Source organism: Diadema antillarum, unplaced genomic scaffold, assembly GCF_040938485.1.
Source record: "Diadema antillarum isolate AM-2024a unplaced genomic scaffold, OU_Dant_1.0 scf00000137, whole genome shotgun sequence".
NCBI classification, from domain to species: domain Eukaryota; kingdom Metazoa; phylum Echinodermata; class Echinoidea; order Diadematoida; family Diadematidae; genus Diadema; species Diadema antillarum.
This window is the reverse complement of record NW_027271026.1, coordinates 1563919-1633235: the sequence shown is the minus strand read 5'-3', so window position 1 is coordinate 1633235 and position 69317 is coordinate 1563919. Positions and strand designations below refer to the sequence as shown.

At 37.5% G+C, this 69317-nt stretch overlaps 1 protein-coding gene and 1 long non-coding RNA gene across 2 annotated transcripts; one reads left to right on the top strand and one right to left on the bottom strand.

Annotated features, from left to right (window-relative positions):
- The first annotated feature begins 10246 nt into the window (after window positions 1-10246).
- On the top strand, window positions 10247-18108 carry LOC139721071 (uncharacterized). Its single transcript, XM_071632401.1, has 3 exons — window positions 10247-11200; window positions 16292-16555; window positions 17731-18108. Exons 1-3 carry the CDS (start codon window positions 10247-10249, stop codon window positions 18106-18108), a joined length of 1596 nt encoding a protein of 531 aa, XP_071488502.1.
- A 36114-nt stretch (window positions 18109-54222) lies between these two features.
- LOC139721057 (uncharacterized) lies at window positions 54223-66285 on the bottom strand. Its single transcript, XR_011710202.1, has 3 exons — window positions 63984-66285; window positions 63200-63330; window positions 54223-62165 (listed from the first exon to the last, which is right to left on the bottom strand). It is a non-coding gene; the product is annotated as an uncharacterized lncRNA (long non-coding RNA).
- Between the last annotated feature and the right edge of the window lie 3032 nt (window positions 66286-69317).

Genomic DNA, 69317 nt, shown 5'->3' with positions numbered 1-69317 from the left:
ATACATGATATGATGCATTTGACCGACAAGTATGACATACCTCATGTGACTTGGTCAGTCAAAAATGATCATGATGCAGACGTGGCGACTGAGTACCATGTACTCAGTCGCCACGTCTGCACTCAAGCATTTGCCGCGCCGCCGCGCCTGGCGACACTCACGCCAGTAATCGCTCGCATTTCAGCATTCGCATGGGTCGTTTGACATCGCATTTAAATCCATGATTTTACCATGATGCCTCAAACCGATTTTGCTCAAATTTCGTGAGTAACTAGGAAACTTGTGAAGCTTTATGGACATAATCAAGCGAATTGCCGCAGTCCTTTCATTTTCGCGTTGCATTGCAAAAAAGCGTGGAGACTCCTTATAAGGGGTGCCCCGGGGGTTACTTATAAGGGGGACGGGGTTACTTATAAGGGGGACGGGTTACTTATAAGGAGGGGCCCCCCTTGTGAGTGGGTTTCCCGAACTGATCTGACATTGCTGAGATAATTTTTCTCGCTGCTGCATTATTAGGCCTACTTGTTTTGGCCACTGTGTAGAAGGAAATTATCTACTTGTCAATTCGATCCCATCAGGCGTTCTTCCCTACCTGGTCTGCAGCTTTCCTCAATAGTCATATAAATTAATCAATATGCGGAATGGAATCGGATGACCAAAAAATTGTTTCTACAACTAACGTAGAAAACAACGTGTGGTGCTATTGCACAGCGCCCACACGTACGGTACCGTACTCCAATCCCACTAAATCGATGTCAACATATCACTTCTAAAATGCAGAAATTAACACATCTAAACACTAAGCAACGAACACCGTGATATAATGAAAAGCATCAAAAACAGGTTAGTACTGAGTCACAGGGTGGCACATAACTGTATAATTACCGTCGTTCGGTGCTGGCAACAACCACATAGTTTGACAGTTACTTTGTGCGCTACGGTACGAGCAATACAAAACAACCAAAGTCGCAATGAGATCCGCCAAAACCATGCACTGACCTCAGTGGCCAACCGGACAAAGTGCTTTGAATGGTAAAAAAGCTGGCGGCAAGCGCCAGCAGCGCGAGCTTGATGATAGCGAGTCGGTTATCAAGGGACCAACCTCGAGGAAGTGGACAGTGATGGTCATGTTGAACCAAGAAGAGATAACTTCTGCATTTTTTTAAAAAACTGAAGTGGACACTTTTTGAGCAATTATTCAGAAATATGTCATTGTGAAAGTGTATGTCTACTAGTCCCAGGCCCGTAGCCAGGGGGGGGGGGGGGGGGGGGGGGGGGGGGGGGGGTGCGTCGGGTGCGTACGCACCCCCCCAAATTCTGAAAGGTCCACTTTTTCATAATAACGGTTTTTAGCAATTCTCAAGATAACAATCCAAATAAATATAAAGACACATTATATGCTACGTAAATGTGGAAGAGTACGTTTAACAATGTTAAAAATAATTGTACGAAACCCTTTTGTTGTATGAACCATCGGATCGTCCCCATGCACGCAAACACAAATGTTATGTATCAATTTGTGCGAGCTATTATTATATTGGCACTGCATGCCATGGCCCTTGGCGCGTGTGACCGGTGTTTTTTTTTTTTCCACTGGCCGCCCGAGTACGTGCGATTCGTGGATGACATTGAGGTTGACACTTGCATTTTTTCACAGGAACAGAGGTAAGTGGATGAAAATCTAATAGCTTCAAGTTTACATATATGATAAAAATTAAAGAAATTTCCTCGAAATTACTATAATCGAAGACCTGAGACATTTTATATCTACGTCTCACAAAGATATAGTACATGTATATATAAGTACATGTTGGCATGATAATGCCTGGGGATAGATTATTATGTCAACTATTTTCCATTATGAATGCATGCTCCAATCAAATTGTGGAAAGGTGGTCATGAATTAGCATTTCTTACGAACGATCAGGAGAGACAAAACAAACTGAAAGGCCTGTCTTACTCCAGTTCTCTTGTAACACTCCTTGGGCCATTATGCATGCCTAACGAATTATGATATGACGTCAACTCATTTTAGTTGTATTTCATTTAAATGTAATGGGTAAGAGGGTATGAGAGAGAATGGAAAGTGCTGAGCTATGAAGTAAAATGGTAAAGTAAAAAGTTTGTCAGATAGTATTACAAAAGCCTGAATATTGCAAGAGCTCCGGAGTAAAAACAGTCAGTGAAAACCCCTATGTATGATAGCATTGTGAGAGCGTTAGACTGCATTGTGACGCATCGTTATTTAATTTACATTCTTTATTGATATATTTTCATAAATATCTCAGGTAATGAGTCGGATTGGATTACAATTCTCACTTACAGCTTTGTAGAAGTCTGAGTCAACAGTATCACACAGTACTTCAAGACGTATTATAGTACAAACGATTTCTTGAGCCTGCACCGTTTCAGGCTCTGTTCTGGATACGGCGGTAGAAACTCATTCTTTTTTGTTGTTTATTTTATCATTATTTACTAATCTCTTTTCTAACTTACAGGTAGCGGATTTCTTTGCAGGCCAAATTCGGAAATGTAGTGTTGATTATTACTTAAACATTTTCTCATGTTGTGACAGTTCTATTGGTTCTCATTTTAAAGTGAGCCAAAACCTAAGAACATTTTCACTTATAATTTCCAAAGAGTATTATGCAGGCACGCAAACTCATTTTAGTTGTATTTCATTTAAATGTAATGGGTAAGAGGGTATGAGAGAGAATGGAAAGTGCTGAGCTATGAAGTAAAATGGTAAAGTAAAAAGTTTGTCAGATAGTATTACAAAAGAAACTCATTCTTTTTTGTTTGTTTATTTTATCATTATTTACTTATCTCTCTTCTAACTTAAAGGTAGTGGATCTCTTTGCAGCCCAAATTCGAAAATGCCTAGAGACAGCAAGTAACCAAATATGCTACTATAATTTAATAAATAAGAAATAACCATTCCAGTATGTATCTTAGTGTGCACAGTAAGACAGATCAAATCAAATAGGAAAACATCTGAGCACTAAGCCTGAGGTCTGAATTTGCACTCAACTTCTTCCAATGGCTAACGGATGTTTAATTTTTGAATTTCACTGACCTCCAAATTTCACAAAGAAAACCTTCTTAGCATGATGGTTAATATGACATTTGACTGATATTGGAGATGTTTGCGAATCGGATCTACTACCTTTAATATTATTAAATCTAAAATGATTATTTGAAAGTTCGGAAATGCTGGAAATATCCTACCATGACACGGAGGCAAAATATAAATGGTTCACATTTACAATTCATTTTGTTTTAAAAATTTTCTTATTTATTTTCGTTTTTGACAAACTCGCATAAAAACGGCTGATATACTGTATAGTAAAGTGAATGTTTCATCTTCCAAACAGCATCCAATGGGATGGGATGACCATACTCGCTAAAGAAAACGCGTAATAGGGGTCGTTTTTTCTCACGGATTAGATGGAAAGTGTGATGTACGAGCGTATATAATCAAAGGGTATCAAAAAGGCCGAAATTTGGGAAAATGGTATATTGTTCAATCATGATGAAGTACTTCTTTAGGGTGCAGGAAACATTTAAGGAATACTTGTTTTTAAGGCCCGAAAAATCATATGATCATTACTCGTTTAGGGGCCATTTTGAAAGTCCATGTATGAGCATGGTGTCCACCTTTTAATTGTCGCTACCCCTCCCGGGACAGTATCAAAGGACCGTTTTGTTATTAACGCAATTCCCCCTTCCTTTAAAAATCCTGGCTTCAGGCCTGCTAACGCGGGTATACAATAGAAAAAATAAAAGTTAAAACAACACCAGGAAAATCACTATTCTCAATTTTGCGGCGCGCTACGCGCGCAGAGTCTCGAACACAATTAAACTTTGCAACTTCCTGGCAAAATGAGTTTTTACTATTTCCTAGATGAAATACCGTAACGCGATTGCATGCAACAGACAAAAATACAAATTTCCTCGAGACTTTAAGTCATTAAAACAGTCAAAATTCACAATTTGCGGCGCGCTTCGCGCGCAAATTCTTATACAACTTTTGTAGTTCGGTCGTCCAAAGAATATATATATATATATATATATATATAATTGTGTGTGTGTGTGTGTGTGTGTGTGTGTGTGTGTCATCATTGGTATTGGTACCGAAGGTCCGTTTTTTTAGTGACCGCACCCCCCCTTGAAAAATCCTGGCTACGGGCCTGAGTCCACGCCACTGGGAAAGGACAGAAATCATGGGGTAGGGTCGGTCAAGGGCCACCTATTGGGCGGCGCCAGGTATAATTAAAATTCAACAATCTGCAGGCCCCAGGGCCCAGCGCCTGCGGAGCGTTTTCAAAAGTGTGGGGGCCGACTTCCGGGTTTCATGAACTAACAAGCAAAATAAAAAAAGGGGGTTCAGCTCATCTCTCCCCTTCCATTTCTGGGTTTCTTCAACTAACAAGCGAAACACACACACACACACAAAAAAAAAAAAACAAAAAAAACAAAAAAAACAAAAAAAAAAAACGTCCTCAGCTCTTCTCTCCCCTTCCATTTCCGGGGATTTTCAGCTGAAAAGGTCTTCAGTGGAAAAAACATCACCTTACAGCGCTCACAATTCAAGATCTCTATCTATTTCGGCTATTTAGTGCCACTTACGTACTTCCGGGTTAAAAAAGTGTGGGGGCCCAAAGTGATGACACCTAATATGTATTCCTTTGTATGGTGCACAAAAAGTGTAGGGGCCCGAGCCCCCACGGCCCCCACGGTTCTGCCGGCCATGGGCCCCATTTCATAAAAAGCTGATATGATAACATATCAACTCTTGCTGGAATGGCAATTGTCATGGTAACGACAAAAATCCTAACCCTAACCCAAACTCTAATTGTAAACCTATAACCCTGATCCTAATCTTTACTATAATTTTGATTTGATTTTTATTTTATTTCTGAATTTCTTTTTCATACAAAAATGAAATACAAAGTAAATTGAACAAACTAAAACAGAGCACAGTATGATTTAAATCTGACAATTAAAACAAATAAATGATTAATTCTAATATTCTGGCTGTTCCCCCGGCACAATACAAAATAATAATAAACAAACTATAATTTGTACATACATTATTTATGCCAACATAAGTTACAGTATATTTATTGCTCAAAGACGTATCAGACAATTCTTGATATACAGAAATTCAGGAGATCATCACCATAAGCAAACGCTTAATGAGGACATATTCAATGGCATGATTGTCTAAAAAATACAGCATTGTAAACAACATCATGAATATGACATACTATAGTCATCAGTCACTGAGTGGCGATAAAGAGAAAGGGAGGGAAGAATGAGGGGGAAAAGTGCAGCGGTGCATTGTGCAAGATGTGAAGTGTTTGCGTGGAAATGAGTTGTGAATATATACCATGCATGTTCATATTATTTTGTTGTGCATACGTTCAGTTCGTAGCCCTCACTTTTATGGAAATGAAAAAAAAAACAGATAAAAAAATAGCGAGATCCTTTAATATTCGGATATATACTGAGTTAACATCATAATCTTTAAGCTGTCTGTTAAGCAACTAGCCTTATTACATTGTACTAACAAGAATTATGAGTGTGTGTGTGTGTGGAGGGGGGGGGGGGGAATGCCCTGATACACTTGGTAGGCCTACTCTAGAGGTATTCAATTGCACAAATGTATGTAATCGAGTGATTGGTTGAGAGCGTACACACACGTGCTCACGCATTTTTTTTTTTTTTTTTTTTGGGGGGGGGGGCTGGTTGACTGGTCATTATCTTTAGTAATATCAGGTCCTAATTGTAATGACCGGTTGGTCACCACGGTAACGTCGCGATGGTGCCCGCCGGGTCAGATGTCACTGTTTAATTTCTCACGATGAGGTGGAGAGTGATGTATTTAATGTATTGATTATAGTATCTGCCTCATTATTATTTTTTTTATGAAGCAAACAATATATATTATTTTGTTCCGGCATTTCCATTTCATTCAGGGTGTTCCACCCCATGAAGTGGCAAAAAATAATAATAATTTGATTCAATTCAATTTTATACTATTACCCATCACACTAAATACATTCAAAACAGTGAAAGCAAGGCTTATCATATAATATGGTGTGACTGTTTCAAAGATCAGTGTAGGTAATTCTTATTGTACCCTCACTGTAAATAATTTCACGAAATGATCAAGCAACTAGCTACAAATGATTGGTTAAGAGCCAACAAGTGACCAGAAATTTATTTCGCCTGTAGAGTCGATGTAGGAAATCTTTGACTTCGACCGGTCATAAGTTACAGCCATTTACCATTTGCAGATGAAACAAAAAACCACTGTAAAAATTCGAATCCGTATTATTGATTCTAAGTGTTGTTAAACATACAAAATGTGAACAATAGTAAATGAAAATGTTTCAAGACTAAACAATCTATCTATAAACAGTTAATGTTTATTAAGAAAAATACTGATAATTATCTCCTTATATCTGCAAAACATTATATTGTAGGATGTTTTGTGATACAACCGACATACATGCATCAATGTGATATCTTGATTTTTGTTTTTTTTAATCACTGCTCCCAAAGGTAATAACCTGATGGACCTTTAAGTGAGACAGATTTCTTTACATGCAATGAGGGTGATTTATCAAACGACAAATATCTGCTTTATCATTTTAAAATGCAAATAGTGCAGCTCATTATGTCGCGTTAGTGGCGAACTGCCAGGCTCTAGGTCCCTTTAGGGCAATTTAGTCAATCAGTTGCAAAAAATAAGTCGAAACAAGAATCCTTAATTTGAACATCTAATTTTGTTGGGGCATCCGTAAGAGCCCCATCTTCTCTCAAATTCGAAATAGTTCAAACGCTTCCAAAATGTCTTTGTGTGGATAAAACAAATCATATCCAAATACATAATATATATGTTTCGAGTATAATGTACCGCTCATTAAGAGTCTAAAAATCTCTCAAAATGCCCTTATGTATGATAGTGTATAAACATGTATATATATATATATATATATATATATATATATATATACCCTCACTGATGTATGTATATATACCCTCACTGATGTATGTATATATATATATATATATATATATATATATATACCCTCACTGATGTATGTATGTATATATATATATATATATATATATATATATATATATGATTATATATATACATGTATTACATCAGTGAGGGTATATTAATGGTATACCTATAGTTGGTCTATACCTTTCACACAGTCCATCACGGCCGAGGTGATAAACAGAGCTATAGTGTTTGTATACTGCTTCGAAGGTATATAGCGAGTGCACGAGTGTGTAATAAAACAAATGCCCAAATAGAAAAAGTTATGCGCATTGTTTATTTTGTAAAATGATTACATCAATCCTAGACATTTTGATTAAATTCGGTGAAAGCTAGCCTGCTGTTCACATAAGGCCAGAATTATACAGGCTCTGACAAGCCTATACCCATCATGTGCCCATACATTATTATAGAACTATACACCATCGCATTGACCGCGACATCATACAGGCAGTGTCAACGACCGGCCATTACACTGTAAAAACATCGGTGTTAGATTTAACACCATGGGTGTTAAATCTAACACCGATCAAACTTCAATAGAGGACCACACCCACAGGTCTTGAAAATGTATTGTGACGGTGTTAAAAAGTGTTCGCCTGGCACTTCGTGGTGTTAATTTGACACTGTGGCTGGTGATATTTTTGACACTGCGCTAGATTTAATTCAGTAATGACACCGCATGGTGTTGATTTGATATTGGTGGTGTTAATTTCAATGGTATAACACCCGTCCGGCTTCAATAGGGGACCACACCAACTGGTGTTACTGTGGTGTAAATGTGTTTTCACATTTTTTTCAAAAATCAAGTAGGCTACTTTATCGGAAAATTAACAAGAAGTGCAGTAACTAAGAAACTATTAAAAAAAAACACAATTTTACATTTTGAAATGACACCCGGAGGTGTTAATCTAATACCATGAATGAGCACCGGAAATTTAACTTCGGCTCGGTGTTTCATATTTTACACCGGACTTTTTGCAGTGTAGACTTAATAAAATTTGGATAAAGTTATTCCATATAACTGATTGGATGAAATTGCTTCTGATACGACATCGTTTTGTTTTGTTTTTTACTTTTATTGTCATTTATAACACCCAGTGACATAATAGCATTTGGAAATGGCATCACTAGTTGTCTTTTCAAGGACATTTTCCTTACAGTGCACCATATTTTGTGTGGTGTCACATGAAGTAACTATAAGAAAAGCACTCTGAGAGCGCAGACCTCTGCCAAGCAGCTGATTTCCACCTGATCTTGTTCTTCCATAATCAAGATCAGTAATTTCCACTCATACGCGTGCATGTTGCAAATCGTCCAATTGGCAATCGCGATTTAAAGAAACGTCATCAGCTTCCAGCTACGAGGCGCCTCGCCCTATTGCCAGAGCAGAGACCGTGCTTTAGTGCGCGTATGTAAACTTCAAGTATACGTTCAGTTTGAACTCCCAAGTTCATTGACCTTGATATCTGCCCAAAGATAAAAAATCCTTTAAAAATCAATACAAATTCCCAGATAATTACCAAAATTTAACCCTCTGTTCCTCGAGTGTCATTATCAACCTTTCCTGCAAGTTTCATTCAATGATCCGTTCACAATTCTTTGAGTTATTTTGCACACAAACAAGCAAACTAACCCAAGGAAACTAAATAACTACCGTAATTATCTTTACTAACGAACGAACGAACGAACGAACGAACGAACGAACGAACTAACAAAGCAAGTCGATGAAAACATAACCTCCTTCCTTGGAGGAGGTATAGGAATTGTGATATCGGGCACTGTGTTTTACTGTTGCGTTTTGAAAGAGTCGCATCGAGTATGAAATAGGGCCTGTATATTATTATGCGAGGGTAGTGACATTGCGCTGCGCCGTTCTTCATACGGTCGAGGATCCTTCCACATTGCATCCTAATACGTTTTTCGGCTAATTTTCCCTTTCTTTTTTATCTTTTTTTTTAACCCGAATATGTAAGCAATTTTTTGATCCAATATGTAAGCAAAATTTAGCTATAAGGGGCCGAATAATTTTCCTGATCTTTACTTTCAGATTAAAACTACATGCCTCTGTACTTAATATACAATGGAATTATTTTTAGTCACCTCAGGCCATAATCTTAACTGGAAACTAAAGGAAAACTTCTTGTATATTGGGTCAAAACTTCATTCCTTTAGTGATTGGGTGAAAGAGCGCTACACGTGATTACATGTGTTGTTTTTTTAAACTAGTTCAGAATGTTGGCAATGTACGTTTTTGACACCCTATGATAAACTGGATAAAATGACGTCACTTTTAATCACATTTTCCAATTAGTCAGTAGAAGTTTTATTGAAATTGCGCTCCTCGTTCGATCCTATGTCTGTGAAAGTATAATTGCGTAATATTCCCATCGCCGCGGCCCTCCATGATTCGTATATATAGGCCTATACCCGTGGGTTATGCTGTCTCGCATCGATTCCTGTGCCAACCAGTTTCCCCGTCTTGGATTTCTTTTTCTAAGCATTTTTTTTCTTCACGGCACTGAATACAACGCAAAAAAATTATACTCTGCCTATTACCCTATCCGGTTTACTCTGCCGATCGGTGCCTCCACTATTGATAGGCCTATAGTAGGGCCTACTTTTGGGAGTTGACTTTCATCTGTCCAAACTTTAAACCCTCCAGGCAATTATTTTTATTTTGTTTAAGCCTACTACTGTGTATAATAACGACCAGTCATATTCAAAGATAGGGCAATATAACGTGTTACGCAAGAATTTAAACTGTCTCGTCACATGGACAGCAAAGCTCTCCTAATCTGTCGATAGAGTCACCATGACATTTATTTTTTATAAACTATCATCGCTGTTTTACAGTATATGTAGTATACGCGCGAGCCATATTAGAGGGGTTGGGCTTTTTTCAGCGGCTCTTTTTACCAGAGAGTGTAGCATATATTGCTTGTACTACTAGTATATACTGGGCACATCACACTGCATGCATATGAGTACGACGCGACGACTAGACGCAGTGAATGGAGACGCACGCATGTAGAGCCCAGTGCGGTGCCGGGTAACAGTACCTTTTCCCTAATTAATATGCCAGTAGGGGCCTACAACGTACATGTACTATCACATGATGCTATAACAAGTAATGACGTCGACTCTTGCAGACTATTGCCGAGCAAGATGGCGTCAACCGGAGGCGGAATGGCAGTTGTTGGAGAACCTGATAATTGTGAGGTACTTTTCACTGTTGACACTGTCGAGGACAATGAAAATATTTATACTAGAAAAGCGATTAAGTACTCGCGGTCACTTTTTGAAACGTTCTGCGAGCAGAATCACATCAGCGCGGTATGTGGTGGGAAACAAGAGCAGGTTTTTGCGACCCTGGACGGTGTACTCGCAAAGTTCTACGTTGAAGCTCGCAATCGTGGCGGCAAGTTATACTCGAAAAAGACAATGCAATCTGTTCGTTTTGGTCTACAGCGGCATTTCGCGTCTCTCTACGAAATCGACATCACTAGACATCCTGCATTTTCCCACTCCAACAGCATGTATAAATATGTCCTGAAGGGTCTGAAGAAAGCAGGGAAGGCAAATGTGAAACACCGTCTCCAGATCACCTCTGATGACATAATTCGCATTCAAACTAGCCTGCAGGCCAAGCAATTCACAGCAAAGGGTCTACAGCAGAAGGTCTTTCTCGATATCGTCGTCCATTTCAAAGATCTTCGTGTGAGCAACTTTCGCGGTTTGAAGCGTGGCGATTTCGAGTGTCATTCAGGGGCTGGTAGCGGACAGAAATTCTACACCCTTGGCGCAGGCTTTTTCGCCAGGCACCATAAGCCGCGAGATTACGAGCTAAGCCGCATGTACAGCGTGACGGATAGCAAGAATTGCCCTGTGGCTAGTTTGCAAAGGTACCTCGCAAAACTGAATCCGACATGCGCGTTTTTGTGGCAGAGACCAAGGACAAATGTAAGCGAAGAGCAAGCCGTGTGGTACGACAACACACCTTTGGGAAAAGAAACTCTCAGAATAATGATGAAAACTATCAGCCTGGAAGCTAACTGCTCGACAACGTACACTTTCCACTGCCTTCGAGCCAGCAGTTTATCCATGCTTCAGTACTATGGGGTAGGCAAAATTGCCTGTGCAAGTGCTGATTCATGATTGGGCCTATTCCATATTAAGAGTAGAGGGCTCTGCTACAAGTTATTAAAAAGCTTTCTTGCATCAATCAGAAATCAACAGGCCCTACACTACAAATTGAATAGAATACTTTCTAATGATGTGTCATAAAAATGTTAAAGATGATCTTGATAATGTTGGTGATGGAGTGTTTGTAAGTGATTATACCATGGTGTTGCCTGCATGATTAATATCAAATGATTTTATCATCAAAATGATTTATGATATTGATGGTGATGATGTTTTAGAATTTGACTTAACTGCGACCAGCAGCCCCATATGCATAGCGTAATTACGCTATGCGTATGGGGCTGATCGCAGTAAAATCTGACTTATTGAGTGATGATCAGTGGTGATGACAATGAACAGAGGCTGTTGATCATTTAAGATTGATGGTAAACAATTGTTCAATAACATAGTGTGGGTATTGACTATTGTACTTGATAGAGATTGTAGCTATGTTGGGCAAGCCTACTTTCTATAGTAACACTGACAGCATAATACAGTTAACATTAATTGCTAAGTCGAATCTATTTGGACTGAAGAAATAGCTTCGACCTAGAGAAAATTTGACATATATCACTACACTGTACATGTACATACAAACTTTTGTATTGTATGAGGGGTTAAAATCAATAGAATAAAAGAAAATTATAGGCAATTATTCAACTTATGCGAGGTCGACTTAAGCATGGTTGACTGAATTGATGTTGAAAAGGTACTGCCAATAATTGACATCAAGGCATGAATGTGTATGCTAGTTACTAAAGTCTATAAAAGCTCAAAAGTTTGATTTTTACCTTTTTGATGTATTAGACAAGGTTTCATGCAGCCAAATGAACAGTGTATGTAAAGCAAACTGATTACACGAGGAATGGTAGATGATGGACCCACTTAATTGTAAGGGATTTGGTCCTTATTCAAACCTTTTTAAGTGTGCTTTTGTAGCCATTGTCCCTATACTCCTCTTGCAGTAGGGCCTAGATTTGAAAAAAAAAATAATTCAAAAAAATAAATGAATAAGAGATCTGAGGCTATAGATTGTCATTTATGATACCTTTGAAATACCTAGATCAAGGGAGGGGGAGTTTTGAATTCCCAAGAAGTAGGATTGTTTTAGAGTTGCTTTCAGATCGCTAATAAGTACAAAGTTGTGGTTTTAAGGCAAGTTGATATTGCAGTACTTATTGAATATTGCTGCAAATTATAAATTATTACAAGATACAGTAGAGTCATGAGAGGTCACTGTGACATTAAAATCAACATTGGTCATTTTGGAGGTCCTTAGTTTGAATTCAGTCAAGGGCCTTCATATGGTAGGCCTACCTGCACTCACACTGAAGGCCTACTGTAGTACATCATTGTCATGGGTTTTGAAAGGTCATAGGCCTAATTTGGAACATGATTTCCTGTTAACCTACAAAAGAACTAGAATTATGTTGTGACGGGTAATTGGTACACTTTATGCTTCCATTACCCTTTAGCGAATATGTACCCGGTACACATGTACCATACCGGTACGTACAATAATGTGTGATGACGGTTTTGCCATGAAAGGTAATTTATACCGGTATGTGAGAAATGGGAAGAAATATAGAAAACATGGTATTACCCCCAAATGTGTACAAGGGAATACAAAGATAGTTCTTCAAAGCAACCACCAAACCCCCCCCCCCCCCCTTTATTATTATTTTTTTTTTCCTATGCCTGCACCACAAAGTGCGCCTGAGGCATGGTAAATGTTTTCGGATTGTTGTCCTTCCTTCCATCCGTAATAAATTTTGTGGACAGTACAAAATGTATACACATAAGTAAACAACCATTTGACGTACGGTATCCTAGGGAAACTTGGCAGGTATGTATGTATGTATGAGGGGGTGAGGTTGTGCCTACAATGTATCAACTTTTTGATGCAGATGCTCAAGGACATAGGTCAAGGTCAAATGCTCAAAATTTCATTTTCCCCCCATATCAATGCAGTGCCGGAAGGTATTTTCTTTAAAACTTACATGTAGTGTATACATGTATTACACAATGAAGATTCTCTAGAGAGAGTTTCAGGTCATGAGGTCAAAGGTCAAGTGAAAATGTTAAAATTTCACTTTTTCTTTTTGCTTTTTTCATATCTTGGAAATGCTACAGGGTACTGGTATCTTCATGGAACATCTTATAGTACATGCATTTACTGACTGTCAGTGATTATCCAGGGAATTTTACAGTCATGAGGTCAAAGATCAGGGGTCAAAGGTCAAGGTCAACTAATTAAAGTTAGCTTTGTATTACCCAAATAGAGATGCTCTGGGAAGTTTTTGGCCAAAAAGGTCAAAAGTCAAAATGTCAACAGTCAAGTGAAAGTGCTAAACTTCACTTTTTCCTCCATATCTTGGAAGTGTGCAGGCTCAAGGTACAGCTGTATCATCATGAAACTAATACTATTAGTTCTGCCTGACAGTGATTCTCTTGGGAATTTCAAGGTCAAAGGTCAAGGGTCAAAGGCCTGGTTAAAATGGTAACAAATTACCTTAATACAGAAATTACACATTTTGTCTATAACACTGTACCTTGAATAGTACTCGGTGCTTATAAAAGGGTAAAAAGTCAGTATTTTCATGCCATAACTGTTTTACAGAGCAATTATTTCCAAAATGGGAATTCTAATAATTTCGATATATTATTATTGACATAGCACCATTCAGGTGCTTGTAAAGTATTTTACCTCATGATCAACCAATTATTGTACAGATTAACTGATCAATCTTTTGCTACATTTGTACATTTTGAATAGCTTAAACACTAATTTCACAGATAATGGGGGAATTTCAAAATTGTAGCATTTCATCTGAAACTGTGACACTGTTTCTAGCCTTGACCTTCCTCCCTTTCCTTTTGCAATCTTGTCACGCTATAGTTACAAGTGTACTTTAACAATACATACATTTTATGTCAATGCTTTGAGCCATTTCAGAACATGGAGAAGATAATTTGTAAAATGTCAGTGTTTTCAGCTGACCTTCAACCATTGACCTTTAACAAATGCCCAATTTGGGGTTGTTTTGGGTTTTTTTGTGTGTGTGTGTGTGTTTTTTTTTTTTTTGAGAATCAATGTCTTGTAATAATGTATGGGGAGGTGGAACCCACAAATTTTCAGGATTATGTACACTGTGAGCCTTTTTTTTTACATATTGAAGAGGAAGTGAATTTTGGCAAGTTCCATTCCATTTTCATTCAGCTACAGAATCTATTTTTGAAATATGGAAAAAATGGAGTTTTAGCACTTTCACTTTACCTTCGACCTAATGGTCCAAAGCTATGGCTTCAGAAAAGTAACTATGTGTAGGTACATTGTAATGTGCCTGTGTGTACACAAAGACTAATTTAGTTTCATTTGAAAAGTGTATACCAAATAATTTCTAAGGTTTGAAAAGAAAAATACCTGTTAGTATTTGAATCTGTACAAATTGTGCAATTTGGGCATTTTAATTTAATCTTTGATCCTTGACCTAAAACTTCCCAAAAGAATCATCAGGCAATACATACATTCCATAATTTAAGAGAACATACTATATTTCTAGAGTCATTTTTGAGAGAGAAAAAGTTGAAGTTATCATTTTGCACTTGATCTCTGACCTTGTGGCTCAAAGTTTATTCTAGAAAATCTTTCTGGTAATACATGGACACACTAAATTTTCTGAAACTACCTTCAGGCATTGAAGACAGATGGGAGTACCAAAATGTTAGAATTTGACCTCTCAAGACCTCTGAACCAGTGCATGTTTGCCCACAAGTTGATTGGTGTATATCTTCATCCACTTACTATATAAAAAACTACATTTTACACGCTAAGTTTCATATGGGTGTCATAAACAATTTTTGATTGTCAACAAAATCAGTTGTAGATGGACAATCCAAAAACAGAATATTTCTGGTGACACATCATGCATCATGGCAGAGGTGTAAAGAAGAAGAAGAAGAAGAAATGTTGCTATGGCAGCTGGTATGTCTCCACCATAAAGCATAATTCTCCTGATAGGTGTGGAGTACACTTGTACATCTTGACAATGAGAGATGATAGTGTCACATACTTGACTAAAAAGTTATATAACATACACGTTTATCACAATTACATCAGCTGTTTACTTTCATCAACGACATGTACACTGTAAGTTTCATTTGGATGGATATGACTATAAAACTGTTTAAAAGAGAAATTATTCAGGAATTTGACCTTTGCATTGTGACCCCAATGCCAGTCTTTAATTACAGGATCATTGTTTAGTAATGCATAGCATCTACTATGTACATGTACCTAGTTTGATTAAGTTTTGATGCATATAATTACACCCTCTTGAGTAAAACTAAAAGGTATGGAGAAATTTTAGCGTGTTATCCTGACCTTTGACCCTTTGACCCAGAAATTCCCAGGAGAATCATTGTCAGGTAGTACATGCATGGTACATTACCCAGTTTTATGACTATGCCTTGAGACATTTCCTAAAAAGGAGAAAAAAAGTGAAATTCTAGCATTTTCTTGTGACCTTTGACCTTTGACCAATGTCCCAAAAGTTTTTCTATAGAACCTTTATGATACACTAAGTTTCAAAGATCGCTTTCAGATACTGTGTAAATCCCTGTATGGGGAAATATAGTGAAATTTAAGAATGTGGTCTTGACCTTTGACCTTGATCATTTGCACCAAAAGTTGATTGGCACAACTTAGTCCACTCATACTTACAATTGGTATACCAGGTATCATTGGGATACCTCAAATTGTTGTTAACTTACACTGTCCACAAATTTATTGACAACAGATGGAAAGAGGAAGGAACAGAAGGATAAACAACCCAAAAACAAATTGCCTCTGCATTATGTGGGTTCTTGCACAAGCTGTTTTGTCACTTCCCAAGTATTGCTGATCCTGTGTAATGTTTCATACTGTATTGCCAGTGATGGATATGTATGACAATAATCATAAAACTAGGGGAAAGAGCTCACAACCCCATGATTGCTCTCTCTTGCTTACTTTCATATGAACTGCAGACGAAGGGCAAAGAGATTGAGGGTACTGAAGATGCTGTACAATATGACATTGATGAGGATGATGAAGATGACGATGATGACGATGGTTGGGAGATGGACTTTGGCAAGGAAGACAACACTGATGATGCCACCATGGACGCAACTTTTCCCAGTGATGTCACATCCAGCCCTGTCCATGAGAGCAAAGAGTTTCTAGAGACATTCATTGATAGCAGTGGCAAGAATGGCCCAGAGATGCACAAGGAACCAGACAAGGAATCTTGTGTACAGGCTAGTATTGGGCTTCAGTTGTGATTTCTAATGCTTTTGTCTGTGATTGTAGTGTGTAATTTCAACATTAGATTATCTCTGACCAGATAGTAATAAGTTGCATTTCTCCTATGCGCCTTGTTTCCTAGACATTTCAAAGGAAATCATGAGATAATTCAAGTTCGTTTTTGATAAGCCTTGTGTTTGAAAGGGGGGGGGGGGGGGGTATGTAGGGATCAATGGTTAAATCCTTCCCACTCACTAACTGAGATAATATCCTTCAAAGAAAGGTTTTCTGAAATGTCTTTCTATTGCTTGTTGCACAATTCTACCTGGAAATTTCATAGACTAGAGAAATGTGATTGTTTTAAATGTGACCCTGCACCATAAAAGCAACAATTACATGTACTTGCCAAACATGGATTTGTAGTTAAGGGCAGATTCTGAAAGAGTACACTCAAAGCTTTAGAATGATGTATCACTCAATTCAAATAGACTCTCCTAATGTATCTAAACCTTGGAAAGAGAGCACATACTGTGAAAAGTGTGAACCAAAAGATGCTCTGCGGTACAGCGTCAAGTAATCAAGCTTCAGTAGTTGTGCGATGAATGGGACAAAAAAAAAAAAGACAGGATGTAAGCCACCATAGCAACAACTATGAAGGGATTATCAGATAAAGCTGAAATTGAGCATGCTCTATCAACACATTCTGTCCATAATTCATGCAAATATTCAAAGCAGTAGCATTATCCTAAATTCAAAAGTTGTTAGAGTTGAAAGTGAAGAGTGTGCAAAGGACTTTCAAGAAATGAAAAGGCGCCTCTAAGATATACCCGATTACACTACTCTACCAAAATAGAGTTGTAGAGAAACTGCTGAAAACCACTTTGCCGTTCATTTTATGATCCCAATCTTATGAATAGTGTACAGAAAATAGCTCTTAAAGTTCAGAAAATACAGAAAACTCCAAATTGAAGCAGTTGACCCTTGTCACCTTTTCTGAGTCCTCACGTAAAATCAAGGGGTGCAACTTTTTTTGTTTTGTTTTGTTTTGTGATGCATGGTCTCAAATGTTGATTAATGGTGAAGTGGTGGAATCAAATTCCCCAGAGGAAAAAGATTTATCTGTACATTTGTGTCACGATTGTAATTTGTAAATTTATTGTGTTTCCACAATTTGATTTAGCAGACTGCTGCAGACAGACATAGTTTGACAGCATCTGCCCGCGAAGAATTGGAGTACTTTTCCAAGGACATTGCCAGCAGCATGAGGCGGATACCAGAGGAATGGTGGGATGATGTTAAGATTGAGGTGATGACTGTCATCAGAAACTTTTCTATTGCTGCAACCAGGTCAGCCGCCGAGGGTGTCAATAGGAGGGCATCCCTGTCTCCACCGACATTAGCCACCGCCCAAAAGTTAAGTGGCACATCGAGCCTCGGTCGCCCCGCACCTGGGCATACCCATCCCTGGATGTCCACCTCACCAGCCACCGGCAACTCACAGTACTTACCGGTACAACAAGGAGGATCGTCCATCGCTCCAGCTACCTACGTTGGGGTATGAAAGTACATCAAGGGTTCCCAGCCCATCAGGGAAATCAAGGAAAATTATTTTACTTTTTTTTTTTAGTCAGGGAAAAGTCAGGGAATTTGATAAAAATTCCTCAATTCAGGGAAAAGTCAGGAAATTTGGATTGGCCCAAAAATTGAATGTAGTCAGTAAGATCTGTTATATTTTTTTCTTTGCTTGTGAACTTAACATCCATTGGATGAAACTGGATGAAAATTGGATGTTGAACCTGGAAATGCATTGAAATAGTTATGGAAATTTGATACTTCATCAGGGAAAAATCTGGGAAAAATCAGGGGATTTTGTTTTCTTGAAATGCTGGAAACCCTGTACATAGAGTTCATGCAGAGCTAGACATTAGCAAGGGACAAAGGGTCACAGGTTAAGAAAATGGTTATTATTCCCAAATGATTGCTTTCTGAATTAATTATGATAGCGATCTATAGAAACCTTGTTCAAGGAATGGATACACACCCAATACATTTGGGATTATGCTGTCAAACTTGTAAAAGTATGTCATTTCAGTTTTTTGCCAATCATGTGAAAATAATGTCATCCGACATTGTTGAGATGTACTGTATAGACTCATTGAAAGGATAATGCGAGATGGGGGAGGCATGCCAGTAACCATGGTGACATTTTTCTTGTCCTTTTTTGCTTTGTTTGTCACACATTATTGAACAGGTGGCAAATAATTCACATCCCAGCACACACTGCAAGGAATCACAACCGGGCACACATGCTGTTCGCATCATGCACAGCTAAGAATGGGTCGCATGTGTCGCATTCTGCAGTCTCTGTCAGATCATTACATGATGAGAAGCCGAAGGTAATTCCCACTCACTCCTGGAGCATGCAGTACAGTGTACTGTCTGCCTATATAGAAATACACATGGTTGTAGCTGAGGTTGTGGCTGAAGCTCAGTGATCTGCAATTTGTTATAACGGAGTGCATTTCTTTTGCCTTTCATTGTCACTGGTGCTGGGAAATGACTTTGTTAAAGATAGAATTTTATTGTAATTTCATTCAGTTGTGTAGAGTAATGCCCATTGAATGCTGAAGTCAAATCAGCATAATGTTTCTTTCTCAGTGTATTTCTCTCTCTCGCTCTCTCTTTCTTGGTACTTAGTTTCTGTAATGTTTATGTTCTAATGTATCGAACTGTGTTATGCTTGTTTTGTTCATTTGATTTGGTTGACTTGCTCATTGTTTTGTTGTTTTTGTTGCTGTTGGTTTAACATAATGGCCATTTTGAAAAACAGCTTCACCTGGCTGATGGCAGGCATTTTTTTTATACTTTAAATTAAAAAAAAAAACCACACTATACAATGTGATATTGTGCCACAGAGTAATTGGATTTTATTCAGAAAAGCACTCAGTAGACGCACCTAGAACTTCATTAGCCTTATATGCCAAAATACCATATTAGGAAATCTTTCAAAAATCCATAAAAATTACCAGATCACTACCAAAATTTAAGCATCAGTTTCTTGTGCCATTATCAACTTTTCCTGCAAGTTTTATTCAAATCCGTTCACAACTTTTTGAGTTATTTTGCAAACAGACAAACCAACGCCGATGATCACTTTAATATTAACCTCCTCCTTGGCAGAGGTAGAAAAAGATACCAATGACAATGGTGATAAGATAATTATCAGTTATGTGATGTATCAATGTCCAGAGCACTATAGAAAAGAATATAGAAATACAAGTGTGATAAGCAGCATAGAAAGGATATAAAAAAAAAATAAGATGATTTTTTTTTTTTAATTAAATATTGAAAATTAGCTTCAAAATTGGTTGTACGCACTCTTCTCTTTGCAAAAAAAAAAAAATAGTGGTGCAGCTGATTCCAGTATCCATCCTGGAGACAGCAGTGTTGTCAGCATTTGCAACCATAACCAATGACTGAAGCACATCCCCTGTGTTTGGAGTGCTGGACATCTCTTCCCTGTGGTCATTGGTGTTGACATCAAAGTCATGGCAACAGCTGTCCCATCAGCAACTTGCTCCATGAGATTACGTACAGGGCGAGTTTCTGAGATGTAGTGCCATAGGGAGAGGAATCGAGTCACAACAACTACCATGGCCATGACTCGTCAATGCAAGGAATCAGTTGCAATATTCTGTGGCACATTTAGTAAAGGTATATGCAAAAGCAGCGTTAGGAAGTTCTCAAAACTGCAGCTACAAGTCAGCAATGGCATTTATGCTTACACTTACTACTGATTGACCAATTCCTGGCTGCTATCTGAACTTGTACAATGGAACGTTGTTATAACAGGTCAGATGCACCGAGATATCTGATATAACAAGGTAAATTTGTAGGTCCCTTTTTTTTTTCAATATTCTTCTTGTGCTTATATCTGACGTAAGGAGATAACATAAAATAAGGACATTTCAGTGGTGGCAAGCAGCTAGGTAGTGTGGGGTTCTCCTGTACATGTACTATTGCAACTTAAGATGTTTGCAGGTATCTTTTTGGAACAGACTCCTGATATGCCATAAAATTACTTGCAGGGAATGCAGTGGCTGCAGCCACCTTCCTCGGCTCGCTGGGAGTAATTGGCTTTTGGTCAGCCAGTGTTCGAAATTATGTTGCCTTGTGGCAGTTTACGATGTGTTTGTTTACCTCATTACTGTTGATAGGTGCCAGGATCTGGCCAAATTGAGTTTATTTGTTGTTGTTGTTTGTTGTTTACCCCTCAGTGCAGTCGAATAGATTGCACTCTAGCATCACAGGTATTCAGCATTGTCAGCAAAAGAAAACAGCTAAAAAAAGAAAGAAAAAAAAACACGAACCATGTGTAGTTTTTACACATTCAAAACGGTCAGTGTGTAACAATTGAGAGTATGCTGCTTTAAATGAGACAAGCACTGAATGTAGATCATACCTCAGTGGTGAATGGTGGGTTCTGCATAGAATCTGGATCTTCACTGTCTGATGCACAGGTGCATTGTCAGAGAGGATAAGTAGGAGGGCACACTTTATTTTACTTGGTGAAGATTGTTGAATATCTTGTTGACTTGCAGCCATTCATCCTCCCGAAACAACACATTACCAATACATGAATGCACCAAATTATTAGAAGTTGTTTGCAAGTATTACGTTGTTCCAAGGCTCCCCTATCATCTATTAAATAAATGTTTGTAATGGAACCCTACAAAAAATGCATGCACATTTTGGGAACAGCGATGTAGAAATCCTAATGTACACGTATCCAATGTCTTTGGTGAAGATTAAAAGCATTAGAAAATGAATTTATGATAAATTACAAAGAACCCCAAGTATGAACTGTATACCATACACAGGTACAAGTGTACATGTGCATATATTATTTGAATTTTGACTTAAACAATCAATACTCCATGTGTATGTGCACTTTTAAATGCAGTACCAAAATGAGTAGCAGATCATATGATATTTTAGATGGAGAAACAAAGAGCTTGAGTCAAACTTTTTTGTTGTTGATAATTCCATTCCATCTGCTGCTACAAATACTGATATACGGTGGACTCCCATTATAACAAAGTCCTCGGGACTGGCAGTTTTCTTTCATAATATCGAAATTTCTTATAACTGAACATTAAACAATAGAAACACATACACGGTGTAGAGCGGATACTGTTTCGGCCTGAATTTTTACTTTGTTGCAACCGGAATTTCTTTATAATCGTGTTTGTAATAACGGGAGTGCACTGTATCTAATGATTACCTTCTGCTGACGTATACAATGTACATTTACATGTACAATGTATGCAGACTTACATGCTCTTTGATAATAGATTGGTACAGTGTTCATGACTTTGCATTTTGAATTTGTATATCTATTATTACAGTTGTAATAATTTGTCAATTATTATGTCATGGTTACCACAAAACATCAGGCTCTGTCTTGTTAAAGTAGTGATTTCAAATTTACATACATACCGAAGATACTTCAGACAATACCGTACATATACTTCAGACAATATTTCAAGGTCAACTATAGATTTCCTTGTAAAATGACAAAATGTGGAGCACATCCAATTCAGATTGGCAAGCAGAGACATTTTACATAGTACAGTTGGGTATCATGTACGGTAGGTAGTCGGAACTATAACAATTTATACAAAAGAGACGCATTCCCAGAGTCTGAACCAATTCCAGTTTTCTCTCTCACGATGTTCAATCATAGTAAGCTGTAACCCGTAACCTTGAATGTTTTGAATGTTTTGTTTTGAATCTCTGAATACATTTTTCATAATGTTTTCTATGCATATATGGGATGCAGACCTCCATTCATGTTACATAAAGAACATGAATAAAATTTGTGATACAGTATGTACCTTGCCTTTCAAGCTGTTTGAAAATACAAGTGTGTATATTTTCAGCTCATAGCTTCATTTTAAGTGGAGAGCCATTCTACAGCTACACAGTAACTGTGCATTCTTTGTGTGAGTCTTTCTTTGCTTGATTCATGGTGTTCCTACTTCAATGTACACTGTATATTGATACATGTTATGATATATATGTATATACATATATATATAATGAAAAAATAAACTGGTAATGCATTTTGGCCAATAAAGAATAAGTTTATTCGACTCAAATTTTCAGCGGCCTCCGCCTTCTTCAGGAGTCTTGACAGTGACGGAGGCCGCCGAAAATTTGAGTCGAATAAACTCATTCTTTATTGGCAAAAATGCATTTACCAGTTTCTTCATTTCTTCATGGAGCCAATAAGTGAATTCTCAGCATGTTTTCTACATAATATACATCTCTCTCTCCCCCCCCCTCTCTCTCTCTGTATATATATATATATATATATATATATATATATATATATCCCCCTGATGCCACACCACACACAGCAGGCATATCCCAACGCCTTAAAAGCCCTTGAAAAAGACTGGTAATACAGTCGAAAGCTTGGGAGGATAAAAGGCCATAGTGAACATTACTGCAACGTCTGCGAGTCATTCCTCCGTCACACACACACACACACACACATATCTATCTATATATATATATATATATATATGTATATATATATATATATATCATATACATGTTTTGATTGAGAAAAGAATGTTTGTTTTTTTGCATCCCACATTAGCTCACAGCCTGTAACCTTTCGCTATGTTTTGATTCTCTGAATGCATGTTCATTGTACACGCTTCATAATGTTTTCTCTGCACCGGGATCTAGACCTCAGTTTGTGAATAATTTGAAGAGTTTGTTCGCAAAAACCGATAGTCCATTTTTGAAGATTTTGAAGTACGGTCTCTGTCATAAAGTACAAAATAATACCTTTTAAATGATATATTAGTCATTACATATAAAGGTACATTTTTGAAGTTATGGTCAAAAGAAGCAAAAATTTTCTTATTATTCTCTTTGTTTTTCTTGACCTTTAATCGCAAATATCTCCATTTGGCAAATATGGATTTATCGGTTTTTGCAAACAAACTATTCATTTGCACGAGAATAACGTGTGATACACCCGATTACATTATGTCTCTCAAGACTTGTTTGCAGGTGTACATGTGTTTTCAACCCAGAGCTTCAATCAATGTCAAAGGCCATTCTACAACCACACATTGTATTCAATCTTCTTGTGTCTATTCCTTTACCGGACTCATTATGTGTCTGCATCACCCCCCCCCCCATCTTATCAACACATAATAAATAAAAAAAAGTATGTCAATCATCATCATAAATGTCATAAGAAATACAATGTACGTGTACATGCTTAAAACACAATTTGCAATTCAATACAATCGTCATCATGTACAATGTGTATCATTCATGGGGTAACCACACAATGAGATTCCAACTCTCCCGCTTTCGACGGGACATCTCCCCTCCGAAAGTCCATTTTTGCAAAACCTCCCGTTCTCCCGCTTGAGATTTAATTTCTCCCGCCCTGACTCTGTGTCTCCCGCTTTTAATGATTTGAAGGGTTTGCAAAAACCGATGTCCTTTTTTGAAGATTTTGAAGTACGATCTCTGTCATAAAGTACAAAATAATACCTTTTAAATGATATATTGGTCACTACATATAAAGGTATATTTTTTAAGTTATGGTCAAAAGAAGCAAAAAATTTCTTATTCTCTTTATTTTTCTTGACCTTTGTAATCGCAAATATCTCCATTTGGTAAATATGGACTTATCGGTTTTTGCAAACAAACTCTTCATTTCTTACTTAGTGTCATCGTACAATGTACTGTACATGTATGTTGAAAAAATAAGCCTGAGAAAGCACGAGAGAGCATCTAGAACCCTATAGAGCTTCCAAGGCCCATAACTTGCTAAAGCGGGCCCTGGCCTCGGGCCCTGGCCTCCGGCCGCAAGGAACTTCGCGCTCATCAAGTTGGCGTCTCCCGTTTGCTAGGGGTTTCAGGCGGGAGAATCTCCAGATCAGAAGGTGCTTGGGGTTTGAGTCTCTGCACACTCGAAAGGATACAATATAAAAGAAGGGGAGAGGGCCAGGAAGAGTGTAGAAAAAAGGAACAGAATTTAAAGAAAGACAGTGTCAGAGAGACAGGAGACGTATACAAATTCTAAATTGTACTTTACCTCCTTTAGTACATATATATGCGTGTATACAGTTTGTACAAGGATATAGGGTCTATTATGTACAGCACTTTATACTTCTGACCAATCCAAATTGAGAATGCGAGCCCAAGTGCAAGCCTCAGCCTCAGCTCACCGGCCTCGGCGCCCGCGACCAGACCCCAGTGCCGTATACTGCCAAGCCTACTCATGCAGGCCTCTATATTTTTGGAGGGGCAAGTATATCATGTTGCCCCCCCCCCCATTCCCGAGATGAGAAGATTTTCTTGCTTTTTTGACAGGAATAAAGTTACCCCATAAAAAATGTCGGAGGGGCAAGCATATCATTTGTATACCCCTCCCCCCCCCCCACATAATTATAATTCCCGCGATGAGAAGATTTTCTTGCTTTTTTGATAGAAAACTGTCCAAATATTTCACCCAAAGTGTGCACCAGGTTGCTGAATTTCAATTATAAAAATGCAAAATCTCTCTTCGGTGTGTTTGTGTGTGTGTGTGTGGGTGGGGGAGGGGGTGGGGGGATACCCCTTCTCACACCCACCCCGTTCGGTCTATTTTCCTTTAGACTGACAGATTTACAAATGTTTCATCGAAAGTGCAAGTGCACCAGATCTGTCACTTCATTAAAAAAAATGCAAAAGTTCCGTCGTGTAGGAGGGGATAATTATCTCCTGTATTAACCCTTTCCCCGCTTGGTCTCCCTTCATAATATTAGTAAACTGAAAGTCTTGGGGGATTGAGAGCTTCCCAAATTCCAAACGTCTTTATGAGCTATTTTCATTTGAATTCTGAAAGTGCAAAATCTTCCTCGTATGCAACGGCATTAATACCGGAGGGCAATTGGGGCGGGGTCATCCCAGAAGACCGACACCCACGAGTCATACAGCCCACGAGTTCGACATTGAGAAGAGGTCCATGAGTTATACAGCTCACGAGTCATAATACAGCCCATGAGTTCGACACTAGCTTAGGCAAATGAAGCCCACGTGTTCGACACTAGGTAAAAACAGCCCACGAGTTCGACAGATGTAACAACACGCTCGTGGGCCTTGTTAGCTTAGTGCCGACCTCACGGGCTGTATGACTCGTGAGCTGCATAACTCATGGGCTGTATGACTTGTGAGCTCTATGACTCGTGGGCTGTCGGTCTCGTGACGTGCACCGGACAATTAAGGGGGCAAGCTTGTCATTCTGTCCCCCTATAAATTCTCGAAATGAGGAAATTTTTTTTCTTTTAATAGAAAACTGTCCAAATATTTTAGTCATTGTGCAACGGATTGTTGAATTTCGATTCTGAAAATGCAAAATCCATGAGTAATACCGCGTATACGAGGGGATAGCCCTCCCACACCCTCCCCCGTTAGGTCTCCATCCATACACTTAGCAAACTAGTGGGATTGACATATTTCAGAATATTTCATAAAAGAAAACATTTGATATCTCACTTGAATCAAAATATCAAACGTTCCCTTATCCTCTTTAATTTATGTTTCCCCCGCTCGGTTACCACGGTTACCCACAGAATAAGACTCGACACATTCGGGGACTGACAATATTTTCCGGAATATTCCACAGAAGTGTGCACCAGATCGTTTTATTTCAATTCTAAAAATGCAAAAGCTCCGCTGTGTGTGAGGGGGCTACCCCCTCCGGCTCTCTTTTACCCTCTCAACTTTCATGAATCACTATGTCTACACAGTGATGTTACACACGTGGACAAAAGCTGAGATGCCGCGAGTTATTCAAGCAGTTATCTTTTTCCTTTTTTTATAGAAAAAAAAAAGAAAACCAAAATTCACCAAAAGTGTGCACCATAAAAGGGACTGTACAGTACTGGTTGAGGTGGGGATTCATGTTTCGAACATTCCTAAGTGAGATAAACCTCTCATAAAATATGAAAGAGCATGTAATTTCAAGAAGGATTCAACGTTTATTTGATGAATTGGTTTTCAAATGGCTGAGATATCCAAAAAAGTGATAATAATAAAAGGCGACAGGCCACGCCTTTTATTAGGATCTCTTTGTTTCACCTTGTTTTTGGATATCTCAGCCATTTCAAAACTGATTTTCATCAAATAAACTGTTGATAACCCTTAGAATTGCATGCTCTTTGACATCTCATAAAGCGTTTTCTGAATATCTCGCAAAACGTTAAAAGCTAAATCCTCACCTCAACCAGAACTGTACACACCCTATAACGTTGAATTTCAGGTCTGAAAACGCAAAATCTCCCTGGCTTGGGATATTCCCTCCCACACCCTCCCCCGCTCGCTCGCTCCGCTCCTTCGCACATTTATATTTCAACTCCAAGTTTTTGCCCCCCCCCCCCCCCATCATGAAAACGGATCGACTCCGCTGGAATGGATTATGCAAATAAAGTCATGTGCTAAAAAAATTGTTAAAATGAAAGGTTCATCGTTGATTATTGTGACAATAATATTATTGTTACAGAAGAAATAACTTTGAAAGAGCGATCCCTATTCACCAAAAATCACTCGTGTTTGGAAATACAGAAATACCAACTAAAGTTCATTGAGACTTACCTAAAATGATTCATTTCTGAATGGCTTCTTGTGCGTCGACATTACATAATTTTTCCAATGAAAATATGAAGTCCTAATTAATTATGTCAATATATGTGTTGAAATATAATATGGTTATTACAATCTGTTGATATTCAAAACAAATGAATATAAATCTATAGAATATTTCTGAGGAAAATAAACAGGAAATTTGATGATGTTGTCCATTGAACTTGGTTAAGAAGTAAAATAGAGAGGCAGTGATTTCGGGACTTTAGGATGATCAGTTTATATGTTGTCTATACTAAGTAATGTGTGTGGGGCGTATGTATGGTGGATTTTAGGGACACACTGATATATCACCAATAATCATATGATATATAAATGTATATAGAGCATAGTATATATGATAAGATATAGAAATAATAATTGCTTGTTAGTCAATCTATATATTTATCAAGTTTTCACCAGATTGCACAATCTCATATCCCAAAATAAGTGCACATTGTGAAGGCAATGTAGAAAAATACTTTCAAAACAACTTATGCTTTAAAATGTGCCACCAGCAATGTATGTATTATGTAGTGTATGTGCATGTACATGATGATACAGGAACCAATAAGTCAAATACAAAAAAAAAAAAAAAATCTCGCAGGTTACAATTAGTGTCAAAATGCACTCCCCCCTTGATAAAAAGCTGGTGACGCCCTGAAAAAAAAAAAAAAAAAACTTCTTCTTTTGCCATTTAAAAAAAAAAAAATCGTCATAATAGTGCCTGGATATCGTGGATCACTGCTTTATGTATATATATTCGCATTTCAAAGATTATTTCAAACAAAGTTGTTATTTGAAAGTAACACTACCAAAATTATTCTGTGAAATCTAATCATTCCTGCACATTATAGTGATTTAATTGATATTTCAGCATTCTAGTGATTGCATGTTGTGGCATATTCATATTATGTTTTATGTAACTTTGCACTGGCTCCATGGAAGACCCCTACTCCATTGGTAATTGGCTACCCTGAAAAAAAATCTGAACAAAAACAACAAACAAACAAATAGATTAGATTGAATAAGTTACACTAACGCACAAATTCAATAATAGCGCCATCAGGGCCTTTTTTTAAAGTTTATATAGCATCCATAACGAAATGCACCATTAATATTGCATGGTAGTGACGCACTACCATAAAATGCACGACAATGTGACGCTCCTGGCGACGCCAGTAAGGATTATGTTTTCACAGAAGTGCTGGCTGCCACATTAATGGTGTGCTGTAAAATTCACCATAATGGTCTATTCCTGCGGGATTTGGACAGGGTAAGAAGACTGTCTGAGAGTGACCTCCCCCCCCCCCACCCCCTCTTTGCCATCCAGTGGCATGACAACGAATCCTGAAATCTTTGAATCAAACGCATTGCGAGATAATTGAAAAAAAAAAAAACACACACACACACAAAAGAACAAAAAACACGGTTGCACGTTGTCGCCGTTGGTATGTGTTGACATGGAGCAAGTACCACTGTGTCAGAGTGAAATCCTTAAAACGAAATAGAAGTGGTGCAGGCTTGAGACAAAAGAGTTAATATGTACGGGATTTTCATCTTATACATACGACATGTTGCTTGCAATCGATTCTTGCATCAGTATTAGTCATTACAGTAATATACCATCGATTAACATGACAAGTTTATACAGTTGACATTCAGATAAAACAATCTTCAGCGATTAAGACTTTTTAAGCTGTAATGTTGCAAGAAAGGCTTTGAAACACTACAGTCAGCATTTTGTGTATAGACCACCATGAGGTGTATATATTGGACAGTTGCGCGGTATATTGTCCCTTTAATCACTTCATCTTATGTCCTAATGTATAATTGTTGACGCCGACACTGTGTCACTAAAACTTGTATATAGGACTGACAAAAGCACAATAAATTGTAGTTTTGATATAAAATCTTATTCACAGATTGCACTCTTAAAAAACAGCGTGAAAAACAATGGAATTGTAAAGATTTAAACATACAGCACAGTTTCCTCCCCCATACATTGTTATTGCATAAAGAAATGAGTACAGATGTATCATGGCTCTAGCATAGGCTTGTGTTGGAGCGCAACGGGCCTGTCTGCGTTTTCGTGTGGGAGAAGGTGGGAAAATGAATATTTAGACATTGTATGTTTTTTGCGGTTTGTGCGATTTAGTAATTGCAAATTGATTTTCAGTTTGTACGATTAGAAAAAAAAATCCATATATCTATTTTTTACCCACACAACAACACACACAGTCGCATACACCCACGCACAAGTACAATATAGTAGCGCCATCGGGGCCTATTTAAGGTTTATTGTTTGTTTGTTTGTTTGTTTGTTTGTTTGTTTGTTTGTTTGTTTGTTTGTTTTTTCTAAGCGTCACTGAAAGTGCATAGATACTTTCAATATACGATGCAACATGTACGAATATCCGAACAGAGATACACAACATTGTATCAATAGATTACATTGAATCGACCAAAGCCCCAAATCGCATAACCATAACATGTATAATGACCTATTCTTCTGACACCCAAGCACTCTACCGTCCAGTATAACTTAAACATTGTTCAGCCATTCTTTTAGTGGAGGAAAGTCTTCTACTTTTTTTATTTTTTTTTTCATTTTTCCACACGTTGTTTGCATGCATGGGAAATCATTGCTTGCGAGCGCAAACCAATCTTTTATTCTCATCAGCTGTGCACGTATATTTATCATAATACTGAATTCAAACAACTAAATCCCACTAAATCTACCGCACATTTTCTAAAAAAAAGAAGAAGATAGGACACATTATACAATTTGAAGAATATCTAGAGATACATTATACCACGAGTACGATTTGATTTAAGGTATTAGTGTTATTATCTATAGATATATACCACGAGTATGATTTGAAGGTATTAGTGTTAATTAATGTACATGTTCACCACTGTTATTCAAGCCTCCATGGAAGACTCCTATACCATTCATGATGGTATACCCAGACAAAAGGTTAGACAAAAAAGAAACCAACAACAAATAGATTAGATTAGATAAGTTACACCAACGCACAAATACAATGATAGCGCCATCAGAGCCTTTTTTTTTATAGTTTATATAGCATCCATAACGAAATGCACCATTAATATTGCATGGTAGTGACGCAGTGCCATAAAATGCGCTACAATGTGACGCTCCTGGCGACGCCAGTAAGGATTATGTTTTCACAGAAGTGAAACTACCTTGCTATAACATATCGGCGCCTCTGGATTTTTCCCGAATCATTGTTGTGATGCTCAGAGCTCTATGATATAAACACTGTATATATATATTTTTTCTTTTTTTTTCTTCTTTCTCTCGAAATAATGATACAGCTGTAGTAATCTTATATATTCTGTAAATCATATCATTGTGTGTGTGCTTTATTTAAATACTGTATATTACTTTGGGTTTACCTCTGATATCAGTATGTGTGTGCGTGGTTGGAGGTGTATGTGTGTATGTGCTTGAGTGTGTGCACGTGGGTGAGTTAGTGTGCGGTACACGCGCGCGTGTATTATGTAGCTAAATATTTGAGTTTGATTGAAGAATATGAGTTTTTCATCAATATCATATGCGCTCCCTCGTGGAGACGTAATGAGCTCCTTTGTGGAGACAATACTTAATTCAATTCAATTCAATTCAAACTTTATTTCATTTTTCGAAAAGAACATAAACATTTCACTTTCTTTGGTAACAGAGAATAAGGTTACATATAATCAAAACAAAAAAATTATGAGCTCCCTCGTGGAGACAATGAGCTCCCTCGTGGAGACTTGGTTTATATCTCTATAAGATTTATAATGTTTGTTTTATGTTAAGTGCTGTCTGGGGCAAATTATTTGTCTAGGGCCCCATTTTCTCTCTCTTCTTTCTTTCTTTAAATCAACAACAAGTGAGGGCTGCCACATTAATGGTGTGCTGTACAGCGTGTCCCAGAAAAAACGAAACCGAGATAATTGCAATTCTCTGCGATCATAATCATGTATTTGCGATGAGATGTACATAGATTGAAAGCTACAATATACTCTTCTTTCATTTGATACACAACACGTTGTTCATAATTCATGCATGACTGAGTTAGAATAGACAGTGATGCTACTAAATTTTCATTTGCACGAGCAAATGGCGACTTTGAATGATTTTTTCAGACTTTTTCAGCAACCTTTTGTAAAAAAATAAAATCATAGCTTTAGTATAGTATTCATTCTTTTTCCTTTCATATGATATCCCATGCATAAAAAATGATCAACGCCTACTCGAGAAAGCTTAATTTGAAAATATCCTTACATTTTACCAAGATAGATAGATAGTAAAAAAAGGAGCAGTTAGCTTTCCCGACGCCTGCCCGACTTGGCAGATAACAGCCTTACACAAACATGAAGGGAGGGGGTAAAAGGAAATGTTACAGACGGCTCGGTTGTGAATAGGGTCGTAAATTAGCACGTAATCATGAGCTTGCCTGACCATGCAGCTTAAGGCCCGGTCCCACTGGCCGATGGACACAAAACGTATGCAGAAAGGACACAGCGGACGAGCTAAATTTCGGGGGTGCCTCCATCCGCTTTCATCCGCTCCAGAAATTGACAAAATTGGCGAAAATTTGCGAAAACAGAACGGAAAAAGAAGGGACGTGGGTAGTAATAGTAGCGGGGATGTTAAACGGATGTTCATCGGAAGCCTAGCGGATGAAAGCGGATGGAAGTGGATGGCAGCTCCGAGAGGGCTACCGGGGATAATTGCGAAACGGACGCATAACGGAAAGAGCGGATGCAGAGCGGATGAAGCGGATGCATCACGTACGCCTAACGGAAACAAACGCTTTGTCCGTTCTGAATACTTTATATACGAGATGCATACGCTTACATCCTTTCTATTTCCGTGCTATTAACGATGTAGAGACGTTCCATGTACCGTATCTTTCCTCCCTCTTTCCGTTTTCAGCTGCAGCGGATGTGAGTTGCGAGGATGCCCAGAGGATGCAGAGAGGATACAGCGGACGTTTAACGGATGAAAACGGACATACAACGTTTGTTGCTCGTATATGTCGCGGATTTACATCGTATACGGCGGAAAAGTTCATCCGTTCTAAAAGTTTTAAGCAGCTTAAAACTTTTTGCGCGGATGAAATCACCATGGACGGATGCTCGATAGATAGAGCGTAAAGAAACACGTATGCGATGAGTACACAGCGGATGCGTAGCGTTTTCCAACGGATGGCAAGATCTTTTTTTACGTTTTACATCCTCTTTGCATCCGTAAGTGCAGTGGGACCGGGCCTTAACTACAGAGCAAAGGGTGTTCATCAGTGGAATATTTGGGAAGGTGGGGTGGGAGTAACGGACCGAAAAAAAAACTTCCGACCCCCCCCCCCTCCCTAAAAAAAGGCCACTTTCTGCCCTGCACTTGCACCTTTGAAATGTTAGAAGCGCAAGTTCAGTGATAAATAAAGTGATGTACCCTCTCTTTCTGCTTCGCCTCCCCTTCAAAAACTTCAAAACCCTGCAAGTGATGAAGGACTAACCACGCGTGAGGGAAATGTAGAGAGGAATAAAAACAGTGAAATAAGTTTTAGGTATAAAAATCATCAAAATGTATATCACTGTTGTAATGTTGATTTCCCGTAGCCATTGGACTGCGTGCAGCCTGAGCATACTCACGATATTAGACTTCAATTGTTGGTTATGTCTCGTAGCTTATTCTAAATAAATGACAACAAAGGCCTGTCCGTCTGATACAGCATTCTCTACCCCCCCCCCCCCCCGAACAACATTCACTGTAGCACTGCGGTTGTTTTGTGTGAATTCAATGGTGCAGATGAGCCCATTGTCTAATGCTAAGTCGGGAGGGCTGAATGCTTTTCTTCGACTATCCGTAGAATTGGTAGAAATGAAGCATGCTCTCATACAAATTTTTCTCAAGCATGCGTTATTCATATTTGACGCGTAAGGTCTCGAAAGAATAAAATATGAATATTTGGGTTATGAACTATGTTTTTCGAAAACGTAACGCTAAAAGTCTGAAAACTTTCACCATTTGGGCGTGCAAATGATAATTTGGTAGCTCCAATTTTCATTGTTTTTACTCAGTCATGCATAAACAATGAACATTAAGTTGTACATCAATGAAAGAAGAAAAGTTTATCTTTCCATTGATGTATATCTAATAAAGAAAATGTATGATTTCAATATAAAAAAGTTGCATGGAAACCCGGTTTCGTTTTTTTCTGGGACACGCTGTATAATTCACCATATGGTCTATTTCTGCGGGATTTGGACAGGGTAGGAAGACTATCTGAGAGTGACCCCCCCCCCCCTCCATTCAGTGGCATGACAACAACGAATCCTAAAATCTTTGAATCAAACGTATTGTGAGATAATTGAAAAAAAAAATCACTTACACAAAAAACAAAAAACACGTTTACACGTTGTCGCCGTTGTGTTGTGTTGACATGGAGCATGTACCACTATGTCAGAGTGAAATCCTTAAAACGAAATGGTAGAAGTGGTGTAGGTCTGAGACAAAAGAGTTTACTAGTACGCGGGATTTGCATCTTATACATACGACCTGTTGCTTGCAATCGATTCTTGCATGTAGTATTAGTCAATACGACAGACCTACACCATCGATTTAAATGACAAGTTTATGCAGTTGACATTCAGACAAAATAATCTTCAGCGACTAAAACTTTTGCAAAAACATCTTTGAAACACGACTGTCGGGATTTTGTATAGACCATGCAGTGTGATATTTTTTATTATTCAATTCAAGTGATTTTATTTCCACATAAAGTAATACAAAGCAATATACATAACGCTTACATGAGTACATAATATTTTGAGGAGCTTTGAATCGTGTTTTTAAGTTTCAACAAAACATGGATACAATGATAATAATATCAACTTTGTTTTTACATAAATGGACAAGTAAGCAATACAATTTTATTTTGTAACTCTATACGGAAAATAGGAATTCACCAAAAAAGCATAGCTAGTAAATTTTATGAATTACTCTAGAAGATCAGGGTAACTCAAGATCCGTCAAGGACTCCATGTATGAATTTTATTGATATCATGACGTCAGGCGAAACAAACAGAAAGAATATGTTCGAAAGTTGCGCGGTATAAATATTACTCACTTTACTCACTTCATCTATAAAATATGCTAATGTATTGTTGACGCCAACATTGTCTCACTAAAACTTATAGGACTGAAAAAACCCCACAAAATTGTAGTTTTAATATCATATTTTTGTGACATTGCATGCACTCTGAAAGAAACGGAGCGAAAAGTGATGGAAGTGTGAAGATTTATGCATAATTATAGGCTCTACAGCACAGTATTCCCCAAACATTATTATAGTATAGAAATGGGTATACAGATGCATACAGCTCTACTGTAGGTTTGTGTTTGGGCAAAGGGCGAGTTTGCGTTTTCGTGTGTGGGAGAGGGTGAGAAAATGAATTCTTGCACATTATGCATTGTAATGTGCGACTCAGTATAATGGCAAATTCATTTTCAGTTTATACGATAAAAAAAAGAAATACAGGTGATATTGTCATGCAGCTACAAGGGAAATGCATATTAATTCATGGTCCCTTAAAACATACCCTTATTTTTTGTTAAGTAAAATAAACCCAGGCGATTCATGATCCCTCCCCTTCCCCACTTGCCCGTCCCACTTCTTTTGAGTGTAGGCCTATATCCTCTATTAAGTCGTTTTGCCATGAGGAAAGAACCGTCATCTGATCAAGCGTCGATCATTACGTTTGTCTATTGTCACAGCTAGCCCCTGCAACGTTGAACATGTCATGAAAGAGAAATTGCCACTGTCGGGTTTCTATTTTGTATATCTGAACGATTTATTAAATTTGCTTGTAAAACTTGACTTTTTTATAGAAAATATTATTATTGACCAAAGTTGTATGTTATAGTATTTTCGTTTGTACATTGAACTCCTTAAAAAGGAAACTTGCTGAAATTTAGATTCAAATTCAAATGAGTTTTGAAGGGCCATCAATATTGTATAGAATGACAATCGGGCAGGGGAGGGGAGAAATCAATTTGTGTATTCCGCGCGATAGTATAATAATATGCTGTTGTTAGGCGTGTTGTATTATAATGGTGGAAACTACTGAAACGCTGAAACGCTGAAAACTTTATCTTGTGGGCAGATAACTGAAAAATATTCAATGCTGACACTGTGATTTCAGTAAGTGTTCACTACGTCCAATTTAATAATTACAATAATGATAAAATGAGAAACTTCCTGTCTCACCGATCCACACGTGAATTATAATAGGTATGAATTCAGGCAGTGCTGCGATATTACAAAATAGTGTGCAAATCACAGAAACTGCATAGTAGCAGATTATCTTCTCTCCCTGTATACATTCAGGTGTTTAATACTTCATCAGTGTCGATCCAGCATCACATGATATCAGCAATACAACACATACATGATTGTGTCATATAAAGACTTAAAAGCTCAAAATACGAACCACAAATGAAGTCACCCCCAAAGGAGATTTTTGCCGCAAAACTTTGTAGGTATTTCCAACCGATTCTATGCGGCAGAGATGATCTCGTCCCAACCGAAGTGGTGCTACCAAACACTATCAGCGGTGGGGTGAATAACATTTTCATCTCGAGTTTGTACCAGATAAACATACATCAAAATACATCCCAAATGAAATGCACGATCTCCCATTGATACATGAAGAGTACTAGTGGCAAAATGGCAAACAACAAAGCAACAACAAAATGGTGAGACCGGATGCGATTTACGAGACAGCCTCAATCTATTAATCACTTAATGATATCATAAGGCTTCGTCGTAATAAATGTGCGATTGAACTTTTAAAGACTTGGCCTGCTTCTAATAGATAAAAGGATATTATAAAAATCAAATAGAAAGTAAATTTGATCCTTCATAGCGATGGATGGATGTCACAAAATGTCACAATGGGATGGAATTATTTTCTCAGTAATAACATGAGAACGTGAGGTAGGCCTATACATTAATGTGTTCGGATTGTACATGCATGACGTTTATACAAGATATATTACATATAAAACACAAATTACTTCCTTTATGGAAACATCAAAGTGAGGTATCCTACTCACGACTCGTCTTTGAGTGGGTCTTGGAAAATCAACAAGTTTAGTCTGGCTTCTCTTGAAATTTTTTCGATGTAAAGGGCATGCAAAAAGTTGTCACTATTTCTATGAAAATTTACCATTTCCTTCGTCTACTATACTGACATTTCTACAGGGGTAACATTTTTCACTGTCCTCTTTATTTCAATTCAATTCAATTCAAACTTTATTTTCACTTTTTTTTTCAACAGAGTGTACAAGAAACAATATGATGAATTTGACATGCGAGTCGTTGATAATATAAATACCCAGACAGGGATAAGAACATGTTCATGTCTACATGTTTAGTACAAAAAGAAACATACACTCTATTTGTACACTCTGTGAAAAAAAAAAGTGGAGGTACCCACTCAAAAGACTATGCTTGTGACATGTGGGTACCTCTGAGGGAAAGGGAGAAAGGGGGAAATAAAGGGGGGTGAGAGACTTAACTACTTAACTTAAAAACTACAAAGAGTGCTGGAACTGGGAAAGTCGGGAATAGAAAAAGAAAGAAAGCAAAAGTATGAAAAAAGGGAACAGAAAATAGGGAGAAGAGGAAGAGAGAGAGAGAGAGAGAGAGAGAAAGAAAAACCTAAATTATTTTGATGCATACACCAAGGGCCAAAGCCAACAGTAGACAAATAACCGAGCGTTTTTGAAAGTGATACAGTGTCGAGCTGCTTTCCAGCGGAACAGACTGTAACCGTGAGGGCACGTAACGAATACACAAAAATACTATACGCAGTAAAAATGGTCGATGCCTCAAGAGAACGCAGCCTATAGCGAAAGAAGGGGAGATAATGTCGAGCTTACGAAATAGGCCCTATATTACAAAATTGAATTTATTCAGTTGCATTATAAAACTTCAAAAGAAAAATCTTTAATCTCTTTTTAAAAGAATTCAATGACGGTGCATTTTTTATGTCCATGGGAAGGGAGTTCCAGAATCTTGGACATGCATAAATGAAAGTCTGATGAACAAGCACGGTTCTTAATAAAGGTAAATGAAATTCACTTGACTGTCTGGTTGGATATCCATGGTATATCCGGTCACGCATGAACATGGAGTTAAAAATAAACGGGAGGCAGTTATTACTATAAGTATACATAAACTGCCCTAGTTGAAATAAAAACAAATCTTTAATTTTCAGAATCTTATTATAAAAAAACAAAGGATCTGTATGAGAATATGGAACGGTGTTACAAATAATGCGAAGAGCCTTCTTTTGTAACAGTAGAATCCTATCTAATAATAATTGTCGGGTGTTTCGCCATACTAAAATTCTACAATATAGGGTAATATCAAAGATGAATACAATGTAAACAACGAATGGTGAGGAATAGACAATATAAATCTATTAATAACACCTATGTTACGTGAAATTTTCTTGCAGACATTCAGACCTCTGAAAGAGGTTACTTAAGTGCCCTTAAGTCATGAAGCTAGAAAATGAAATTATTGTCGATCTATATTCCTATATAGGACGTAAAGAAGGCTGCCTGCAGCCTGATCCTATTGATCCACTGTGCTGCAAATTCTCGTCAGGTGAGAGCACTAAACTTGAAAGATTGCAACCGGTCGAGCGCTCGAGCGAAGGAACATGTTCTTTACTGCCTCTCGAAACTTGGGGTATTGGATTGAGTAAATGAACGGATTGGCGCAGGAATTGCAGGAAGCTAACAAGGCGAAACAGCGACCCAAAATTGACTCAGGCTGCAGATAAGACTCGAACTTTCCAATGCTATACAGAAAGTAGGCTACATTGTCTGGTGCCCAGCAAACCAAAAATACAACATTAATTGCAAAGATGAGGGACAGGATGCGCTTTTGGGCTTTTAACAACGATAACCCCCCAGAAGATATGCTTTGCTGACTGTTCCTAGGATCATGGAACCGAACGCGCTGGCGGTAAATCACCCGAACCGATAATCCCTGTGTGATGGCCATGATGATGATCGGTAGACAGAAATGGCTCATCAGCAGGAGTGGGCTTTCTAGGAAATACGACAATTTCGTCCTTGAAATGGGCCTGCAAAAGTGGTAGATCGGATCGATGGAAAATATCCCCATTACGAACATGAGTTCAATGAAAGCGACAACCCAGATGAGGCAAACCGCGGCTACTACGTATCCTCTTTTCAACACACGAGTGAATCTTAAGGGGTATGCGATGGCAAAATAGCGTTCTATTGATATTGCCGTAAGAGTGTAGATCGAAGCTGTCGCAGACAGCCAAAAGGGTACGGAAGGAAACACGACTCGACAGTAGAGCTCACCCCACAAAGTAGGAGAAACTTGAATGGCAATGGGAACCGGTAGTATAGCCAATGATGTGAGGAAATCTGCAACCGCCAAGGCTCCTATCAATGTGTCGGTAAAATGATTGACGCTTCTTCGTTGACATAGAACGATAATAACCAAGAGGTTACCAGCCATGCCTACCAAGGATAAGACGAGCTGAGGAGCTGCCCACCAAAAACTGAAGAGAGACAACCATTCCCAAGCTGGTGGAGAAGTTACGTTGGTGGTCATCACTTCAGTTTGGACCTCAAAGGCTAGCTTGCCGTCAGATAGAGGAGCATGAGACCTTGTCTCGTGGTGAGAAATGAAGCCTTTTGTCTTCATCTCAGTCGTGGAGGTGACCATGTTGGTGCCGATGGGTCTACGCGTGTGGACTTCAGTCAGGGCAACCGCACCGATGTGTTGCCAATTATTGGCAGACATCATGAAGAGAAAAAGAGCACCAACCTTCCACAGAGCAACATCCATGATGACAATTATCTGCAAATTCAACGTGGACATAAAAACACTTCAATCATACTCGTTTGCATATACACCGATATGTTCTCTGTTTATTTGGCTCATGTTCCAATGCTAATTGATCATTTGCACGATACAAACAGTGAGAATTGTAAAGCGCAAATCTCATCTAACAGCATACTCCATGGGCGGATCCAGCAATTACGTAAGGGGCGCCTTTACAAAATTAAATGCGGCGCACGCCTCTATTTTTCTTTTTATTTCTTTTGTAACAGCATACTCCATGGGCGGATCCAGGAATTTTGTATGGGGGCGCCTTTACAAAATCAAATGGGGCGCACGCCTTCATTTTTAGGTGATCCGAGTATCCTCTCGGATCACCTTCTGTTTCTGTACGGATTCTTTCTTCTTCTTCTTCTTCTTCTTTTTAGGTGATCCGAGTATCCTCTCGGATCACCTATTGTATCTGTACGGATTCTTTCTTCTTCTTCTTCTTCTTCTTCTTCTTCTTTCTTTATTTCTCCCCAAAAGTTGTGCAGAGGTTAGCTCAGAAAGTGCTATGCCTATCAAGTTCAAACTTATACCATGTATGTATCGTGTCCCAAAGACGGCAATCGAACTAAAATCAAAGTGATCAGTCGACCGTGACGTCACTATGACGTCATTATATGAAAACACATTCTCAATCATATCTCATTAATGGAATGAAGTTTTTCAATGAAATTTACGTCACATATATTTCAAGTTATGCGCATTCTACTCATATTCTCAAAATTCACATTTTCTCTTGGTACGTGCGCGTACGCGCGCGTTGAAATATTTGTATGCTCAAATCGAGCTCAATTTTTTTTTGCACACGTTTCAGACCATTTAGAGCATTTTTTGAAAAATTGAAAAAATCGGACGGACGCGTACGCGCGCGCGCATATACGCACGCAAAGCTCATATGCAATAGAAATTTTCAGTTTTTTCACACGGATCGGATGTCCACAATGTCAAGGAATATTTCTATCAAGTTTCAAGTCGATCCGACTCAATATGACATCATACGGGCCCGTCAAATTCAAAATTCCGCGCGTGCGTCAATGGGGATACACTGTGCAACTATGCCAAAAAACCGCCAATTTTAAATCGGATTTTACTCGTCAGGATGGACGATGACCCCCCATTTTCTTGACATATTCTAAAAGCTGATGAGTTGTACATGTCATTTCATGGGTTGGCGATACTGAAAAAATGATTAAAAGATATCAAATTTCTTAATAAAGTAAACAAAGTAAATTTTCCAAATGACGTCATCAAATTTCAAATTCACTCGAGCGTATCTCACTTAAATTTCGCCAATTTTCACCCAGATTTCAGTATGTTGTAGCTTATGAAATGTTCTTTCATTAATATCCAAACAACATTTTGATTGGATAACGTCATCACCTCGTAAAAATGGATTGAAAGTATCCTTGTAAAATTTCACCAGTTTACGTGTTATCTCTATGGGAGTGCAGTTTTTCTGGCAGTGAAAATTGACATGACTCTCTTTTTCGAGCACTAGCTCACTTATGCTTCGGTGAATTTCTCCCAGATTTTAGTATGTTGTAGCTGAGACTTTGGGCTATCGGAATTGTGCCCTCCATTTTTTCATACAACGTTGGTATCACATCGAAAAACTTGGTTGAAAAATTGCATGTGGCTTCGATGCAGCGTCATTTTGCTTAATACACAGGGCCTATGGAGCATGAAATAGGTCATTGCATAGCGCATCCGACTCGTAATCCTAAGGTTCCTGGTTCGATGCTCACCCCTGCCAGTTTTTTTTTTTTGAACACTTTTTTTCCTTTTTTTTCTTTAGTTAGTCTTAATCTCCTTTCCTAACTTTATCTTTTTCTGATTTTTTTCATGCTTCTCCTTCAAATTTCTATAAAAATAACATAATTTTTTCTTTATTTTTCTTTCTTTCTACTACTTTCTGTGCAATAGATGAACAACAACAATGGCTATTAATCCCATATTTTGCACATGTTTTGTTCATGTCACGTACATTATTTCATAAAATAACAATTACTTGATCGGACACCATCTTGGGTATGTAAATTAGGGTCAAAGGTCATAAATGTTTTATCCTGTATCTTGGTGAATACATGTCCTATCTCTCCCATATTTTGCACACACAAAGACCATGTTACAAGAATCATTTCACAAAATAACCACTTTTTGCTCAGATGCCATCATGTCTGTGCAAAGTGGGGTCAAAGGTCATATATTCTTTCTGTATCTTCATTATGACGTGTTATCTCTATGGGAGTGCAGTTTTTCTGCGAATGAAGCTATGACAATCTTTTTCGAGCAATAGCTCACTTATGCTTCGGTGAATTTCTCCCAGATCTTAATATGTTGTAGCTGAGACTTTGGGCTGTTGTATTTTACCCTTCGTTTTTTTCATACGATGTCGGGATCACGTTAAAAAACGTGGTTGAATTTAAAGCTTATCTTCAATGTATTGAGATGTTTCTTTTCTTTCTGCAACTTTCTTTGCAATAACTCAAGAAAAACAGCATCTATCACCCTCAAATTTTGCACATGTTTAGTTCATGTCACGTACATTATTTCATAAAATAACAACTTCTTGATCAGACACCATCTTGGGTATGTAAATTAGGGTCAAAGGTCATAAATGTTTCATTCTGTATCTTAGTGAATACATGTCCTGTCTCTTCCATATTTTGCACACGCAAAGACCATGTTACAAGAATCATTTTACAAAATAACCACATTTTGCTTAGATGCCATCCTGGCTGTGCAAAGTGAGGTCAGTGGTCAAATATACTTCATTCTGTCTCTTTATTATGACGTGTTATACGGAATATGGTACCAAAGATGGCAGATCTGACTCGCTTTTCTAAATGAGATTCCGAATATCACACGGCGAATGTCCCTAAACACAGATGAAACCTGTATGGTCATGCCTAAATTATATATTTGTTGCTGTATCTTCGTTATCTAGTGTATACAGAATTTGGAACCAAAGATGACAGATTTGACTCCCTTTTCTAAATGAGAATCCAAACATCACACAACCAATGTCTCTAAGCACAGATGAAACCTGTATGGTGTTGCCTATTGCGATCAGACCTCGAATCATTGATTAAAAAAAAATCGGATCACCTTAATTTGTCAGTGATGACAAATTACAATCTCTAGTTAGGTGATCCGAGTATCCTCTCGGATCACCTATTGTATCTGTACGGATTCTTTCTTCTTCTTTATTTCTTTCTCCTCAAATCTTGTGCAGCGGTTAACTCAAAAAGTCCCCTACCTATCACTTTCAAACTTATACCATATATGTATCATGTCCTAAGGACGACAGATCTAGTGTATCACTGTGATCAGTGAACCGTGACGTCATTATGACGTCATTATCTGAAATCACGTTTACATCAATATCTCATTAATGGAACGGAATTTTTGAATGAAATTAAGATATCATATAGTTCAAGTCAAGGTCTATTGATATATTTCATAAAATTTAGTCACGTTCATAGTAAACGAGCACGTACGCGCGCGTTGAAATTTAAACATGCTCTAATCAACCTCAAAATTGTTTTGCACACGTTTCAGGTCATTTACAGCATTTCAAAAAAAATCGACGGACGCGTACGCGCGCGCGCATATACGCACGCACAGCTCATATTCAATAGAAATTTCCCGTCTTATTGCACGGATCGAATGTCTGAAATGTCAAGGAATATTTCTACCAAGTTTCAAGTCGATCCGACTCAATATGACGTCATACGGGCCAATCAAAGTTGAAATTCCGCGCGCGCGTCAATGGCGATATACAGTGCAACTATGCCAAAAAACCGCCAATTTTAAATCCGATTTTACTCGTCAGGATGGACGGTGACCCTCCATTTTCTTTACATATTATGAAAGTTGGTTAGTTTTACATGTCATTTCATGGGGTGGCAATGCTGGCAAAATGATTAAAAGATATCAAATTTCTTAATAAGGTAAAAAAAGTAAATTTTCAAAATAACGTCATCAAATTTCAAGTTCACTCGAGCGTATCTCATTTATCCTTTGTTGATTGTCACCCAGATTTCAGTATGTTGTAGCTTATTTAATGGTCTTTCAAACGTAAATTTACAAAAGTTTGATTGGATGTCGGCATCACCTAGTAAAAATTGATTGAAAGTAATCTTGTCAAATTTGACCAGTTTACGTGTTATCTCTATGGGAGTGCAGTTTTTCTGGAAATGAAAATTGACATGACTCTCTTTTTCGAGCACCAGCTCACTTATGCTTCGGTGAATTTCTCCCAGATTTTAATATGTTGTAGCTGAGAATTTGGGCTATCGTGAGTGTGCCCTTAATTTTTTCATATGTTGTCGGGATCACGTCCAAAAACTTGGTTGAAATTAAAGTTATCTTTGATGTATTTTCATATTCCTTTCTTTTTGCAACATTCTTTGCAATAACTCAAGAAAAACAACCCTTATCAGCCCTATATTTTGCACATGTATAGTTCATGTCACGCAAATTATTTCATAAAATTACAACTACTTGATCGGACACCATCTTGGGTATGTAAATTAGGGTCAAAGGTCATAAATGTTTTATCCTGTATCTCGATGAATACATGTCCTATCTGTACCATATTTTGCACACGTAAAGACCATGTTACAAGGATCATTTCACAAAATAACTACTTTTTGCTCAGATGCCATCTTGTCCGTGCAGATCGGGGTCAAAGGTTATATGTACTTCTTTCTGTATCTTCGTTATGACGTGTTATCTCTATGGGAGGGAATTTTTCTAGATGTGAAAATTGACATGATTGTCTTTATCGAGCACTAGCTCACTTACCCTTTGGTAAATATCTCCCAGATTTTAATATATTGTAGCTGAGACTTTGCGCTATCGTTACATGCCCTTCGTTTTTTCATACGATGTCGGAATTACGTTAAAAATCTTGGTTGAAATTAAAGCTTATCTTCGATGTATTCAGATATTTATTTCTTTCAGCAACTTTCTTTGCAATAATTCAAGAAAAACACGCCCTATCACCCCCATATTTTGCACATGTTTAGTTCATGTCACGTACATTATTTCATGAAATAACAACTACTTGATTGGACACTATCTTGGGTATGTAAATAAGGGTCAAAGGTCATAAATGTTGCATTTTGTATCTTGGTGAATACCTGTCCTATCTTTGCCATATTTTGCACACGTATATAGACGATGTCGCAAGAATCATTTCATAAAATAACCACTTTTTCCTCAGATGCCATCTTGGGAGTGTAAAGGTGGGTCAAAGGTCATATGTATTCGTTGCTGTATCTTCGTTATTCAGTGTATACAGAATTTGGTACCAAACATGGCAGATATGACCCCCTTTTCTAAATGAGAATCCAGACATCACACGGCCAATGTCTCTAAACTCAGATGAAACTTGTATGGTCATGCCTATTGCGATCAGGACTCGAATCATTGATAAAAAAAAAATCGGATCACCTTAATTTGTCAGTGATGACAAATTACAATCTCTAGTTCTTCTTATTTCTCCCCAAAAGTTGTGTATCGATTAGCTCAGAAAGTCCTTTTCCTATCAATTTCAAACTTACACCATATATGTATCGTCTCCCAAAGACGGCAATCGAACTAAAATCAAAGTGATCAGTCGACCGTGACGTCACTATGACGTCATTATATGAAAACACATTCTCAATCATATCTCATTAATGGAATGAAATTTTTCAATGAAATTTTCGTCACATATATTTCAAGTCAAGCGCATTCTACTCGTATTTTCAAAATTCATCTATACCTTAAAACGTGCGCGTACGCGCGCGTTGAAATATTTGCATGCTCAAATCGAGCTCAAATGTTTTTTGCACACGTTTCAGACCATTTAGAGCATTTTTTGAAAAATTGAAAAAATTAGACGGACGCGTACGCGCGCGCGCATATACGCACGCACAGCTCTTATGCAATGGAAATTTCCCGTTTTTTCACACATATCGGCTGCCTGAAATGTCAAGGAATATTTCTACGAAGTTTCAAGTCAATCCGACTCAATATGACGTCATACGGACCCGTCAAAGTTGAAATTACGCGCGCGCGTCAATGGCGATATACAGTGCAACAATGCCAAAAAACCGCCCATTTTAAATCCGATTTCACTCGTCAGGATGGACGGTGATCCCCCATTTTCTTTACATATTCTGAAAGCTGATGAGTTGTACATGTCATTTCATGGGTTGGCGATGCTTGAAAAATGATGAAAAGATATCAAATTTCTTAATAAAATAAAAAAAGCAAATTTTCAAAATGACGTCATCAAATTACAAGTTCACTCGAGCGTATCTCACTTATTCGTTGCTAATTTTCACCCAAATTTCAGTATGTTGTAGCTTATGAAATGCTCTTTCATTAATGTAAAAACAATATTTTGATTGGATGACGTTATTGCCTCGTAAAAATGGATTGAAAGTATCCTTGTAAGATTTGACCAGTTTACGTGTTATCTCTATGGGAGAGCAGTTTTTCTGGCAGTGAACATTGACATGACTATCTATTTCGAGCACTAGCTCACTAATGCTTCGGTGAATTTTTACCAGATTTTAGTATGTTGTAGCTGAGACTTTGGGCTATCGTAAGTGTGCCCTCCATTTTTTCATAGGACGTCGGCATCGCGTCGAAAAAACTTGGTTGAAAATGGCACGCGGCTTCGATGCAGCGTCATTTTGCTTAATACACAGGGCCTATGGAGCATGAAATAGGTCATTGCATAGCGCATCCGACTCGTAATCCTAAGGTCCCTGGTTCGAGGCTCACCCCTGCCAATAATTTTTTTTTTCAAACACTTTTTTTTTCTTTTTCTTTAGTTAGTCTTAATCTCCCTTTCTTAACTTTATCTTTCTCTGATTTGTTTATGCTTCTCCTTCAAATTTCTATAAAATAACATAATTTTTTCTTTATTTTTCTTTCTTTCTACTACTTTCTGTGCAATATATCGTATTATGAACAACAACAATGGCTATCAATCCCATATTTTAAAGTAACAACTACTTGATCAGACACAATCTTGGGTAAGTAAATAAGGGTCAAAGGTCATAAATGTTTCATCCTGTATCTTGGTGAATACCTGTCCTATCTTTTCCATATTTTGCACACGCAAAGACCATGTTACAAGGATCAGTTCACAAAATAACCACTTTTTGCTCAGATGTCATCTTGTCTGTGCAAATTGGGGTCAAAGGTCATATGTATTTTTTTCTTTATCTTCGTTATGACGTGTTATCTCTATGGGAGGGATTTTTTCTAGATGTGAAAATTGACATGATTGTGTTTATCGAGCACAAGCTCACTTACCCTTCGGTGAATTCCTCCCAGATTTTAACATGTTGTAGCTGAGACTTTGCGCTATATAGCTAGTGTGCCATTTGTTTTTCGTACGAAGACAGAATCATGTCAAAAAACGTGGTTGAAATAAGGTTATCTCCGATGTATTGAGATATTTTTTTCTTTCTGCAACTTCCTTTGCAATAACTCAAGAAAAACATATCCTATCACCCCCATATTTGGTATATATTTACTTTATGTCACGTTCATTATTTCATAAAGTAACAACTACTTGATCGGACACCATCTTGGGTATTTGAATTAGGGTCAAAGGTCATAAATGTATCATCTTGTATCTTGGTGAATACATGTCCTATCTTTCCCATATTTTGCACACGTAAAGACCATGTTACAAGAATCATTTCATAAAATAATCACTTTTTGCTCAGACGCCATCTTGGGTGTGCACAGTGAGGTCAAAGGTCAAATATACTTCATTCTGTATTTCCGTTAGATGCAATCTTGGCTGTGCGAGGTATGTCAAGGGCCAAGACTAGGTTCGTCCTGTATCTTGGTAAATGCATGCCCTTTCACTCCCATATTTTGCACACAATTAGCCCATGGCATATGGATCTTTTCATGAAAAATCAACTTTCTAATCAGACGCCATCTTGGTCGTCTAAAGTAGCGTGAAGGATGAAACGAATTTTGTTGTGTATCTTCTTAAATATATTGCATATTTATTGGTCCCATAATTTGTACAGATATAGACCTTGTCAAGAGGATCATTGCATAAAGATAATGGCTTTTTCCTCAGACGCCATGTACCTTGTATCTCAAAATGAGGTTCAAAGATACAAAATTTTCTTTTTCTGTCTTTGTTGATTCGATAAGATCTTTCCATTTTAAATCTATAGATCATCTAATTTGTCAGGCTATACAAATCCTCGAATTTATTATTTTTCTTTCGTGTATTTCCTCTGCTAAGTCCTATGAACCCCATATTTTGCACAAGTTTAGTTCATGTCATGAACATGATTTCATAGGATTAGCCTACAACTTCATCCGACTCCATCTTGGGTAGGTAAATTAAAGTCAAACGTCAAGTGTTTTTCCTGTATCTTTGTGAATACATGTCCTATCTTTCACATATTTTGCAACCGTAAGGACAATGTTGCAAGAATCATTTCACAAGTTACCCACTTTTTGCTTAGATGCCATCTTGGCTGTGTAAAATGGGGTCAGAGGTCAAATATTCTTCATTCCGTATCCTCATTATAGTGTAAACCATCATCACCATATTTTGCACATGGGCCACGACAGATGATCATTTTGTAAAATAAAGATGGTTTGGTACATTCTTCTGTGATTTTTTTTTTTGTTTGTTTGTTTGTTCAGAATGGTCTCATATTCAAGTGATGTGCAGATTAATGTTTCCAGGTTAGCATGCCTGTACAGTGACGGGTAATCAAATTGTACATTACTTGAATATGAGGCCATTCTGAAGGAAACCATTTTCACACAATAGATATCAATGTATTCTCAAATGAACCCCACAAGGATTGGAACAATCATCCCGTACGTTCCCACTGATCAGTTACTAGCCATCCCCTTGGCCTTTAAACATCATTCTTCCCCAGTATGTTTCATTCTAAGCAAGTTCACTTTTGTGGTTTGGTCTTAAATCATATCTAGCTGTGGATGTGCTATATACACTCTTCCACACTCAAGTTCTGCTCCATTCTGAGTTCATCTTTACTCCATGTACTGCTTAACCTTCTAGACACGTTTCTAAGAAGTTTTGCAAGTAACATGATAACTAATAGCCTCAGAAATCACAATCATTTTTTTTTTTTTTGCCTACACATGTAGTGCATGTGTATGCAGATTGGAACGAACTCTTGCGTGCCTCGCATGCAAGCATGATTCAGAGTGGTGCAGAATTGATAGGTACAGTAAGGACAAAGTTTGTGATAGGCATACATGTGTTGTATGGGATGTAACGAAGTCATTGGTTAGAAACAATAATTATTTCACTTAAAGGGGAAGGCTAGTAACTGATCAGTGGGAATCAGTGGAAATGCTGGGAGATGATTGTTCCAATCCTTATGGGATTTATTCAAGAGTTTATTGTATATCTATTGTTGTGTGAAAATGATTTGCTTCAGAATGGTCTCATATTCAAGTAATGTGCAGTTTAATGCTTCCAGGTTAGCGTCCCTGGTCAGTGACGGAGCATTAATCTGCACATTACTTGAATATGAGACCGTTCTAAAGCAAATCATTTTCACACAAGAATAGATATACGAAGAACTCTTGAATGAATCCATAAGGATTGGAACAATCTTCTCCCAGCATTTCCACTGATTCCCACTGATCAGTTACTAGCCTTCCCCTTTAAGTGCGGACAAATACCCTGTAACTCTTATACAGTTGTACCATGTCCAGTGAACACACACACAACACACACACAAACTGTTTCAGAAACCTAACAGCTTTATCAATAAGTATAAAACCCTTCATACTGTTCTCACTCTTCTTTCTCACATCAATCTCATGATCAAGCGTTGACGTTGGTAAAGGGAGAGCTGATAAATGACACGTGTGCAGCATAGCAATGTCATGATGCATTCTTTCACTTCACACAAAATCTGTCACAATAAGAGTCTGTTTCTTACTCCTATTTCAAATGGTGTGACCAGACAAAGCAAATGTCTCCACAGTCATGTACAGCAATGTGTTCCATTTGCGTGTGCTTTCAAGTAAATTTTGTAATAGAGATTCACCTCTTTGTGTAGCCTTTGTGTGTGGTTGAATGTCATGTGATGTTCATTAGGTGTTGTACTTGCTGCAACAAAAATGAGGCTAAAGCAATCATCGGTTTTAGGTCACTGGTTACACAGAATTTATTCCTCTTTCTTTGGATACATACAATATACACATTTGAATACCTATGATTTTAGGGTGTGCACACTAACAGCAGGGGCACATCCAGGAATTCCTTAAAGGGGCGCTTTCACAAAACGAAATGGGGGAGGTGCACGTCCCTTTCATTTTTGCCATTTTATTTCTTTTGTTTTAACAAATAATGCAGAGCAGGTCACATGCCCGATGTGCTCTACCATACGCCCTCCCCTCCCCCCCCCCCCCCAATTCCTTTTTTGAACCGTCACTGAACAGGTGTGTCAAACAAACTATAGCACTTGCATAAGCATATATGTCATTCTTTTGAAAATGAGTCACTGTTAAAGACATTACTCCAGCATTTCTTTTATCATCAAAGCACAAAGAATTACTGGCCTCACTTGTGGCCACCTTGAAGAAACTGACTTAACTGTCTGTGAGGTTCAATGAGGGTGGTCATTATCAACCATACTCTTGGTCAGCGCGTTCACATTGGTCCCCGCGTCGCGGGGACAGCCACAAGAGATCTTATCTTTTTTATGACTGACCGTTCACATTGGTATCTCATCTGTCCCCGAGCTGTGGGGGCATTTTGGGGCTTGGAGCGAGCTCTGCCACTTGAATCCAGGCATAGCGCATGCGCACATTTGATGACCACAGCTGGACGCTATCAATTGCGCCCCAAGGTCACTCTCCCCTCCAAATCTTGTCCCCGTACCCAACTTGCTTCGCGAGGACGAGGGGACAAGTCCCAGCGAGCGTTCACATTATGGTTTTTGAGGAGAAAATCCCACAGCTCAGGACTTTCCCCGCGTCGCGGGGACCAATGTGAACGCGGGGATAATCACTCATTCATTTTATATCACATTGTGTTACGGAGGTTAACTTGGCCTAACGAACCATCATAACCACTAAAAATACCCAGACTCTCAAACAAGGTGTTTGGTCGATCTCGGTCATCTTGTCAAACTCGTTACTTGTACAAAAATTGTATTTACATATTCCTCCGCGAAACAATAAAGTGCCTAGAAATGATAGTAGGGCCTACTATGCACATGTATCTGTAACACTTTCCCCCCCCCCCCCCCCCAAAAAAAAGAATGCATTTACATTTACAACACAAACACAGACTCTTACCTTGGCACAATATTTTGGAACAGTATTGTACATTCCTCTTCCAATTCACTCTTGCAAATGCATGAGTTAACCATGGTTGCTGTATTGTTAAGAAAACATAAACAAGGTATGCTATGGCTATATCATCATCAGAACCTGTGATAAAACATGTACGACTTTAGTACCATTCAACTTATACCAATCTAACACTCTCGTGAGTTACTGCTGCTTTGTTAATTACAGCATACTGGAATTGCATGTAATTGAGCAACACTGAATACTGCAATGTCATGTCATGCATACAAACAATGCACAATATAACAAAGTTACATGGTTTCATCATTAGAACATACTTGTACATAGAAATCAGTTTTACACTGTCATATCAAATGATTAACCTGTGTACAAAGATTATAAACACATCATCTCTTCTAAAAGCAACTGCATATAATCCAACTAATGTAATCATATTACCTACAACCAAAATATCATATTCCATGATATGTGACCTGCATATCCCAATTACCTATAGATGTTGTGTCAGCATCTATTGAAACTGTCGAAACATCAACAAACTTCATACCTGATCATGTTTGTGAAGGCTTCAAATGTACCTGAATGAGATATCCTTGATGATAACCTGTGTGTACAAATAAGTGAGTGTATACCTGGATACATCCTGGTATAACACAGTCAGCTTAAATATATGCTGGTTGGTATGTTGGATCAACTGTGAAATACTGGACACCTTTACCAAGGCCATGATTGAGCTATAACAATGAGCAAAAGCTATGTACATGTATAACTATATGATTTCTGTACCTAATACTGTAAAAGTGGTTTCTTTTGCAGTAGTTTTATTTTCGCGCTTTTTGCGCTTTGAGGTCGAACCGCGAATTTAACATCACGCGAAAATGTTTTGAACTCGTCGCTTGTTACAACGCTACATTACCGACCGCGAATTTAAACACACGCGAAAAAGTTGGCACCGATGGAAACCGCAAAAGTTTCTGTATGCGAAAGAAAACACTTTTACAGTACCATATACATGCTAAATGGATCCAAAAGGCAACATCCAATCAACTTAGGGTATATGCCACAACAAATTCAACCAATACCTGTACATGTACAAGTATGAAACTTCAAATACCTGAACTAAACCTACATTACTCAATACACCACATTCTCTATACAAACAGCAACACTACCTGTTTGAAGTTATTTTACCAACAACTCACATTCTTGACAACTATTGATGGCTACCGTAACTTAACACAGCCTTCATAATGTCTTCTTTTGGAAAGTGACTTTTTAAAGCACAAATATAGCTTGCTGTGTTTCCGCACTTACACAAACATGTCTGAAAATACTTCCATATTATTGTTATTTACACACTCAAAGTGCCATTCATGCTGTTGGCATCACAATTATAGTGTATGCAACATACATACATATTGATGTACACACTGTCCTGAGTACTTGCAAAAACAAAATTACACCAGTTGAAAGTGTTACAAATATAAAATACACTTGCACAATTGTTGCATCTGGCAACGAGACAAAATATTGAGATGTCTCAATTAAGCATGAGAAAGGGTGTCTGTGACAATGTTTTCCTTTCCGCGAATGTACTTAATGTCAAGGTTATACTCCTGTAGGATTAAACTCCATCGCATCAGTCTCTGATTTTTGTTTCTCATTCTGTTGACGAATGTCAGTGGGTTGTGGTCAGTCCATACAACAACCGGTTGAGTTATGCTGCCCACATATACATCAACATAGCTGAGCGAAAGAATTAACGCTCAGGGTCTCCTTCTCAACGGTAGAATACTTCCGCTGGTGGGCGTTGAACTTCTTTGAAAAGTGGCAGACTAGTCTGTCCACTCCATCGTCATCAGCTTGCATCAACATGGCGCCTGCTTCGACATCGCTGGCATCGACAGCTAGGCTGAAGCCTTTCTTGAAGTGCGGCGCTGCCAATACAGGACCACTCGACAGGATTGCCTTCACTTGGTCAAACGCAGACTGGCATGTGGCTGACCACTAGTACTTCATATTCTTCAGCTGGAGATCAGTCAAGGGTGCCACAACATCTGAGAAAATATGGCAAAAGCGACGGTAATATGTGGCCGCCCCAATGAATCTCATGGAAAAAATTTTTTTGACAAGCACTTACAGTAAAAGAAACATGACTAGAAAGATTAAAAAAAAACTGAATAATTCAAAACAATTCTGTACAGGTGTACATACATTTTTGAATGGACTGCATTTCATAAAACTCCAAAATACACATTCTATAGAGATAATTACAATGAGTAGCTGAACACTGAGTAACATTGAGAGCATGTCTTTTACAAAAGTTATAGTGCCTATCTTACAAGATATTATATAAATGGGATAGCAGAAGAAAAGAAAAACTTACCTCTTAAGACAGTTGGATGAAAGCATGGACATGTCAGGCACAAACACAGACCAGTTCAACCTTCATCAGGCAAAGGAAAGCCATTAAAATATTACATGCAATAGTCCAAGACTAAGGTGTTATTTCATCAGCTCCTTGCATTACAATGGCTGGCAAAGACTAATTTAAATCATAGCAATCAAGTAATTCAAAAGCTGTGCTACACATATACCACATACATGATAGATTGAAATCTTGTTATACGTGATCAGTCAAAGGTGTCACTCTGTGTATTGGCAGTCTTACATGTATGAAGTATTCAATAATGTACATTACAACACGTGAATGCACATCACGATTTTGCATAAGATACACAATTCTTTTTACATTACTTTCTTTCCATTGATTTTCTTCTGCTCTTTATACTTATCATACCATAAAACAAGCTTTTCCTTAGAAGCATTTGATTTTCTGAATGAATAAAGGAGCCTACATTACACTTTTGAAAAAATCATAATGGAAAATCAAGTTTCAAAAAGTGAAAACAATAATTCTATGGGCAATGTTATATTTCTTTTCTACATCAGTTGTTATGTCTCTTCTTTGTCGGTTCTATTTCATTTCTATACCTGTTTCATTTAGTTTTAATACATTTCAGTTTAGGATTAGAGTATCTATCAGTCATTTCTGCAATGCTACAATTGTTGTCTCTTTCTTTCACCTTGTCATGCATTACCAAAAAAGGAATAAATCAAGAAAAATCAAAGATCATTGTTTCTGTCATATTATGTCTTGTCTATTCAGTTGTTTTGAAGTTAGTCTTGTCACTTTTTGTCTTGTAATGCTACTATTTTCTGTTCACTAGTCTTGCTTACGTTGTTCAGGTCTCGTTTCATATTCACAAGCATATTTTGAGTGCATCCCTCAATTCTTTGCACTTTTGGTCATTGCATATTATTAGTAGCAGACATTGTAATGGACAAGCGTACATGTCAATGGATAACGTGTCTGGCTGTCATTATTGTTGTATACTCTACTTATCTCACATTGTTCTGTTTACCTTATTCTGTATTACAAAATGAAATACAATTTGTATATATATAATGAAAATACATTCTAAGTGATTTGAGTATACATTGTATGTGAAATTACTTTGAATACACAGACAATGTTACTCATAAAAAGAAAATTCATTAAAACTGAATTCTAATAGCCTCATGATAACTGTAGTAGAGTGGAATAACTTCAGTGTGAAGTGCATCAATACCTATGCTACATACATGATCAATCAATGTGTCACCTTCTGTAGTAGCGTCAAGTACATGTTGTTGATATCCATAAGAACACATCAATTTATGCACACATGAATCACTTGAACCTTGTCTCAGATTTTCATTGAAGTCACCAATAACTATGCATTTTGTACTTCTTTGCTGCAATTCTATGAGTAATCTCTTCAGTTTCTCACAAAATTGTTTCTTGTCATATCTAGGAGGTCTATATATCACTGAAATGAGAAATGAAGGACAAGTTACAGCAAATGTAATATATTCTAGATTATTGACATGTAAATCCAGCCTACTAATAGATTTGATTTTACTGTACACTGCAACTCCACCATGTGCTTGATTTTTCAGTGCAGAAAATAAAGGACTTTCATCTGAATAAGATTTTGACCGAGGCTGATTGTACATTTTAAACTGATCTAAATTCACATCAAAAATGTCATCATTAAGCCAAGTTTCAGTTAAACAAATAATATCAGAATTTCCAAATAAGAAATTTGATTGCATATCTTTGAAATGTGCTTTAAGACCTTGAATGTTATGTAACATTATACTCATACTTGCAATGGAGACATCTTTGTCAATGTTCTTTTCATCAACAAATGTTGGCATGCTCTCCAAGCTTTCTTTAACAACTGGATTGCAATACATAACTTTTGGATCAAAATCTTCAATTGTTAGTCCACATAATGATGTAACACGGCTCAGAGCTACATATGCTTGTCCGGGCAAAAATATATTTTTCAGAGAAACGACAGCTTTTTCCATCGTCATGCCTTGTACTTTATGTATGGTGCATGCGTATGCTAATTTCAAGGGAAATTGTTTCCTAGTATATTTTTTTCCAATTGATTCCTGTTGCCTTTCTATTGACTGAGTTCCTACTCTTTCGTTGTCAAATTTTACCAGCACACTTGTAGGTCGTGCATTTTCATTTACTCTTACTATGTCAGTTACAGTGCCAATGCAGCCATTTGATAAACCTTTGCTCACATTCACATTTTTGATAAGCATCACTCTAGAATTTTCAGCAATCCAAAGATATGCTGGCAAAGAAGCTTTTGTACATCTCCGTGGTTTGTCACATGTGTTATTTTTACCCTCATCACTGAGTTCAGAATCTTCTGCATCAATACAGATGATATTTGTGCATTTCTTGTGAAGCATTATTTTATTCCAGTCATTTACTTGTTTGTTTGAAGAATATATATGCAATGCATCCTCACATTGTTCTCCAGTTTGGCATGATTGAAGAACTGCTATATCATCACTAGATAATTCATCTTTCTTTTCTTTTATCCTTAATTTGTTCAAAAGAACAGCAAACTTTGCATCATCCTTTTGTCTCATTATTTCATCTAAGTTAATTATAGAGAAGTTGTCTGTCCATAAAGAACTTTGCAGTGTATCTTTATACAAAGGAGTACCTTTTACTGGGGGTAACTGATAGAAATCTCCAACTGCAATAACTGAAACCTTTCCAAATGGAGCATCATCACGTGTCTGCTTTATTTGCCTTAAACGTCCATGTATATACCACAATAGCTTCTGATCAACCATTGATATTTCATCAATTATTAGTATCTGCAGTTGACCCAGCTGATTACGTAGATGACTTATCTTTTCTTCTCCAAGCGGTTGGTATGGCAGTGTAGCAGAAATGGGTATGGACAGAGCATTATGAATAGTACTACCATCAATGTTGTAAGCTGCAATTCCAGTTGGAGCTACTTTCATAATTGAAATATCATCTGGATTATGCATCATTCTGCTAAGAATTCTTGTCCCTTCATTACATATGCATTTCACAAGATGACTTTTTCCTGTTCCAGCACCACCTGTCACAAATATCTGAAATGGTGTAGGTTCTTTTCCATTAACTCTGTCAAGACACCATTGTCGTATTTTGTAGAACACTTTTTGCTGCTTGCTATTTATAGTTCTTAATAAGACATTACTGTCTTCTTTCGAAATGCTACATGAGCGAAATTCTATGCCGTATGACTCTTTCTCCTGAGATTTAGACTCAAGATCTGGGATTCTAAATTCATTGTCAGTATCTTCAACTTCTTCATGGATTTTAGCTGTTTCATGTCTTTCAATTTCTGTTTCTGGACAGAGTAATCCCCATGCATCTTCTTGTGGACCAAATTTCTCAAGATATTCTTGTGCTTGATCAATTATATCAGCATTTTTTTGAAACTGCCTGAGATTTTCATTGACAATAACTTTGACACTTTCCAGGTTTTTATTATACATTCGTACAGATCCAGTTTCGTAAAATTCCTGATATGTCAAAAATTGATTAGGTTTTAACTGTTTATCAGTGCGGAATGGCAAATATAGTTGCAATATACTCTGATAATATTTCTCTGGGCTTACAGTCGGTGAAAAACGAGGATATCTCACTACAGCATCATTGGTTCTTGATCGTTTTTGTACAAAGCCCAGCTGATCTCTCAATTTGAACACATTCTGTTTCTGTTTCTTACCCTTCATATCAGATTCACTGAGCAGTCTATACTTTGAACAAAATGTGGCTAAACACATATTTTCAAATTCAAAACTATCAGGTCGGGCTTTATATTTATCAATTCTGTTTGGCATCCATGGACTCCTATCATCATCGTCTCGTCTGCTTTGAATAATACTCAATGGTAAACTCATTCTTACAGGGTTTGGTCCAACAGGTATAAACTCTACTTTTCTTGAGCATTCTTTCAATCTCAGGCTACAAACACGATACACACTTTCTTGTGCTGAAACTTCACGGTTTTGCATATACACATGTCCTATTTCCTTCATACTTTTTCGAGCATCTTCATTGCCCTCTTTCATTTCACTTTCTGCATTTTTCAAGAGCAAACTCATCTCTCTTTCTGCTTTTGACATGTATGACACAACATAAACAATGCAGGCATACTCATTTGTTATATACTGCAAATCCATATTGGCATTCCAAGCTCTGAGTAAGAATGGATTATATTGATTCACCCATATATCTTTTGGATTTCTTCTCATGACTATATCTTCTTTTGTAGCTACAGCATTATAGGCATCTTCAAATTCCTTTTGAGACATGCCAAGAACTTCAAAGAGCTGTCTCGCATTATCACATTTCCCTTCCATACATGATGAATTCTTTACTGTAGACAGAATATCTTGAGCTTCATCAGTAACTTCTGGATTATCATCAGGCTTCACAACAAATGTTTTCTCAGAAGGTGGTCTTGGAAAATTAAATCTACAAGAAGTTCCCTTTTTCTTGCATGATTTTGAATGTTTCTTTGAGTGAAGCTGAACATTCTTCACTATTTCATATAGTTCCTCATCTTCATCCTCACATGGAATGTTGCAGGATATGTATTTATCAACAAAATCTGTGACAGTTTCATCTTGGTCAATACCCAAGTTAGGTGCATTTTCAACCCAGAATAAACAGTGTGTGTGTGGAGATCCTCTTTGTTGAAATTCAATTCTGTAGAAGTAGTCAATTATCTTGCCAATAGGTTCTGCCTCGGAAAGAATCACTTTGTTCAAAAATGCATGAAAGCGTTTATCAAACATACGAGATACTGTCACTGGATTTGACTTTAATAAATTACACTTATCTGTCCAATCTAGATCATTTGCTTTTCTTCTATCACCTTGTTGATGTAGCAATGTATTAATAACTTCAGGCCATCTCATCTCAGCTGAGGAAAATGATGCAAACCATGTAGGTTTTCCAAGTTGTCTAACCATTGCTAATACATCTTTCTGTGTAGATTGCCAGTATGGAGGTGTTCCCCGTATTTGTTTCAGAAATTTGTATCCTTTATTCGAATCCAGTATCTCACGAACCTTTCTTGCATCTTTGAGATCTGAAGACTGCATCGATGTGGGATTATCTATTTCCTCTGAGCTTTTTCTGACAGCTATAGAAACATTAGAAAGTATTTGTTGCAGTTCATAAATACACTGAGCATAGAAGATATATTCTGTATTTTTTGCAAATCTGTTGTCTACATGCATCAGACGATTATGTAAATAACGACCAAGTGTTATGTCAATGTACCTAGTATCATGAAATGTTGGCTGGCCTGTTGGAAATAGAGCAGGAAAACATTTTGCCTCATTACTCTCATCCATCAGCAGTGATACAGGACTGTTCTTTTCACAAGGTGCACAACATATAATATCATCGAAAAATTGATCAAGCACTTCTTGCCTCATATCAACCTTCTGTAAACATGTGTTTAACTGAATTCCCTGTAACCGTCCAACTTGATCATCCTCTACATCATCGTCATCATCATTAATTTCACTTGAATCCAGCGGTTCAACACAAGCTGCTTGACTATTTTTCTCTGATAAATCAGAGCTCCATTCATTATTTATAGCAATATCAGAATACCACTTATTATTTTTCCTCAAATATTCCAATGCAGCTAGCACATTCTTTTTCTTGACAAACTGATATTCATAATGTCCTTTATATGACAGTTTCCTCTTCAGTTTTACACGAATTAATTGATCATCAGTCTCTGGTCGAGGTAATATCTTTACAGTTTCATCTGTGCGTGAAGGTACACAAACTGTTGGGCCATGTACTCCATACTGTCCTCCTTTTGGCAGGTTCAAAATTTTCATAAATGGAATGTTTAGTGCAATCAAATGTGTTTCCAACTGATTCAGATTTTCAAGTTCGGCAGGAATAGCATGTAATTCTAAGTTATTTCTGCTAGCTTCAGAAGGCATATTACCAGCTAATAATTTCCTGTGGCAAGTGTAACAAATCCATAAAGAATTTCTAGGTGAATTTACTATTTGACAGTCAACATCACAGTCATCACTGCATGTATGCAAGTACTCCTCTTTTAAGCATTTTGAATCATTATATTTTGCCTTCGTGCACTTCAATACTTGATTTCTGAATAATAATTTCAAACAGACACAACATACATATTCAGGGCCGTGTGAAATTATTTCCCTAAATTTTTTCAAAACATGATCACAATTTCTCATATTCATTTTTTCTCGCTTTTTTTGTTTCACATTTCTCAACGCAACCTGCTGTCTGTACACAAAATTTGTCTTGTACTTGATATTTGAAACTTTTCTCATAATTTTCTTACACCTCTCTCTAAATGATGCATTGTTTTGATATTTAGCTCTCCTCAGTTTCTTAAGCCTCTCTCGGAATAAAGCATTGTTTTGATATCTAGCTCTCCTCAGTTTCTTAAGCCTTTCTCGGAATAAAGCATTGTTTTGATATCTAGCTCTCCTCAGTTTCTTAAGCCTCTCTCTAAATGAAGCATTGTTTTGATATCTAGCTTTCCTCAGTTTCTTAAGCCTCTCTCTAAATGAAGCATTGTTTTGATATCTAGCTTTCCTCAGTTTCTTAAGCCTCTCTCTAAATGAACCATTGTTTTGATATCTAGCTCTCCTCAGCTTCTTAAGCCTCTCTCTGAATAAAGCATTGTTTTCATATTTAGCTTTGCTCAGTTTCTTAAGCCTCTCTCGGAATAAAGCATTGCTTTGATATTTAGCATTCCTCAGTTTCTTAAGCCTCTCTCGGAATAAAACATTGTTTTGATATCTAGCTCTCCTCAATTTCTTAAGCCTTTCTCGGAATAAAGCATTGCTTTGATAACTAGCCTTCCTCATTTTCTTAAGCCTTTCTCTGAATGTGGGATCCAAGGAGTACTTGTCTTTTTGCCTCTTCTTAATTTCCTCGTTCTTTTCTAACCTATAAGTTACATCTGTTTGATATTTTACTTTCTTTGCAGCTGCTTTTTTAAGTTTGCGGGATAGGTAAGGCTGATCATCTGATAAAAATTCTGTTTCTAACTGCCTTTGCTCATTTTTTTTCTTTTCTCTCTGTGCTCTCATTTGATCTCTATTTCTTTGTCGGGTAACATTAGCATTCCTTTTTTTTCTTTGTTTTTTCCTTTTTGTAGTCTGCATAGTAGTTTTAACTTCTTCAGATTCTTCAGTGTGCCTACTCATTTCAACTGCAGGTTCCATGTCATCCTCTAATACTTCATTGTTCAATACATTGATTTGACAATCACTGACAGGTTTTGTAACTTTCCTCTTTGTTGTGAGTTTTCTCTTTCTTGTCACAGGTGTTTCCATATCAGTAATATTTTGTGATCTTGACAGCTTTTGACATGAACCTGATTTTTGGATCGTTGGACATACAGATTCTACGACATCGTAATGATTGCCATTTGTGTGTTGCAAGTAAATACCTTTTTGTGATGTAATAATTCCAAACTGAAGTTTGCTCGCACCAAATAATTTCCATTTTGAACCATTATTTTCATATATATATATATCAGTATCTAGCAAATTTGATAAGGCCATTATTTCCAATTCTGTAGCCCATGTGCCATTGTTGAATACTCTTTCCTTTCCAATGTATTTTACAATATCTGTGTATCCTGATCTTAAAAGACTTACATAATCTTCCTTGTTTTGTAAAATATGTTTAACTATTGCTTTTCGAACATCACGGTGAGAATCTTCCTTGCCACATATAACATATGATATAGCTCTGTAAAAGCAATTTCCATCACCAGTAATTCTATAGATAGTCAATGGTTGTGACAGGATAGTAATATCATCCCTTTCTACCATATCTTTTTGCATATCATTACTGCTACATTTGTCATTAACCTTTATACCTAATTTGCAACAAAGCTTCTCTCTATCAGATTTATTCACAGGTCTGTACATGAGATCAATCTTTTTTATTTCTCCCACTTGTCTCACCTCAGATGCATCAATGTCCGCATTTACTGTCTCATCACATGTGTTTTGCAATGGAATTTGTGTCTCTTGCAGGTTTGATACCATTATTTGTTTTTGTGTCATTTTCCTCATTCTAACACTACATTTCTTTAATGTTAGGGTTTTAGTAATCTCACATGATAAATCATGACTTTCCTTCTTATTTTCTACACTTCTATCTGAATTCACATGGAATACAGGTAATTTCCCATTCAAAGTACTAGACAGAACAGTAGTTACACTTTCCACTGCGTCAAAATGATTGCCTCCAGTGAACAGAATATATATGGCTCTCTCAGTTGTTACTTTGTTGTAGTATCCAGGTTTCCTTGCAGACAGTATTTGCCAATTTTCTGTTCGATCATCATACACATATATATCACGATCTAGCATATGTGCCATTGAGCTAATATCAGTGTGACCAGCCCATGTTCCTAAATCCATCAATTTCTCTTGAAGAACAAAGTCCCTGACACTCTGATATTTCACTGTGTCTATCACATTTTTAAATAAATCACCCGTTTCCAGTAAATGTGCCACATTGGATTTCCTGAGAATGAAATGGTTTCTTTCGCTGCCAGTAACTACATGAGCAATACTTCTGTAAAAGCAGTTGCCATCACCCATAACTCTCTTGATATTTACAGGTTTCCCAATATACAAACTTTCATTTCTATCCTCCATTGATTCATTGGCAGTACCACTGTAACTGAAATTCAATTTATTGCACAAAGACTGTTTGTCTACGTATGTAATCGGCACAAATTTGAAATTTCGATCTCTTCTTTCTGTTGTCTTTTCAACTGAAACAAATTCAACTTCATTCTCATTCCCATAGCCATCACTGTTTACATTTACTCTGTTTTTCTTTGTTTCATTTTGAGTCTTACAGCTATCACTGTTAGTTCCTTTAACATGATCACAATGTTTTGAAATGTTGCTATTTTGATCATTTGTATTCCTCCATGCAGTATTTACTGAGTTTGATCTCTTGGAGCCACTAGTTGTCAATGCATTTTTCTTAGAATTGGATTCTAATGCCAGACCGGTTAGTTCAAACTGAGTAGTACGTAAATCACATGCCATTGATTTTGCCAAATTCAAACAGTGTACCTGTATACCTTGCCATGATGAAATGCTAAGCAAGACACTGCATCCATCTTGTACCAAGTACCCATCATGACTTCTGGAATGAGAATCAAATACATAATAACCATTGTCATGTGTAATGATTGCAAATGTACTCTCAGCAAAATTCATAAGACATGCATCATATCTGCATAGTTCTTGTTCTAAGGCTTGGCTCAATGACAAAGCACCAAAATTTGACAAATTGTTTTGATTTCCATCCAACACTCCATATTTTGATTCAGCATAGGTTATTTGAAATTTTTCATCCAGAATATGAAGTTCCTTGGGTAATTCATCTATCATTACAAGCTCTTCATTCAGTGGTGAATCCTTCTTTATGTAATAATACAACTCATTCCCAAGTGTCAGAATCTGATCAAGATCACGAGATCTCATTTCGATTCCATTCTTGGTTTGGGTGTAGAGAACTGCCACAAGGGAATTACATGCACATTGTTTGCCAGCAGTGTAACCAAATCGTTGATCACCTTGATTAAAATTTCCTTGTGCGATTGTTTTGGTCATAGGATATGATTGCCTTCTACCACATTCAGAACTTGAGAGTGAAACATGCTTACAGACGCGTTCTTCAGTCTCTAAATCACTTGCAGCTGGTTCATCATCTAATACATGTACTATTGATTCCTGTACATCATATGAATTGTGGTGGTCAGCACTTTTCGCAGAATCATCATTCATTACTATGCAGTCAGATGGATTAGTAGTTTTTTCACTTTCAGGCAAGAATATTGATTCATTACAAACTTCAGCACACTGTGTAGCTGAAACAGGTCTCTGACATGGAGAGTGAACACTTACATCTGTACAAGAATTCACAGGGAACAATTCCTTCACTGATATTTGTCTGTCACTTTCAACATCTTTTCTTTCACTGTAACATGGGTTCAGTTCATGCACATTGTGCATTCTGTCACGTTTCACTTTGGAGATATCATTCGAGCTTGTGTTGTCTCTACTTGTGGAATTACTGTCCTCATGGTCAGATGTTTCATTCTTACACAACTTTTCATTCTTTGCTACATGTTCTCCTTCAGGAATGTCAGGTTTGACCTTTCCATTATTACGCACCTGTGAGTCAGCATTTTTTTCCGGTAGCACACTTTGTCTGTTGATCTTGGTGAAACGACCTTTCTTTCTTGGTTGCCGTGCATTTCCACCTCCATAGAGCCTGTTCACATTCCAAACTTCTTTTTCAATGTCTGTGGAAGGGACAGAGGCACATGTAGTCTGATCACCATTCGGTACGCAACATTCATTACTCATATTCGGAGTGCTTTTAGCCACATCAGCCCAACTTCTCTGTGTTTTTGCATAGATCTGCTCAGTGTATTTTGCCATCACATGAGGTGACTGAACACACTTTGAATATACATTCAATACAGATTCAGTATATACCTGCAGACTATCATTTCGTTCTGTGTCCAAGTTTGCATTCACATTTTGCTTCACGAGTTTACCAGGTTCTTTTTGCTTTGTTTCTGCATTTGATTTCTTGCCCTTGCTGGTCTTGGCTCTTTTCTGTTTTTCAAGATAGTAGGCTTTCATTGCTTTGCCAATGTAGGTCACACCAGGTTGGAGAGGCACACCATTTACTGATCTCACTGAGCTCTTGTTAAAGGTCTTGGTCTTGGGATTGTCAGTCATTGTTTGGGATGTAGTCACTTTTGTCTTCCTTGATTTCACAGTTATCCAACCATCATCCACTGCAGTTTCTAATGGCTGAAATTGGCTCTTGGTCAGATTTGTCATGAAAGTCGAATCTGATTCATCTCTCTCACAATCTGCTCTTTTCTGCACACACACATTTGTCATTTCTAGAATTCCATTGTCCTTTCTTTTCACATACCGGTACCTCTTTTTCAGTCTCTTGCTTGGTTTCCTTCTCTGGTTGCAGCTCTTGCATGATGAATGTGAAACATCAGCACCAGAATCTTCATCACCAATGTCTTTGAGAAGCTCGTATCTGTTGAAATGACAGGGAATGCCAATTTTGTCAAAGATGCGATGGGCAATATTATTGCTTCCACATGCTGAACATATCCAAATCAACCTTGCATCACACAGTCTAGCCTCAGAAATAGTTCCTGTACACATCACATGAAACTGCTTGCCACAATCCTCACATGGTACTCTGCTTTCATTTTCATTGATCACATTACAACATGCATCACATTCACTGACCTCTAGATTTCTCAAGTCACAACTATGGAGGATATCTAGGATATCACCAATAACATTCTTGAATTCACTTGCTTCCATTGTCAAACTACAGGGCTTTGAAAGTAGGTACCTATTACCAAATAAATGTACTGTTCAATCAATATATTCCTTGAATCACTATACTTATATGAATCAGGTCTACCCCTGGTACTCTGTATTGCAATTGACAACAAAATTGTAGAATTGTATTGCCTTGAAAGCTAATATATACGTGAACTGTATTACACTGTACAATGTACTTGCAATGAGGCTGTGACACCAGTCCTTATAATGTTTCTACCAACAGGTGGCGCTTCTTATCTACCGAGAAAAATTATTTGTACAAGGTGTGTTGTTTAATTAGTTACTACCAACAGGTGTCGCTTTTTGTCTGCCAAGAAAAATTATTTTGTGCAATGTGTGTATTCTTAATTGTTTTCTACCAACAGGTGGCGCTCTTTGTCTATTACCTGCTAGTAATGGCTACTGCGGCAATTTCAGGAATGCGATTATAGCACTCGCACCTTTGCTTATCTTTGTGTACACCTATCTTGCCACCAGAAGAAGACTTGTATTGTCTACCGCAATAACGTTTATCACATATAATGCTTTTGTCTTAAGATGGCGCTCTTCAATTCTCTTTTACCGTAAATTCCCCACTCAAGACACCGTTTCTGAAGTGATGCAAGACTATATTTCTATTTTTAAATTTTCAGCAAACTTCTCGCCTCCTGTAAGAGAATTCTCTTTCAATTATGATTCTCTTCAATTCTGATTGCTTTATAGTTTTCACCTCCTTTACAGAATGCACTCTTTATTCAACACTCCTTAAAACTCTTTTGTTAGATTTCGACTCTTTTTCTCCTCAATTCTGACTCTTCCTCTCTTATTACTCTTTCTCTCTTTGATTCTAACTCTTTCTGTCTTTGATTCCGACTCTTTCTGCCTCTGATTCTGAGACTCTCTCTCTCTGATTCTCTTTGAAATTATTTCAAGTTCTTTCAAGATGAGTAGGATCAAAGATTCAGGTTTGCTGAAGATTCAAATTCAGTTAGAGCAGATAGAGTTTTATCTTTGTAATCACAGTCTTCTATTTGTGCAACTTTAAATATCCCAGGTTGGTTCCCTTTTTTTTACAAATTTGCCTATTTCTAAAGTATGTAATAGCAATTTTATAAGATTGTATTTACTCTAATCAAGCCCGTTTTTTCTCTATCACAATTTATATCCCAAGACAAATTCACAAATGACAATGTTTTTTAGTACTCATACTTTCAGATCTCTGTTTCTCCCTAATATCACTCTTTCCTCTTTTTAGTGTAATATCACTCTTTGTATTTAATCTCCAATATTACTCTTAACACTTATTCTGCAATTCCACCCCTTCTACTTATTCAGTTAAATCACTGGTTGCACTTTTTGTGTACTATCACTCTTTGCATTTATTTATTATGACTCTCTGCGCTTCTGTTCCAGTTTATATACAGGGGTTTCACTCGTTTCTTGTTTTCTTGATTGTATGTATACTTTCCAATTTTCTTGTTATATACAGGGGTTTCACCTGTTCTCCGGTTTTCTTGTTATACACAGGGGTTTCACCTGTTCTCCAGTTTTCTTGTTTTTTCAGGGGTTTCACCTGTTCTCTCGTTTATATACTTTCCAATTTTCTTGTTATATACAGGGGTTTCACCTGTTCTCCGGTTTTCTTGTTATATACAGGGGTTTCACCTGTTCTCCGGTTTTCTTGTTATATATACTTTCCAATTTTCTTGTTATATATACTTTCCAATTTTCTTGTTATATACAGGGGTTTCACCTGTTCTCCGGTTTTCTTGTTATATACAGGGGTTTCACCTGTTCTCCGGTTTTCTTGTTATATACACAGGGGTTTCACCTGTTCTCCGGTTTTCTTGTTATATACACAGGGGTTTCACCTGTTCTCCGGTTTTCTTGTTATATACACAGGGGTTTCACCTGTTCTCCGGTTTTCTTGTTATATACACAGGGGTTTCACCTGTTCTCCGGTTTTCTTGTTATATACACAGGGGTTTCACCTGTTCTCCGGTTTTCTTGTTATATACACAGGGGTTTCACCTGTTCTCCGGTTTTCTTGTTTTTTCAGGGGTTTCACCTGTTCACCTGTTTTCTCGTTTGTCAGGGGTTTCACCTGTTCACCTGTTTTCTCGTTTGTCAGGGGTTTCACCTGTTCACCTGTTTTCTCGTTTGTCAGGGGTTTCACCTGTTCACCTGTCAGGGGTTTCACCTGTTCACCGGTTTTGTTTTACAGGGGTTTCACCTGTATCCTGTTTTGTTTTACAGGGGTTTCACCTGTATCCTGTTTTCTTATCCAGGGGTTTCACAGACCTGTAAAGAAAGAAAACAAAAAGAACATAAGCTTTGTTGAAATTATATTGTGGTTTCTGATCCTGCCTCCCAAAGTCAGGGGAAAATTATGCTGCCCTACGATCTAAAACTCTGAAATTTTCAAGTTTGACTGCACTATTACTAAGAGGTCACTATGGGTAACGAAATTATGGTGGCAAAATCAAACTGATGATATCTGCTCTTCATTTCTTTTTTTTTTTTTATAATATAACCGGGAGGGGTAGCCATTATATTAGAGCGGAAAAACTAATATCATTTTCTTCATTCACTCAAAGTTAGCTTTCGAAGTTACTTCCTTTTGTGACCTGAGGGAAGCATAATTTTCCGAGACTTTCTTACGCAATAACACTTGCTGTCTTCCAATCATGTAGTATTACCAAAAGATGCATAAAGTTTTGACATATATCTGATGCAAAAATAAAAAAATAGATAAATTTGACTTCTGACTGGCAGGACACTAAATGTGGACTTCATCACTCTCATCAATTGTGAACAAAATTGACATAGCAATAAACAAATAATTGGGAACACATGACCTCAACATGACTATTTTTCCTCATCCTCATCAGCACACTTGATATAATGACCATGATCATGTATACCAATGTACCAAGGGTGACACGACATTTGCTCCAGTCTACATATCTCGAAACATTAAAGGGTAAGGTCAAGGACATGATTTCATTTTTTGTTCAGAACAATGCAAAGTTTAGGATTAGGGTTAGCATTACAGTTAGCGTTAGGTTTAGGGTTATCATGGCAAAAGTAGACCGGAGCTACTGTTGCGAGAGCAAATGTCATGGAACCGTACCACATTAGAACATGATTCATGCAGAAATAAATAATTGAGAGGTACTGAAACAGTTTGTCTTCCAGACCCTAGCGCCCTCTCTCAACGGTATTTTAAAAATATTTTAAAGACATCAATGCACTTATTTACAAATTTACCAACTGAATATCATAAGTTACATGAAGACTATATTCTGTAATTTTCAACGCATTCCATGCAAGCGAACTGATTTTATGGCAAAGAGAAGCTTTCATTATTTTTGTTGGAAATGCCAGCAAAAATTATTTGTTATATAAAATTGCAAAATCTAACCCCGTAAACACATTTTTGTTTTTCATCCCCCTCACAGTTGTTTAAGATATAAACATTCAAATAATATATGAATAGACTGGAATGGTGACATGCTACCTTGATGGAATTTATGAATACTAAGGACAGGCCTTAAACAAAGTGCCAATTTCATGACAAAGTCAAAGTACTTTTTTATGCAAAATGATAAAGTAAAAATAAGGTCCTTTTGTCACAATCTTAACAATTCAATCAAAGTTTTTGGTACCAATGGCAAAGGTATTGGTATCAACGACAAAGGTAATTGGTATCAATTTAATGGCAGAGGTTACTGGTATCAATTCAATGGCAAAGGTAATTCGTATCAATGGCAAAGGTAATTGGTCTCAATGGAAAAGGTATTGGTATAATGGCAAAGGCAAGTATATTCCATCTTACAATGCATCTATTGTGAGTGCTACAGTAGTCTTCACGGATCTGAACAATCCAAAGTGACACACAGCAAACTAGGAAGCAGTGTGCTGATACATTTGGATTGTACTACTCATATCAGCAGGAATGTGAACAAACTCTTGGCATATTTCTGAATTGTGCTTACACACACCTTTTTACTAATTAATATGACATAATTTTTAATTAGCCAAATGGTTTTAGAGCTACACAAGTCTCCCACTTCACCCTTTGTCCCACTTGACCCCAGTCTTCCCTATTCCTTTACAGCAATACTAACCCTATAAACAAGGGATTTTGTAATCTCAAGTCAGTACACATTGCCAGTAATTTGAATCAACCATACAACAGTAGTGTAGTTTGGCAGTAGGCTATAAAAAATTGATGAAAACAAGCACAACTGGTGTAGGGCCTACACACAACACAGTGTACACCACTTAAGTGATGTCAATGTGTGCTATATTCCATTTGTCATCACCCACTGCAAAACTTGCACTTGTGTCCTTAGAGTACATTAAAACCCTCGTAAACAACTTGAAGAAGGAAACATTTCCTTTATAAACAAGACAATTGCCAAAATGTCTCTTGTCCGTTTGCACAGAATAGAAAAAATTCTAACTCTCAAAGTTTGGTAACCCATGTCTGTGACCTTTAACCTTGTAATGACCTTCAACTCTCCAAGAGATATCTACCAAATAAGATTCGTTCCAAACAGACATGTCCGTCAAGAGCTGTGAGAAATTACCAAAATGCACCCTAAAAAACATGACTTTGGCCCCTAAAAGATCATTGACCCCTGCCTGTGACCTTCAACCTTGTGGTGACCTTCATCTCCCAAGGAAACATTTACCACCTAAGTTTGGTTGCAAACAGACATGTCCATCAAAAGTCATGAGCCATTATCGAAACACGCCATCAAACACTTGTCTTCAGCCCTTAAAGTTCATTGACCCCTGCCTGTGACCTTTGACCTTAAGGTGACCTTGCTGTTTAGTAAAATGTGTAACTTTCCATAACCACTCTACCCTCCAAATTTCATTAAAATTGAACCCCTCAGTACAGATATTCCAGTTT

What these genes read in the sequence shown, in the direction of transcription:
- LOC139721071 (XM_071632401.1), top strand. Translation starts at nt 10,247, where the DNA reads ATGGCGTCAACCGGAGGCGGAATGGCAGTTGTTGGAGAACCTGATAAT. An exon ending in CCATGCTTCAGTACTATGGG is followed by an intron (nt 11,201 to 16,291) that starts GTAGGCAAAATT and finishes TATGAACTGCAG; the next exon opens with ACGAAGGGCAAAGAGATTGA. An exon ending in AACCAGACAAGGAATCTTGT is followed by an intron (nt 16,556 to 17,730) that starts GTACAGGCTAGT and finishes TTGATTTAGCAG; the next exon opens with ACTGCTGCAGACAGACATAG.